The sequence below is a fragment of the Aulonocara stuartgranti genome (genome assembly GCF_965226115.1).
Source record: "Aulonocara stuartgranti genome assembly, chromosome: 6".
Taxonomy (NCBI): Eukaryota; Metazoa; Chordata; class Actinopteri; order Cichliformes; family Cichlidae; genus Aulonocara; species Aulonocara stuartgranti.
This window is the reverse complement of record NC_138944.1, coordinates 39,147,501-39,202,646: the sequence shown is the minus strand read 5'-3', so window position 1 is coordinate 39,202,646 and position 55,146 is coordinate 39,147,501. Positions and strand designations below refer to the sequence as shown.

General features: G+C 43.0%; 3 protein-coding genes across 6 annotated transcripts in view; 1 reads left to right on the top strand and 2 right to left on the bottom strand.

Annotated features, from left to right (window-relative positions):
* The first annotated feature begins 790 nt into the window (after window positions 1–790).
* Window positions 791–13,752, top strand: pgap4 (post-GPI attachment to proteins GalNAc transferase 4). 2 transcript variants are annotated; one of them, XM_082537917.1, is made up of 2 exons: window positions 791–903; window positions 9,560–13,752. In XM_082537917.1, the coding sequence occupies exon 2, from the start codon at window positions 9,806–9,808 to the stop codon at window positions 11,009–11,011; it is 1,206 nt and encodes a 401-aa protein (XP_082394043.1). In that variant the 5' UTR covers window positions 791–903; window positions 9,560–9,805; the 3' UTR covers window positions 11,012–13,752. The 2 variants fall into 2 exon arrangements, with proteins under 2 accessions (XP_082394043.1, XP_082394042.1); XM_082537916.1 differs by having other exon boundaries at window positions 791–909.
* A 9,335-nt stretch (window positions 13,753–23,087) lies between these two features.
* LOC309709333 (ral GTPase-activating protein subunit beta-like) lies at window positions 23,088–46,941 on the bottom strand. Of its 3 annotated transcripts, none has more exons than XM_082537897.1 (33): window positions 46,808–46,941; window positions 45,849–46,025; window positions 45,079–45,281; window positions 44,448–44,614; window positions 44,170–44,344; window positions 43,377–43,508; window positions 43,158–43,303; window positions 42,902–42,952; window positions 42,023–42,067; window positions 34,319–34,366; window positions 33,551–33,702; window positions 33,307–33,472; window positions 33,043–33,172; window positions 32,790–32,957; window positions 32,309–32,423; window positions 32,084–32,216; window positions 31,890–31,951; window positions 31,715–31,805; window positions 31,503–31,624; window positions 29,897–30,079; window positions 29,628–29,776; window positions 27,833–28,002; window positions 26,949–27,052; window positions 26,587–26,742; window positions 26,065–26,244; window positions 25,522–25,680; window positions 25,171–25,288; window positions 24,965–25,087; window positions 24,364–24,443; window positions 24,185–24,263; window positions 23,787–23,841; window positions 23,563–23,702; window positions 23,088–23,488 (listed from the first exon to the last, which is right to left on the bottom strand). In XM_082537897.1, the coding sequence occupies exons 2-33, from the start codon at window positions 46,002–46,004 to the stop codon at window positions 23,316–23,318; spliced, it is 4,131 nt and encodes a 1,376-aa protein (XP_082394023.1). In that variant the 5' UTR covers window positions 46,005–46,025; window positions 46,808–46,941; the 3' UTR covers window positions 23,088–23,315. The 3 variants fall into 3 exon arrangements, with proteins under 3 accessions (XP_082394023.1, XP_082394022.1, XP_082394021.1); XM_082537896.1 differs by having other exon boundaries at window positions 26,065–26,250; window positions 31,503–31,618; XM_082537895.1 differs by having other exon boundaries at window positions 26,065–26,250; window positions 46,808–46,940.
* Window positions 46,942–49,630: 2,689 nt separating this feature from the next.
* Window positions 49,631–55,146, bottom strand: part of rrp36 (ribosomal RNA processing 36) — an 8,079-nt gene continuing 2,563 nt past the window's right edge. The window contains exons 2-8 of the mRNA XM_082535368.1: window positions 54,589–54,943; window positions 52,472–52,604; window positions 52,320–52,386; window positions 52,132–52,236; window positions 51,898–51,975; window positions 50,430–50,547; window positions 49,631–50,099 (exon numbers count right to left, since the gene is read on the bottom strand). Of these exons, the coding sequence (XP_082391494.1) occupies window positions 49,948–50,099; window positions 50,430–50,547; window positions 51,898–51,975; window positions 52,132–52,236; window positions 52,320–52,386; window positions 52,472–52,604; window positions 54,589–54,910 (975 nt within the window). The 5' untranslated portion in view covers window positions 54,911–54,943 and the 3' untranslated portion in view covers window positions 49,631–49,947. The remainder of the gene's footprint in view (window positions 50,100–50,429; window positions 50,548–51,897; window positions 51,976–52,131; window positions 52,237–52,319; window positions 52,387–52,471; window positions 52,605–54,588; window positions 54,944–55,146) is intronic.

Sequence of the window (55,146 nt, the reverse complement as noted above, 5' to 3'; positions counted from 1 at the left end):
GTGTTTCTGAGCTCATGAATAACTGTTTTTAGGGGTTTTAAAAAAATTATTTTTCTTTAGACTTGTGGTCCTCACAGGGCAACCACTAAAAATACACAGAATATAAAGTTTTTAAATGAGCTCAACCTTAAACACATGCATCAGTACTATTAATCAATTTAACACTGATGGCAAACATTTCTCTGCAGAAAAAATATTCTTACTTTTTACACTTTTTGCATAGCAGCGTGTTTTATTACTGTTTCATTGCGACTTTTCTTAAAGTAAGGGTTTTTAAAAGTTCTTCCACCACGTGTCATTTCAGCAGACTCAGCTAATAGTCTTCTGAAATGTAAACCTTGTGCCAGTTTCCCTGTACGGTGACAATAAAGGAATCTTTGATAATAGATGATAAATAACTTTTGGTGGTATAGAAGAAATTTGTTTACTCTTTAACAGGAAGGAGTGCAGAAAAGTGAAGATGTTCATGTATGTTTTAATCTGATTCAGTTTATGTTGTTAAATCATTGAATAGTGGATGAAATATGTTTGTTTGTATGTTTGTGTGTATGTGTGTCACTTATGGCTGAGCTGTTCCTTTTGCAGTGTTTATTGTGTGCAGTATTATGATTATCACACTCAACTCTGTGTCCCTGATAAGTGTTTAAAATGTTTTTGAGAGTTTTCTGCCGTCGTGAAAAAGGGAGAAGCGGAAGGTAGCTTTCATTAGTGAGAACAGAAAAAAAGACCCCTCCTGTATGCATTTCTTGTGTCAGGTGGCGCCACCTGCTGATCAGGAGCAGTATGCACCTCTGCGACTGTGTTCTCAGTAATACGGTATTTTACTGCGGGTCACTTGCCGTATCTTAGGGGAGGTTGCTGTGATGTTCGGTCATGTTAGCGAGGAACGGAAATCGACCGCAAGTAAGTGTAAGTGTTGTTTATTTATTTGTCTGCCGTGTTTTCTCTCAGAATGTCTGAATTGAGGCCCTCCTCATTCTCGGATGGTTCACGCGGCGTAACGGTGATCTTTGATCCGTATTTCACAGCGCTGGGACGGCGCGAGCAACAGAATTTAATCTGGCACGTTAAGCGCAAACAATCCTGTGTTGGGTGTTTTTACTAACTTTGACTGATCCGTGGTGTTACCCAGAGCTTAGAGAGAGCGCTGTTTAAACACAGACCGTGTTTCTTGCCGTATGGTGTCATCTGTTATTCACTTTTAAAAAATAAAGCGTCCACGGCTTTGTTGGCACACGCGCGGAGTTTGTAAATACTAAAGCGCGATATAGTTTATTATCTAAAAATAGCGACGTGAACGCGCATATTATGTGAGCCACACTTCCTTTACGGAAGATTTCAGTGTTTCCCTGATTGCTGGCTCCTTACTGTTAGCAAACGTTTACTCGGGCTACCGTCTTGTCACGGGGGTTATCGCAACACGTAGATGCGTGGAGTATTTCTAGAATCATAATTTCCTAAAGTCAGATGTAATCGCTCAGTGTGGGGGAAAGAATCACAACTCACAATAATTTCTGTTGAGAGCTCCAGCAGATGTTCTTAATGTACAGGCTGTTATCAGCTACCAGCTGCTCTTTGTGGATGTACACACTTGAATTCAGCCAGATGTCAGCAGACGTTTCATAAGTTGTCTTGGCTGATTTCCATCCTCAACACTGAGAGGACACTGCTTGTACTAACTTTTTACTAGGCAGCCACTGTGCACCAGTCACACACTGCTCTTTACTTTAAATCCATCACAGTACAGCAAGCTAACCTGTTTATCCAGCACTAACCTGCAGAGCAACCTTATTAGAGCAAACAAGAATATTATCGCTAAAAATCAAGATCGCCTGATTTTGTACACTAACACTATCACTGGGTGAAATCCGCCCCAAACCTACTTTACCCTTTATCACTATTGCCGGTGACAATCACCCGAACACAAGACTGTAGAAAAAGCGGGCTTTGGGGTAGGGAAACACCCAAAGACACTTCAAAGACAATGCTGAAGCTACACAGGGACCCATGACACTCAGAGAAACGCAACTTATTAAAAATCATGTAAATGCAAGTTAGTCTGCCTCAGTTTGTTGTGCAGCATGTTTCACAATTTTAAAAAAAAAAAAGCAATGTCACATGTCAGGACCCTATCTGACTTAAAAACATGAGGACTTGCATGTTAGTTTCAAATTTCCAGTTTATCCAGCTGAACTGAGCAGTCCTTATCTTTAAATCTAACCTCTCTTCTTCTCCTGCCTTTCTTATCTTTCCCCATCTCTGAGTGAAGTTAGCTATTGTAACGTTCACAAGAACCAGACGGTTGGGGTCTCAGTTTGTCCGTTTATTCGGCACATAAGCCAGCGGGTTGTTAACTCAGGGGGAAGCGCTCTCGAACTACACCTCTCTTCAGCCTGGCACACACACAGAACAACCAGGTCCCCCCACCCCTTCCTGTACACCACCCTCACTACTTCCTGCAGCCCAACCAAACATGAATCTTAAAGGAACAACAACAGTGTGCAGAGAAAACCAACATGTCACTGTCCAGTAACACTTAACCATCGTTACACTGCCCCCCCAGCAATAAGTTCCTCGTCCCCGAGGGAACGACACAGTCTCTGAGGCGGGGCGGTAGCCTACGTTCCCTCCTTGACCTCCTGAGCCCCTGAGGAGGACGAGGAGCTTCGGGGCTTTGGGGTGAAGAGTCCGAGGGGGGGGAACGCAGCCCCGGTCGGGGGCCCCTCTGAGCAGGGTCATGGACGCTCTGTACACGTCCCTCTGGAAAGGAGGGGAGGGACTGTCCTCTGTAGGGGGCCATCCGGTCTCTGTGTAGCGCTACTATCCACCCCCTAGGAGGCAACTGCACCCTGTAAACAACCTCCCCCACTCGCTCTAGGACGCTGCAAGGCCCCACCCAGCTGCTATCCAGTTTAGGACACCGTCCCTTCTTCCTCTTTGGGCTGTAGACCCACACCAGCTCCCCAGCACGGAAGTGCCTCCCTTTAGTGGTGATGTCGTAATTCCTCTTTTGGCGCAGGCCTGCCTTCGCCAGCTGCTCTCGGGCGTAGGAATGTGCAGAATCCAGCCGGTCCTGCAGCTTCCTTGCGTAGTCCCGGCCCGGTGGTGCCTCTGGCGCGTCCGGGGGTTTCCCAAAAGCCAACTCTGCAGGAGTTCTCAGCTCTCTCCCTAACATGAGCAGGGCAGGCGTACATTGGGTGGAGTCCTGCACTGCCGACCTGTAGGCCATGAGGGTAAGGGGAAGATGGTAATCCCAGTCCCGTTGGTGTTCTGAGGTAAGGATGGCTAGCTGCTGGGCCAGCGTCCTGTTAAACCTTTCCACCAGCCCATCGCTTTGGGGGTGAAGTGGGGTGGTGCGGGTTTTCTTAGTCCCAAGGCGTTCACACATGGCAGCAAATACCTTGGACTCAAAGTTACGCCCCTGGTCACTGTGGAGGGTCTCTGCTGTTCCAAAGCAGCTGAACATCCCCTCCACTAATACATCAGCGACCGTCTCAGCCTCCTGATCTGGGATGGCGTATGCTTCCGGCCTCTTGGCAAAATAGTCCATGGCCACAAGAACATAGCGGTTTCCTCTGTCTGTGCGAGGAAATGGGCCCATGACGTCCACAGCTACTCGCTCCATTGGGGCTCCTGCTGGTTGCTGCTGAAGCTGAGCCCGGGACTGGTCTTGTGGCCCTTTGTGTGAGGAACATGCATCACAGCTGCAGCAAAAGTCCTCCACATCCCTCCGCTGTTGACCCCAGTAATAGCCCTGGCGGAGGCGGCGAAGAGTCTTGGAGACCCCAAAGTGGCCAGAGCCAGTGCTCCCATGGCAGGCTCCCAGCACAGCTGACCTCAGCGACCTTGGCACCACAACCTGCCACCTCTCCTCCCCCGTGGCAGGATCCTTCCAGGCACGCTCCAACACCCCCTCCTTCAGCCTGAGAGCTGCAAACTTGGCCCACAGCCCCCTGGTACAGATGGAAAACCCAGTGACCTCATCCCAAAGGGGTTGCTCCCCCTTCTCCAGCCACTGCAGGACCGGCAGCAGGTCTGTGTCTTGTTCCTGCCGTGCCCTCCACTCCGCTGCATCCACCACCAGAAGAACCCTGCAGGCGAGCTGTGCTGCTCCGTCTATTGTCGTGAGTTCCCGCTCTATTTCCTCTCGCTTCTCACAGTAACGGCAGCCAGCTGCAGCACATGGGCGGCGAGAGAGGGCGTCTGCGTTAGAATGGTGCGTCCCTGCTCTGTGCTCCACGGTGAAATTGAAGGCTTGGAGCTCCTCCAGCCAGCGAGCCACCTGTCCCTCTGGCTCCCTGAAAGACATCAGCCACTGAAGGGCAGCATGATCAGTTCTGACAACAAATGCTGTGCCGCACAGGTAGTATTTAAAGTGTCTCACCCCCGCCACCACAGCCAACAGCTCTCGTCGTGTGACACAGTAGCGCCGCTCGCTCCTGTTCAGGACCCGGCTGAAGTACGCCACCACCTTCTCCCCTTCCGGTCCAACCTGCGACAACACCGCTCCCAGCCCCACATTACTTGCGTCAGTGTCCAGGACAAAAGGCAGGGCGGGGTCAGGGGGGGCAAGGACTGGGGACTCTGTCAGCGATCTGCGGAGGGTGTCGAACGCCTGCTGACAGTCCTGGGTCCAGATGAAGTCACGGTCCTTCTGCAGCAGGTGGAAGAGTGGTGCGGCTATGGAGGAAAAGCCCTTCACAAACCTCCTGTAATAAGACGCCAGTCCTAGGAAGCTTTTGAGCCGTTTCTGGTCTGCTGGTGTGGGCCACTCGGTAATGGTGTGAATTTTTTCCTCCAAAGTGCTGATGCCCTCACGACCCAGCTTGTGGCCCAGAAACTCCACCTCCCTCCTCATGAAGTGGCACTTGTCGGGATCCAGCTTCAGGCCTGCAGCCGCCACCCTCTCCAACACTTGTCTCAGGGCATCCAGGGCAGCATCAAAGGAGCTCCCGTGCACTAGAAGATCATCCAGGTAAACCAGACACCGTTGCCGTGGGACGCCAGCCAGCACACTGTCCATGAGCCTCTCGAAGGTCGCAGGAGCGTTGCAAAGGCCAAAACTCAGGACTTTGAACTGCCATAGTCCCCTGTTAGTGCAGAAGGCTGTCTTCGGTCTGGATTCCGGGGACAGTGGCACCTGCCAGTAGCCACTCCGCAGGTCCAGGGTGGAAAACCAGGAGGACCCGGCTACTAAGTCGAGGGACTCATCAATCCTGGGAAGGGGGTAAGAGTCTTTCTTCGTCACTTTGTTGAGTGGTCTGTAGTCCACACAGAAACGCATCCTAGGACTTTTTTTCTTAGGCACCATCACCACCGCGGAGGCCCACGGGCTATCAGATGGTTCTATGATGCCCGCCTTCATCATTTCACACAGCTCCCTGTCTGCAGCCTCCTGATGAGCCAGGGGCAGGCGGCGGGGGCGCACTTTAATAGGCTGGGCATCCCCGGTCTCAATGACGTGCTCTACCAAGTGTGTCAAGCCAACATCACTTTCTTTCAGGGCAAAAATGTCACTAAACCCTTTTAGTACCTGCCATAGACTCTCTTGCTGCTGTGGAGTCAGCCCCTCACAGTTCTTTGACCAGATACTCCTCACTGCTGAGAGCCTCTCCTCCTCCTCCTCCTCCGCTCGCTGTTCTGCTGGCGGGTCTGCAGGGGTCTCTGCGGTGGAGGTGGACGCCGCGGCAGATGCTGTGCAGACCGGGGGAGGAATAAGCGGCACCTTCTTCCCATCAGGGAGTACGAGGAGGCCTTTGCCTAAGTCCAGTACACCACCAATGGCTCGTAAAAAATCCAGCCCAAGGATGCAGGCGTCCTGCACGTCAGCCACCCAGGCAGCATAAGACACACCGAGGTCCCCCACCTTGAACTGGAACACTCCCTTCCCTCTCATTGGGGCCAGATCACCGGTCACAGTCTTAAGTTGCACGTTAGTCGGTTGTACAGCAGCTCCGGTTGGGACAATATCGGGTCGGACCAGCGTTGCATTGGATCCCGTGTCCAGCAGGGCCGTACAGGACACCCCCGCAATCGTCACTGGAACATGGCAAAAGCCGCCAACCTGGGTCCAGCCCACAGTGATGGCCGCACCGGGTGGAGGTGGCGGTGGTGTGGGGATGTCGTTCTCCCAGGCCCGTGTACTCCCGCCTACACGGGCCCGTGGGCGTTTCCCTGAACCGCTGCAAGCTTGGGGCACTGCCTGATGAGGTGTCCGACTTGTCCACATCCCCAGCAGCTCTGAGGTCGGCGGTGTGGGCCAGCCCGAGGGGAAGGCGACTGCAGCGAAGCTGTCTGCACCAAACTGCACAGGCCCGCTGGCGTCTCCATCTGTTCCACAGGTGCTGACACAGCCCTCACCACGTGTGCGTCGTCAGCGCCCCCAGAGGATCCTGCAAGCATCTCCCTCTCCAACGCTAGCTCCAGGGCTGCACTGAGTGTGGCCGGCCGAGCAAGCTGAGTTTGCATGCGGAGCTCTTTAGGGCTCAGGGCCTGCAGGAACTGGTCCCGAGCTAACTCCGCCTGCACTGATGGTGGCATGCTGTCATACGCCCTCCGGCAAAGGCACTCGACTTCATGGGCCAAAATGCGGAGGGGCTCACCTGGCAATCTGCGTCTGTTGTGGAACTCCGACCTCAGCAGCACTGGTTGGTTATACTGCCCGAAGCGCCTCTGAAGTGCTCCGACCAGAGCATTATAATCTCCCCTCTGCTCCTCGGTCAGCAGCAGCAGGCATGCAGCTGCATCCTCACACAGGCACAAAGCCAATTGGAGAGCTTTATGTTCCTCAGACCAGCCAGCTGCAACAGCTAACAGCTCGAACTGTGCGATAAACACTTCCCATGGCGTCTTGCCGCTGAACTTAGGCGTTTTTATATTCGCTGCAGCTTGCTGGGCGCCGCCATGTTTGTTTACATCACGTGACGGCGCGCCAAGCGAGGTCAACTCCTTCCCGCCGGAATCGCGGCCGCTGTGCGAACAGTTCCCGAGCCTAGTCAAACCTGGAGAAAATCCAGCCTCGGCAGACAGCCGCAGCGCCGTTTCCCTCACTCCATGGGCGGGCGAGCGCGGACGAACCTCCCTCTCCTCCCTCTCCTCCGTCTCCTTCTTAATCCTGCCCGGCAACATCCTCGTCTCGTAACGGCAAGCGTCGCCGGCAACAGGATCTCGGGCGTTCTGGGGTTCTTTTTTCTTTCTTCACTTCTGACACCAATGTAACGTTCACAAGAACCAGACGGTTGGGGTCTCAGTTTGTCCGTTTATTCGGCACATAAGCCAGCGGGTTGTTAACTCAGGGGGAAGCGCTCTCGAACTACACCTCTCTTCAGCCTGGCACACACACAGAACAACCAGGTCCCCCCCACCCCTTCCTGTACACCACCCTCACTACTTCCTGCAGCCCAACCAAACATGAATCTTAAAGGAACAACAACAGTGTGCAGAGAAAACCAACATGTCACTGTCCAGTAACACTTAACCATCGTTACACTATTTTCTTTCTCTGTGAAATACAACAGTTGGACCTTTAGCTAGCAACACACTGTGCTACAAGCAGTTTGAGCGTTTGCTAATGTTTGCTGAGCTTATAGTTGCATTTGAAATAACCTGCCACAACATGTTACACCTTTATTGTTGCTCCTCTTCTGTATGGCTAGCTAGATGCTGAAGTAGCACAACAGCAACTTGTGGGTACCGGCAGTCTTTCCGGAGTTGTGCTGAAAAAAACAAAACAACAGAAATTTGTTTAAAAATATAGGGAGTAAAAGTAAAAAGTTGTCAGAAAAATAAATACTTAAGTAATGTACAGATACCTGAAAATTCTATATAAGTATTTTTACTTTGTTACTTCCCACCTGTGATTTTGGTACTCACATTTTTAACATGTTTAAATTAACTAATGGTTTTGTATCCACCACCACAGTGAAGGAGGAGTTCAGTATAATCAATACCTCTCTCACTTTACTTAGGTGTGTGTGAGCAATGTCAACATTCTGGCATTTAGGGTTATTTTTAAGGGTCATTCCATATAACATAAGCTAAATCTAAGAAGACTGTTATTTATTTATTTGTATAAGAACTTTATACCAGGTATGTGTGAAGTAACAGAAACAAGCATTGATTTCATGGATGTTTTCTTTGTTTTCTGACAGCTCAGAAATCTTCAAAAGCGCTTTTGGGGTAGATTTAATGGGTCATATCACCAAGTGGTCAGAACAGTCTAAAAGATGTCCTTTCCATCTATATTTTATACCAGGCTCAACGTCTAGGTGTGATTCCTTAAGGATAAAATCTTTTTCAAATTCATGTTTGCTAATGCTTGATTAAGAAAGTGCAAGGAGGGAGTAAAAATGGGCCAGCGTTACAAACTGACAAAACAAGAATTTGAAGGTTTAATAATAATGGATTGGATTTATATATGGCGCTTTTCAAGGCACCCAAAGCACTATTCATTCACTCTCGCATTCACACACTGGTGGAGGCAAGCTATGGTTGTAGCCACAGCTGCCCTGGGTCAGATTGACAGACGCGAGGCTGCCATATCGCGCCATCGGCCCCTCTGGCCAACACCAGTAGGGTAAAGTGTCTTGCCCAAGGACACAACGACCAGGACAGAGAGCCCGGGGATCGAACCGGCAACCTTCCGGTTACAGATACGCTTCCCAACCCCCTGAGCCACAGTCGCCCAAACAATTTCACAAACAATCACTTCAGTCACTTCTTTACCATAAACCTGGGCTCATTTTTGATCCGAGGAAAACAAGCTATATTTCAACCAGCCCCATGTACTGTCTATAGTTATACATCATACAGTAATGATATGATGGTAAAATGTTGCATGCCTTGTGGGTGATCGTGGCTCAAGAGTTGGGAGTTTGCCTTGTAATCAGAAGGTTGCCGGTTCGAGCCCCGGCTCCGACAGTCTTGGTCGTTGTGTCCTTGGGCAAGACACTTCACCCGTTGCCTACTGGTGGCGGTCAGAGGGCCCGGTGGCGCCAGTGTCCGGCAGCCTCGCCTCTGTCAGTGCGCCCCAGGGTGGCTGTGGCTACATTGTAGCTGCGTGAATGAGTGGATGGCTTTGGGGTCCTTAGGGACTAGTAAAGCGGTATACAAATACAGGCCATTTACCATTTGCCTTCACTGTATAAGCGAACATAAAAAAACAAATTGCTGATTCCAAGCGGTTCACATGGCATGCACTCACTGATTTATCATGGAATAATCTGATAACGTAATGCCTTTTAAAAAGAAGAAAACATTTATCCTTGAAAATTCATGTTCATTATTTGTATTATATCATTAAATATGCAAAGAATATATTTAACAAAAATCTGGTACAAACTAGAAAAAGAGAATGTTTGCCTTCAAAATAAAACGTTGTGCTTACCACTGCAATACATTTGAAAAGGTTTCAAATTTTTTACTTTGAATGTTATTGTGCTCCATTTCCAGTTTGTGTCAAACTTTCCACATGAACTACCACTAGCAAGTAGTTTTCTAATGTAGGATCTAAAGGATAGCTGAAAACTATAACTGAGAAATACCTTGTCTCTCTCTACAGACATCAGTGGAGAAACAGACCACAAGGACTGAGCTGAAACTCTTACCACTCTGTGGACAAGAAGAAGAACCAATAGCTGACTCATTTTCCACAAGGCTATCAGATCACAGCCATTTATTCAGCCACAGTCATTACGTTTCACTGCTGTGGTAAGTGCTAGTGGACTGCTATATCATATTGGGACACTGTAAATGTTGACCTAAATCCTCCAGAGCAGATTCTTTTTGACTTTTTTTTTGTCATCACATGACAAATTCCCCAATGCCTCGATGGAAAGTGTTCTTGAGCCAGTACCTGCGATGGTCCAGCACAGTCACTCAAGCCTTCGCCCTGTCCATCATCACATTTTGTGTCATATTTCCTCTGTGCTGCCATCGTCTGCTGTACTCTTACTACTTCATTAAGTCCATGTACCTCGATTCTATGAGTGAAGTGGTGCTGCGGGAAAGCCTAGATCGAGGTCAGGAGGCTCTGCACTTCTGGCAGAGCTCTTCAACTGCAGCAACGTCCAGATTCAACAACTTCACTCAACATCCTGAACTGCTGGTCACTGTGGTAACAGCCAGGCGGAAGGAGGCACGGGACTACCACTACCTGCTCCAGGTAATGCTGCAGCTGAGTAACATTGTGGGAAGCTGTGGGGAGCAGAAGTGCGCGGAGGTGCTGGTCTGTGATGTGGAGAGTGGCCCGCAGGAAAACCAAGATGCCAAGGTGCTGGAGAGCCACTTCAGGGTGGTCCGGCGTTCACCTCAGGAGCAGCAGAGCATACAGGAGCGAATTAATACCTTTGAAAAGGAGAAAAGGGATTATGTCTTTTGTCTCCGCAGAGGCTGGGATCTGGTGAAGCCTAAAAATATTGTCGTTCTAGAAGATGATGCTTTGCCAAGAAATGACTTTTTCATTGTTATAAAGGATTTGTTGTCACGTAGGTTTGCTCTTCACACTCTTTACATCAAGCTATATCATCCTGAAAGGCTACAACGCTACTGGAACCCTGAGCCATACCGCATTCTGGAGTGGGTGGGGCTGGGATTGGTTGGCGCAACGGCTCTCCTCCTCAGCTTTCCTTACTGGAACCCTTGTTCTTTCTCGTTCACCCTGTCCGCTACCCATCTCCTCTTTTTCACTCTATACTTTATGACCGCTGCAGAGTTGTTGGGGCGGCATTACCTTCTAGAAGTCCGGAGAATTTCCCCACAGCTGTATGCCGTCTCGCCAGCTACCGAGTGCTGCACCCCAGCCATGTTGTTCCCTGGCAATGCCTCATTAAGGGTGGCTGAGTATCTAGACAGTTCATTCTGCTACAAAGGGCATGCTAAAGACATTGTTCTGTATCAAATGGCCAGGACAGTCCCTGGGCAGAGGTCCCATAGTGTAGAACCCAACCTCATCAGTCACATTGGGGCTTATTCCTCAGTCAGAGCTAACCCATCCAGGCCCAAGCTCCTCTAACAGAAGAAGAAGAAGAACTTCTGACTGCAAGGTTCACTTTAATCTGGTTTCTCCTTCCTGGGTTTTGCTTTTTTACCATCTTCTAGACTCTTTAGAAATCTTAACAAATTACTCAGTGAATGTTGGTTTGGTGATTTGCATTGAAAACTATCAAGGGATTCGATCGATATATTAGTAGATGTCTACGTTCCAGCTTGTAGACGCACATGTGTTTTTAGTTCTCCATCTCTCTGATATACATTTATTTTAATCCACCCTGCACAAATTGTGTAAAAGGTGGTGATGGTTTTTCTTCAGAAGAGGTTGAAAACCACACAAATTAATGCAGGAAAATAGCATGTCCTAAATTATTTTATATAGAAAAGTTAGATGGCAGAAAATGTTACTTTGACCCATACCTTGAAAGCCTCTGCCACTTCTTTATTGCCAAATCATCTAACCCACTCTCACTGAGCTGTGTGGGACCCTTCTGAAAAAAAAAATGTAAACGGTTCTCTTCTTTGTTTACCTTTTTAAAAAAGAAGCCAGATGCTGCCAGAATGCCTGTTTTTCCTTTGTCTGTCCTTTGACTGTTAAAGGATTTATTCGTTTTTTATATACAATAATCACAGTAAAATAAAATGTAACTCCTTAGAGTAAGGAGAGACCAATTCACCAGACTATGCCTAAAGTTTCTAAAGTTAAGTTACAGTGGAACTGGTGTGTGAGAGCGATAGCTGATTTAGTCGCCTGTCGTGTTTACATATTTACATTAACCTTTTGCAAATATGAAAGTGGGTAGAGCCATTGGCTGTTGTACTCTTAGATTGAAATAGGTTTTAATATTGTATAAAAGCTAAACATATCCGTATTTTGCCACCTGGGATTTTCCTCCAAAATGGTACGAGCATTCAGAAGTCAGCTCTAATTGCTGTTTGCTGCAGATTTTCTTTTCAGTTGTCTCACACTCGCTTTCTTTCTCTAGTTATGCCTGTGTGTGTATTTGCATGTGGTGATGAAACATGAGCCCTGGCTCATGAAAGACTAATGTCTGAGGACGACATTCCTGGTTTGCGTGTGGATTTCTTTGTTTTAATTTAACAGGTTTAGTGATGTAACAGAATGTACACTAGTGGCGGTTCACTCACAATGAACAGTCTAAAATTTTGGTTTCAGCTCAGGCCTGCTCTTTGATTTGATTTGATATACCTTTATTAGTCCCACAAGGGGAAATTTCATAAGGCCTCCGACCTATTGCATGCAATGGTGGCGCCATCTTACCCTCCGACCATACATACATTACAAAAAACATCACATGGGGAAGACGGGTCAGAGAGGTATAACAATGGAAAATGCACCACATGAGGAAAGATAAGGAGAAAAAAATAACTCCCCCCCCCCCCCCCAGACTGACCTCCAACAGGGAGATCAGTTTGAGAACAGAAAAAAAACCCCACCTCTGCGCATGAAAAAACTCTTAATACACCAAAGAAACACATGACAAGCAACAGGGGAGGGTAAAGGGTGAGAGACAGCCGAATTAGACGTTTGCTGGTCTCCTTGATCCCCGTCAGCATCGGATTTCTTAGTTACTGCTATTAACCTTTTGCATGTGGCTCCTATAAAGCTTACACTGATAAGAGCACATTTATCACTGAAGTTCACAGTACTTGTTGACACACTGCCCATGAGTTCATTCAGTAGACAGAAACGCTTTCTGTTTTGTAATCCAATGCTGAGCTGGTTGAGCAAACACTCCTTCCTGCTGATTCTGAAACAAAAACCGCCTGCTCTTCCTAAAAACACCGAAATTCTGTTTTACTGACTGGCTGCAAGCTCGTTAGAGAGTATCAAAGTGAATCTTGGCCAGAAACGGGAAAATGAGAAATTTGCCAAATGTACACATCACATCACATACATCACAAATTTGCCTTATTTTAATCTTCGTTTTTTGTTAGATTTTTTTTTTCTAAATTTGAGTGAATGTTAGCAATTCATTAAGGACTGAAATATTAGAAAGCACAAAATGTCTTAATTATATTATTTTGTGTTGACAGGAGATAATTTATTTGGTAAAGGGCTAAGTGACAAACCGGATTTATCTACAAGCGTTATATTTTATTTGTGGCTGGTTTGAGTAAATGCCATTATCTATGATTACTGGTCTGATTTTTTTCTTTACCTATAAAGAACACTTATTAATTAATTAATACACACCACACACATTTAGAACATAAATTAAAATATGACAGAATATCAGTTTTAAATAAAAGAAAATCATTAAAATCAAATCATTGATTTGGAAAAATTATTAATATTTTGTTTAAAAGAAGATAGATGTTCACTTTAGCTGTGGCTGTACAAGAGAAGTTATCAGAGCTGACTGCTTCGGTTTTTATTTGGGTTATTTGGCTTTCTCATATATACACTGGATGTATTTCATTTCTAAATCATCAATATTGATGTGACTGTTCACTGTCATAAATATTTAATTTGAGTTAAAATTGTGTGAGATTTAAAGGATTTTCTCTTTAATGCTTCTCTTCTGTATGGATGTTGGTCAGAATTATTGAATGACCTGAACTGAGTGATACATTTAACTACTTCTGCTGTTTGTTTTTTGTTTTCAAGCACTGATATTTTTACTCTAGTAAGCTGAAAAATTGTATTTCAATTTTCACTTCTGATTTGGATTTTCACATGTCTTGTTTTCACTGTGATTCTTTTACTGATTTTACAATTAATACAATAAATCTTTTGAGTTTTGAGTTACTTGTCTCTCTGGGTGTTTGTATTCAAGCACCATCTTTGTTACTGTTCAGGATAAACCCAATAAGGTGCTGGATGGGGTTTTAAAGATGGGGAGTTCTGGACTTCATTGCACACGGTGAGACAAACATTGAAGCTGAACCATCCAAGCTGTTGCCATGAGCCAGGTGCTTAGCTGAGCTTTGGTGTCCCCGAGATTAGCAGTGTCCTTCAGAGAGCTCTCATAATTCTTCCCAAAACATCGGATCCCTTGTTCTTGGGTTAGAATCTCTGACCTTTGGATGCTGAAGGTGTTTTTTGTCAGATTCATCAATTGGATTGATGAAGTCATCATGATTACATCGTCCATGAACTCTCGGCAGGCAGGATGTCTTGTGCTGTCATCTGATGTCACCTCTGCACTGCGTCCCTCCACCTCTAGCAGTGGTGATGAACAAAAACAGTGTCCATGCCATTTAGTGGGGTTCTTTCCTTATCACTCGCCTTCAGCCACCTTTTCTTGAGCGTTCATAGTTTTTCCTGTACTTCCCTTTATCCTGTGATCTGTTGCTGGTGTCTGATTAAAGCGTTTAAACTCCAGGTCATCCAAACTTTCAATTTCATCCCCTCTCTCTGTGCTCTGAACAAAATGAGCTGAGAGGTCTGGAGCACTGTGGTGTGCCTCCTGGCTCTGGTCCTCTGCTGAGCATAGCTAATATACTGCTCAGGCATAACAATCATTGCTTTGTCTTACTGCCTTACTTTATTCACACCCTCTCTTAACACGCACAAGTAACAAGCACAAAGAAATTGAAGACAAATAGGAAAAAAGAAGAAAATATAATAATGGATAGAGTACAAATAGAAATACAAATATACAAATCAACAATCTCCTTGTGTTTTGTGTGTGAGTGAGTGAGTGAGAGAGATGATGTGTATGTATGAGATCTGGGCCATCCGCATCCCCCAAGAGTACCAAAGACCTGAAGCCACACATCTTGACAAATTGTCTCCACCTCAGCAGGAGAAGGAGGGAGACCCAAGATGAAATGCCCAAAGGTCGATAATCACAGAGAATCAGAGGCAATGAAGAAGAGCTAGATCTCAGACTCTGCAGGCATCAGTTATCATGACAGCACAGTTGGAAAAATACTGAACAAGCCCCATGCAACAAGTACGTCATGCAAGGAAGGGTTGCAAAGAGAAAGCCTCTTTTTTTCTAATGCAGCAAGAGTACTGTGTTACGACCCCCTCTGCTAGGTGTCAGGGGAGGAGTAACGTACACAAGCCCCCCCACACAAAACTGAGTAAAGTAAAAGGTTTTAATGTCAAACTTTAAACAGAAAACCGACAGGGCTGTTCAACAGACCACTGGGCATATAGTTATTACATAAAGAACAAACGAAACAGTCAGGCGTAAAAGCTAAGGGTCAACTAAAGCAGGCTGGCGGCACACAAAATAAAAGCTAAGGGTAACTAAGGCAAGCCAGGATCACAAAACTCTAATGAAACTAAGTTGAGCTGTATAACAAAGAGCAACACAGCAAATAGGTTTAACATGCAAAGCAGACGAGGAGGCCACTGCATGTTCACTTCAGACCAGCAGTTTCCCCCCTAGTGTGAAGGATCTTCAGCCTTTTATACTCCCAGGTGCAGACAATCAGCCAGTCAATTGGTCATGGAGTGGTCATGGGATCTCCAGGCAGCCAATCGTCCGCGAGGTCTGGCACACTTAGATTTGCATAAGCACAAAAGGGTAGTCTCACTCTCTCCAAGGCCCAGGGCCGTAACACCCCTCCCCTTAAAATACAAGACTATGTTTTGTATACACAGATTTCAATATTCGTGACAGACAACAAAACAAGTCATACTCACAGCCGGGAGAGGCCATCAGCTAGTACAGTTTCTGATCCTTTTATATGCCGAATCTCCAAATTGTACTCTTGTGGCAGCAAGGCCCATCGCATGAGCCTTTGATTGTGGTTAAACATTCGGGCAAGAAATACAAGTGGATTATGATCAGTGTACGCTACAATGTGCCAGACCCCAAGTACACATGGAAGTGCTGAAGAGCTAGCAACAGGGCCAATGTCTCCTTTTCAGTGGTGGAGTAACTTAACAGATGCTGATTAAATTTGCAGTGGAAATAACAAATGGGGTGGTCCAATCCCTGCAAGTCTTTTTGCAACAGTACTGCTCCAGCCCCAACAGCACTGGCGTCAATTTCTAACTTGCATGGTTGCATCAAGTCGGGTGCAGTTAACACAGAAGTGTGGCATAGCAGGGATTTTGTACTTTTAAGGTAACCAAGTAAAAATAAGTAAGTGAGTAAAATAAGTAAGACAAGTACTTTATCACTTACTCTGAGGTGTCTTTTTAGAGAAGCCTTATCATAAGTGTGTTTCGTTTTTCTTTGTGAAACGGCAATGAGCTGCTTAGCCAGAGCATTGGCCTGACCCCAGTCCACACTTCCTGCACCAGGTGGGTACTATTGACACATTAGCACATTTTGCTCTATGGAATAGGCTTGTTGCTCATGGTTGGCTTGCTCAGCACTTACCACACGCTTAAAACATGGCTTTAATGATTCGCCAGCTATCTGAGCTGTCGACAGGTTTTCTCTGGTCAAAGGCAGTGGAATATCTTTTACAGATGGACCAGGCTCCTCAGGATTCACCAAGTCTGGGGAAGACAAAACATTGTTGTCGTCAGGTAACGCGGCACCCTCCTAAGAAAATGAGGTCATCAACACAGAATCAGCGCGGGTAACGTCACCATCTTTACAGGCTTGGGCACGAGTAACCACACAGGCTGGGTACAGCTTTAGGGTCACAGAAACATCTGGGGCATCACAACTGAGGGGCTTATCCAGCACCTCCAGACTAGGACGCACTAATCCGCCCGCATTATAATTTCCTAGCAACATGGCCACCCCCTCTATGGGTAAGGTTGGGCATACTGCGACGGGGAAAAATCCCGTAACGAGTTCTGACTTGATATAGACCTGGTGAACGGGTCTGGGAGCATAACCCATCTCTATTCCACGCAGCACAACATTAAATCCGCACGCACTGTCTGCTGAGAAAGGTAAAGCACTAGAAAGGATTAAGGTCTGAGACCCTCCGGTGTCAGTATGCGCACCGATTTTAGATCAGTGAATTTATCAGTTAGCGATACAAAACCATCAAAGATAAATGGATCATCAAGGGTCTGGCACCTTACCACCACAATCAAGCACCTCAGGATGGAACGCTGCTTTCACAAAGGCAACACCTTTGGGTTGCTGAGAATTCACTGTTTTGCGTTTCAGGGCCAAACAGTCCGCAATGACATGTCCCAGTTTATGACAGTGGAAACACTCTCGACTCTCTTTAGAGCCCAAGGGTTTAACAGTGCGAGCCTGCTGCACAGCACTAAACTGTGACTTCTCTTTAACCAGAAAAGAGGACTTATGGGTGAGCATATACTCGTCTGCGAGAACTCCTGCAGTCGCTAAAGTGGTTACTTTCTGTTCATTCAGGTATAACACTATACTCTCTGGAAGACACTTTTTAAAGTCTTCCAGCAACATCAGTTCACACAATGAATCATAATCACTGGCTTTTGACACTGGCAGGGATAGCTCAGTAGGTAGAGTGGTGGCCCCATGATCGGAAGGTCGGGGGTTCGACTCCACTGAACGGCTACCCTGAGGTACCTGTGAGCAAGGTACCGTCCCTACACACTGCTCCCCGGGCGCTGCACAGGTGGCTGCCCACTGCTTCACTGGGTGAATGGGTTAAATGCAGAGGAACTATTTCCCTATGGGGACTAGCACATTACATTACATTACAGAGCACCACTTGTCAAAGAGGATACCTTTTTCCTTGGCAAACTCCACATACGTTTTTGGAGGGACGTTTCCTCTGTAGCCGAAATTTCTGCCTGTATGCTTCTGGAACCAATTCATATGCTTGCAACACAGCTGATTTAACACAAGAATACTCCAAACTGTCTTTTAAGGGAAGCGCAGCTACCACCTCTTGGGCTTTTCCAGTTAGTTTACACTGTAATAAAAGGGGCCAGATCTCACTAGGCCACTGCAAAGCACCAGCAATGTGCTCAAATGCTGCAAAATAAGAATCCACCTCAGCCTCTTTAAAAGCAGGCACTAAAGTAATGCACTTACTAATATCAAAAGGAGAAGCAGACGAGGAGGTGGAACCGGAATTGTCAGCAGAGACAGATGAGGCTTGAGACTGAGCCTCCAGCTCAAGCTTTCACAGCCTAACGGCTTTATCTGCCTCTATCTCCAGCAGAGATGAGTAATCTGATTACTTTTTTCAGGTAATGAGTAAAGTAAGGGATTACTATTGCAAAAACAGTAATTAGATTACCGTTACTTTCCCGTAGGAACGCTGCGTTACTGCGTTACTAAAACCGTGATTTTTTGCGAGAATGTCTCATGACAGTGACGTAAGCGAGTGCGCCGTTAGTGACAACAGCTGTGTGCAGATCAACAGTGCATCATATATCGAGTGCGGGAGAGAGTATGAGCGTGCAGCGTTTAAAGCGTGGAAGTACTGACCTTACTTTGAGTTTGATTCCATAAAAAGTGACAAAAACATTAGTGTCCGCTGTGCGTGGGAAGAAAACTTCTTTTTACAGCGAAAAACCCCTAAACTTCCAAACAAGCAGCGGGAGTGCGCTACCACGTAATGGGAAACTCACAGAGAAACTCGCGGATTCTTCCACTGACCGCTGCACACCTGCACCAGAGCACACCTCCGCCTACCCCACTCCTGCTTTACAGGTGAAAATAGAGCAACAGGACCGCTGAGTCTTTGACTTTATTTATTTTCTGCTGTGTTTTACTTGCATCTATTTGAAAGAGTGAGTGTAAACACACACAAAAAAATATTTTATGTGCTGGAATGTGCAGAAAATAAGTTTAAATGTTAAACAAATTTCTTCGAGTCAGAGAATGTTGCATATAATTAAATTTTTGCTTGATGCATAAAGTTAAAACCTATAAAACAAGTTTTAAAAAGAGACTTTTCCATTTCATTACATTTTGTATGATGGATTATGCAGAAAAAGTAGAACTGGGCTGAAAGATCTATCGCTTTATCACCTATTCAGGTTGTAAATCGTGTTTCTAAAAAGTAACTAAGTAATTAATTACTTTTGAAAGTAAGTAATCAGTAAAGTAACGGGATTACTTTTTTGGGGGAGTAATCGGTAATAATAATAATCAAAGTGTTTTTATTGAGTTTTCAGAAAGCATACCATTCATACAGAAAAGCTCGAACTCAAGTCCTACCACACAGTGTAAGACAAAACTATACCCAGACAGAGGAAGGAAAAAAAAAAAAAGGGGGGGGGGGGGAGTTGCCAGTTATGGAGTGGATGGAAACTCATCTTCAAAATAGGAAATGAAAGGCTGCCAGACCCTAAAGAATTTCTTGGTGTTGCCCTGTATAGTAAATCTGAGATGTTCTAATTTGAGGTGTGCCATCACCTCCTCCACCCAGCGTTTATGGGATGGCGGTGTTGCCTTTATCCAGTTAAATAGAATCAATCTCCTAGCCAGCAATGAGGCGAATGCTATTGCCTTCCTCTGAGAGGCTGTTAGTTGAGTTTCCCTCGGTGCCACACCAAAGATGGCTGTCAGAGGCATTGGTTCCATATCTTTATTATAAATGAATGAGAATGTTCTAAAGATGTTAGCCCAAAAGTCTTTCAGCCTGGAACAAGACCAGAACATGTGGCATAAGTTGGCTGGCACCTGTTTACATCTGGGGCAGGTCGGATCGGCCCCCTGGTACATTCTTGCCAGTTTCTCCCGTGACAAGTGGAGTCTGTGTAACACCTTGAACTGTATCAATCCGTGTCTCACACATATAGAAGCAGAGTGTACTAGATCTACAGCCCCCCCCCAGTCAACCTCTGAAATGTCCAGCTCCAATTCTTCCTCCCATTTCCATCTTACATTGTCCAGGGAGGGGGAAGCCACATTCTGAATATGTGTATATAGCGTGGAGATTGTCCCCTTAGCAGGCGGATCTGTGTCCATCAACTCGTCTATCCATCCGCTTTGTGGAAGCTCGAGGGAGGGGCTGAATGACTTTTTCACAAAGTCCCGAACCTGGAAATATCTAAAGTATTTAGTCTTGGAGGAGATTCCATAGTCCTTTTCCAGTTGAGCAGCAGACATAAAAGTACCATTTTTAAAAAGATGTTTGACACATTCCACCCCAGCTCTATGCCATTCCCTAAAGGCTGTTCCCCCGAGGGCTGGGGGAAACAATTGATTTCCATAGATGGGAGCAGACAGGAGGGCGGTTCTGTTTTTAAAATGTGATCTGAATTGAGTCCAAATTTTCAGAGAATTAGATACCACCGGGTTGTTTGTGTAAAGATGTTTGCTCAAGGGTAGAGGAGCGCAGACCAGGGAGCGCAGGGACACTGGACTAGAGACATACCTTTCCATATGAACCCATATTGGGGTTTCATCCTCATCTAACTCTTTGACCCAAAATAACAACTTATGTATATTAGCAGCAAAATAATAGTGCATATAGTTCGGCAGAGCCAGGCCTCCCTCTTCTTTCTGTCTCTCAAGAAACTCCCTTCTTATCCTGGGGACAGTTTTTTTTCCAAATAAAGGCAGACGTACATTTGTTCAATTCCTTAAAAAATGATTTAGGAATGAAAATCGGTATCGTCTGAAATAAATAGAGGAGCCGCGGCAGTATATTCATTTTAACAGAATTTACCTTCCCTGCTAATGATAAGGGGAGCGATGCCCACCTTTCCATATCTAATTTCGCTTTGTCCAGTGCAACTTTAAAGTTATAGTCCAGTAAATCTTTATACTTACTAGTTACATTAACACCTAAATATGTGAATCTATCCTTATGTATTGCAAAGGGATAGGCCCGGAAAGAAAGTTTCCTCGCCTGTTTATTAATGGGGAAAAGAACACTTTTGTCTAAATTAATTTTATAGCCCGACGCCCTCCCAAAATCTTTGATAATACCGAGGGCCACCGGGATACTAGTGGCAGGGTTTGACAGGAAAAGGAGGATATCGTCAGCATATAAGGACAGCCTATGGTTTTGTGTCCCCCTTTGTATCCCTACCAATTCAGCAGCCTGTCTCAGCATCATTGCAAGGGGTTCAATTGCCACATCAAAGAGCAGGGGTGACAAAGGGCACCCCTGCCTTGTTCCCCGGAATAGAGAGAAGGGTTCAGATATGATATTATTCGTTCTCACCATAGCCTGGGGGCTCGAATAAATTATTTTAATCCACGAGCAAAATGTTGGACCAAAGCCGAATCTCTCGAGGGCCATAAATAGATAGTAATACTCTATTCTATCAAAGGCTTTGTGGGCATCTAAGGATATCACAATCTCTGGCATAATGTTATCTCCAGCAGTATATACTACATTGAACAGACGGCGGAGATTGCTGGAGAGTTGTCTACCTGCAACAAACCCTGTCTGATCAGGATGTATTATCTTACTTATAACAAGCTCAATTCTAGCTGCCAGTACTTTAGTCAGTATTTTATAATCACATCCAAGTAAACTTACTGGGCGATATGACTCACATTTAAGTGGGTCCTTATTCTTCTTAAGGAGTACAGAGATCAAGGCCTGTGACATTGTTTGGGGCAGAGCTTTTTTATCAAGAACTTCCTTAAATACTCTGCAAAGTAAGGGAATCAGTGCGGGAGCAAATGTTCTATAAAACTCACTTGGGTACCCATCAGGGCCCGGCGCTTTTCTTGTCTTCATACCCCGAATTGCTTTGTCTATCTCCATGACAGATATGGGTCCCTCTAACCTATCTCTATCTGCTGCCTCTAGTGGTGTTGGAGTAATCGGTAATTAGTTACTGATTACTTTTTTCAAGTAACTTGACCAACACTGATCTCCAGCCTTCTTATTTCGAGCTGAACCCGCCTGTTCTGGGCCTTCTCCTCAGCCTCCAATTGTAGACGTGCCAGCCGCACCTTCCTTCCTTCCTCTCAGAAAGGATTTTATCTTCAGGTTGAAGATTGTTTTGTTCTAGTTATAATTAGTTGATACTGTTATAATAACCACCGTTATCTGTTTATGTTGACTCTGAATTCTGACTCCTTCTTCGAATCCTGTTATTTATTTATTTGCAAAGTATACATTACCCTCTCATCCCTTAGACCTAGAATGATTGAGTCTGGAAACTTTGTGGCACCATCATCTGTGAAGAGAACCACCAGTGGCAGATCTCCCAGTTCTGACGTTATCAGTGAAATGCTAAAGCCGCTTGGCTGTAAGCACAGGCTCCACTAGTTAATCTCAGGCAACCCTCATGGAGCATGTTTGGTCAGAAACATGCATGACTGTTGGAGGTCATTTTGTCGGGGTCTAGTGGTACTCCTATTCTTCCTTGCATAAAGCAGCAAATAATGGTCCTACTGCTGGGTTGAAAACCCGGACAGTCTGAGGGGCAAGTTCACAGTGCTGGGTGAACTGAAACATAATATCCCAGAGGTGTTTTGTTGGCTGTAGGTCAGGTATTAATTCCTTCATTATCCAGAAGCTACCTGCATACTCTTGCCGCAGGCATTGATGTGTAACAGGAGGACCCTCTGCAGCACTGATGTGTCTGACAATGGGTCCAAGGATTTAATCCAGACACCTAATGGCAGTCAGGGTGCCATTGTTCAGCATTTATAGGTCTGTGCATGCCTCCATAAATATGTCCCCCTAAATTGCATAACATTGTCCATGACTTCTCCAGACCCTTTGATCTTCTGTGACATGGCGAACAATGAAAAGCACAGGGCGCCAGTGGGCTCTCAGACCACCCTCATGAAGTTTGTTTCTGATTGTTCAGTGACTTTCACAAGCAAGAAATCAGATTACTTTGACACTCTGGTGTATCACAAAAACACATGCCTCAGACCAGAAAGCTGGAATGTAAATTGAGTCTTACTAACCTTCACATGACCCGGAAAACTAGTTTGCTTCTCATAAACAAACAAAGCATGTCTTGCTTGGAGGAGGGCCTGGTGTAGACCCAGGACACACCGGCTTACTGCTTACCGACTGGTCATGGATCAGCAATTGACCAAAAATGATTGCATCAGTCAATGAGTTTAATCAGTTATATTAACCCCCCCCCAAAAAACAAAAAACAAAAACAAACATAGATGTGTCATTGCATATGCTCTGTAGTTTGCATTGTAAAGGTATTTTGCTATAAAATGGTCAATGTAATTCAACAGAGGACCAATTAGTTGGCTGATGGGATGAACATAAGACTCTTAAAGTACACAGGTTTTTGCTTTCCTTTTTAAAACAAAAAAAACATACAATATCTGTATATATTATCTTTAATTTCAATGTTTAGTCTAGTCTTTAGCTGGAGGCTGAAACAGAACCTTTTTTGTCTGATTGGCTAACTTAACAACCCTTTCATACTCTCTCTCTCTCGCTCTCTCTCACACACACACACACACACACACACACACACACACACACACACACACACACACACACACACACACACACACACACACACACGCAATTGCAGGGCTAGCAGATTAGGGTTCATAGAAAAGGGACGAGTAAAAGGCAGGTTCAGAGTGGCGGCTGCGGTAGCGAAGAGTGATGTCATTGATCATGTGCTTTCTTCTAATGTGAGGTGGTGGAGTAGAGTCACTTTCTAACAATCTTCGGTGGCACCAGTTTATCACCATCTCCCTAACCAAAAAACCTGGAGACAGCGAGACGGTCAGACAGGAAAAAAGGCAGTCACAGATGCAGACATGAAGACAAGGAGACACATACCCAGTGACCTCTGGCTGACCACACTCCCGCTGACCAATGGGACTACCAAACCAAACTTGCTGGTGGTGTTTTCACTGACATGGATTCGGTAGAGTCCAGTTTTCAGAGGATGTATAAAAATCAGCTGGATTGTGGATATACTAACAGATTGATGGACAAAAGTGTGTTTGCACATTTTAAGATTTTTCATAGTCTTAAAGCGTGAGAATGAATGAGAGTTTTACCTCATCTCTGTTTGTGACCTGGTATGTGACAGGAGACCAGACACAGGGAAATTCTCTGAAACACAAAAACACATTTATCCTCCATTCACGGCATAGACAGATTAGATCCAGATCACCTACATTAATAGTTAATCTGCCACAGGCCAGGCCATTAAGATTCCAGAGCCTGTGTTTAAACATGTATTGAACTGTGTGAGTAGTATAACACTTTGTCTTTGAGCTGGCCTGAGTGTGTTGATCACTCTATGTGTCTCAGTCTCTTCAGCAAACTCTTCTGAATTTAAGACATCTCTCACTGGTAGTCTCTTTGTCTATGTGATCTGTAATGTCACCATGGACTTTAAATTTGCACAGAGCAAGCATGAACTTCTGTTTTCAGAAAAATGAATCATAGTTACCAATGTCCTCGAACCGTTCGACCCAGACTATCATCAAGTTGCATTCAGGGCTGTTACATGGCATCATTGCTGGATAACTCTGCACAGACATGAAAGATCAAGAGACGAGTAAGAAACGAGTACGTAAGATACAAATGAGAGGAACAAGGAAAAAAGTCTTTTATTTTGAAAGTCCATACATTGGATTTAGAGTGACGTGGTAGGTTGAGTGGTGACTCAGCAGGTGGGAACAACACCTCTGAACTCTTTGACGAGCCATCTAGTTCAAAGAAAACAAAATGGGTCAAATAAAATGTATTCATACAAAATTTAGAAATTACTCACAACCTTATATGGTGACATGCATTCTTAAAATCATAGTAAATGTTAGATTTCACACTATTATGTTTTAGCAGAAATATTCAATATTTAATGTAAATATTAATTCAAAAGTTTCACTTATGAGTGATTTTCTGTTTTATTGACACTCAGATTTGAAGATTGGGCGAGTCATAGGTGAAGCTCTTTCTTGTTCCCAACCAGATCACATCAGGTTTAGCCATGTTTCAGTGTTTCATGTTCTTTGAATCATCTTATTTTTAACAACTTTGCTTAATGTGGTTTCATTATTACATGAGTCATTACAGGAGTGTTGATTTGAATACAAAAAACCAAAAACCAAAATGAAGACATAAAACTTGCATCTCAAACACTAACATGCTTCCTCAAGTCACACACCACACAAACCCTCTGGGTCAGAAGTTTGGATTAAGTGTTTCACTAATGTACATTATGTGTTACCATGACTGTGTAGCAGTGATGGGACAATGAAGGTGAGCTCTGTCAGACTGTCTGTGAACATCAGGATGAACCGCTTCCCGTCAAACACACTCCCTCCGCTGTCACCCAGCACAGAAGAAAATTCTGGTAGAAAGAAAATAACCAATCTGCATCAGCAAGAAAAGCCTTAAGAGTGTTCTGTGAATGGCCCAATCAGCAACACATACCGGATCTGCTAGTGCTGACCCTGCCCACCTGTCCCACCTCCACCGGCCAACCAAGAGATGACAGGAAGTCAAGGAAGTGTGAATGGACATTGCAGGCCGACTCCACATTCTTCAGGATCTATACACAAACAGATAATAAAATTAACACAACAAGAGCAACATTTTCAAAAAACATTACAACAATTCGCAAATAATTGTATCTAGATCTGACAGTGTGTCATTGTCCACACAAAATGACACTGAAAGAGAAGAAAACAACTTTAACCGATCTAAAACTATATACAAAATATATTTAATTGAAACAAACGTTGAACACAGTCAGCTGCTCATTTAAAACTCTATTTAGGTTGCCTCAGCCTCTGTCCTCTGTCCTGCTCCCATGTAGAAGATAAAGGTGGAATCGTAGATTCTTGATGGCTGCTGGTCCAAATTTCTCAGGCTGTCAAAGAAACCAGGAAGAGATGAGTCGAGCACCACAAGCGGAGCTGGAACACCACTGATACCTGGATCCTACAGAGAGAGACACACAGATAAGCACACTTACACGTGTAAATACAATCAGGTACATAAGTGTTTGGACAGTGACGACATTTTGCCAATTATGCTTCTGTATACCACCACCTGATTTTAAATCAAACAATTAACATGGTATTGAAGTGCAGACATTCAGCTTTAAGTCAAAAGTATTACATCAACTGTTTAGCAATTACAGCCATTTTTATACATCATATCATCAGAGGCTCAAAAGTAATTTTACTTAAGTTACATTTTATTTATATAGTGCCAAATTGCAACAACAGTTGCCTCAAGACGCTTTATATTGTAAGGTAAAGGCCCACAGTAAGGCAGTGAAGACCCCAACAACCAGGCGACCGCCTATGAGCACCTCTTTACCTTTACACTCTCAGGTGTCAGCAGGCCCAAGTGGGACAGGAACAGTCTTGCCGCCTGGAAATGGGTGACAGGTGGAGGAGGTTTACAGGTCATCGGGACAGCCGACCGACTGCTCGCTTGTGGTCGAGCCTCGACTTGCTGCTGTCTCTTTAAAGCTGTTCGCAGATGTTCTAGTTGCTGCTGCACCTGGCCAGTAAAAGGTTACACCTGGAATTACACTGTAATTACAACTGTCACACCTAACCAGTTCAATGTACTCAGGAAATAGTTTCAGTAATTGGCTTAACTATACCTAACAACCACAATCATCAGTCCAGATTTTCTCAGTCTCTATATGACTGCATCATCATATAAAGTAACCATTCAATCAATGTGTTTAGAAGAACATACCAAGTTTTAAGGAGAGAAAAAATTAATTACTGAGGAGCTGCCCGAGTCATAAACAGTCATCTATAACTGATAATTCGTTTTAAAGCAGGAGCATATACTAATATACTGGGTTTCATCCAACTTGGTTCTTACCTCCTCAGTAATGGTCTCATGCAGAGCTGGAATACTATGATCTGCTTTAACTGATGGAACTGTATCAAAACTTTCAGAAAGCAGCTGCTGTTTGATAACAGTTTGTATTCTGGCATCTTCCTGGGCCATGCTGTGCTGTTCTGGTATCAGGGGTTCCTGAAAACAATCATCAGGTAAGAGAGAGAAGAAATGACTGACCTAACCTGAAAAAAGTACTACAAAATATGACTTCACAAACTAATGGAAGACATCTAAGTGGCTGCGCACATCTTTTGTATAATCTATTGTAAGCTATGATAAAGTCCTCTGAAGGAATGCACAACATATACTGAATCATACTGCATCAGCTTGGAAGTGGCCACCTGTGTGTCAGCTTGTCCCTCGTGAGGCTTTGGACAAAGCTCTAGACTCCAGGTGTGGCGTCCTGACGCTCCCCTGGTCACCATGATGAGTGATGGATACTGTGCTGCATTCACCATTGAAAAGCAAAAACACAATCGAAACTATCAACGGGCAACTTTGAACCTCCCAAAGATTAGTTTTATGTGGAACAGTAGAAGCTGAAATCTAAAATATCTATTAAATATTACAGTATGTGTCGAGTACTGCCTGCGTTCCTGTTGTGCCAGGATCAGTGTGAGTATGTGATGTGATAAGCCTGTGAATGCTGGAAAGATTAAAGGTTTCTACTGTGACTCTAGCAATACCTGACACATGTGGCAGGGGATTCAGGCAGTAACAGATTATAAGGCTGTGTGACAACAACACCTTCTTAGTGAACATTCTTAATGAGCACCCCTGTAATAAAAGCCATCCTTCACGTTGATGAGAAAGTAGTAAATCTCACCGTGGCTGTAAAAACCTGAGGAGAATGAAAATAAAGAAGGCAGCAGGCTGCAACAACATTTTGAGACAGGTACCAGAATGTTGTTTGTCAGCTCAGCATTCAAAACGACCATCTCCCACAGCCACTTACACCCTCATCAACAGACTGCAGTCAGTGGGGAGTAGGTAACAGGATCTCCATCTTTCTGTTCCATGACTGTATCTTTAGGGCAGTTCAGTTTCATGTCTGGAATGATGCATGTACACTGGTTTTCTGCTGCTATTGTTGCTGTGCAATATATTTATTTCCTGTACAGTTTTCCTTAATAATGTAAATAGAAAAACATTAGCTTCTATTCTTTTGTGTACACATCCCAGATTCCTTTTTATCAGTTTCACAATTAGTTGCATCAGGACTCACCCTGTTCACGTCCCAGTGTTTGCTCCAAAAAGGCTAGGATCATGGAGCTTTCCACCACAAAATATCTGAACTTCTCAAGACTGCTGTCACTCTGACAGGAAGAACGAACCAGAACATCCTCATTGAGGATACCACTGACGAAAGGGAATGCCTCTGAAACCTGCATAACACTGAGACAAATACAGACCACATCCTTAAAGCTAGAGATGCCCCAGTCTGATAGTTGGATAGGATGTTTGGTGGTAACAAACCAAGCTACAGCTCATCCATTCAGTATGTTTACCATGGAGCAGGTCAGCAGTTGTACGCTATGTTGCCAAAGGTTTTTGCTCATCTGCCTTCACGCGCATGTGAACCTGAGTGACATGCCATGTCGGCACACCCTTTGCTTCGTCTGGAAAGTTTTCCATAAGGTTTAGAAGTGTGTTTATGGGAATTTTTGACCATTTTTCCAGATGCACATTTGCGAGGTAAGACACTGTTAATTGACAAGCTTGGCTTGTAGTTTCTCCTCCAATTCGTCCAAAAGGTGTTCTGTTGTGTTAAGGTCAGGACTCTGTGGGTAGGGTCTTGACATTACAATGTAAAGAACCTTGAGGAAACTGTTGTTCTGATTTGGTGCTATATAAATAGTATTTAATTGATTGTATAGAGCACTGGTGCACAAAGGAATTAGAGGAAACCAACAGCAAAGTACAGTGGTTTTGAGATATTTCACTATAGTTACACAGGGCTTTTCTTTTGATAGTTTGCAGTAACTTTAATTTGACTACAAACCCTGATGACTAAAAGGCTGTAAAGATGACAATGCTCTTTCTTTCTGTGTCATTTCATCTCAAATCAAATCACCTCTTTCTGTGATTTCTGTGAAATTTTAGCTTCACATATTAAAATACTTCTCTTGATATTTTTTTATTTTTAAAGAGGCCCATTCACCTACTTTTTGGGAGACAATGTTTTAACATGAATATCTTAAAACATTTAAGGTTAAAAGCCAAACAGTTTGGACCAATGCACTAATTAAATCTCTTAGCATGGCCGATTTGAAATACCAAAAAAAAAAAAAAAAGAGGCAGTACTGTAAAGTCCCACATTGCAATAAAAAATAGAATGTGAGTTCTGTAAAACAAAAACAAAAACAAAGAAACAACCCCCCCCCCCCCCCCTCCTTTTTGTACCGAAATAATTTGTACAAATGATTTTTAAAAAAGGATTAATTAGCACATTTCATAGTTTTGCAAGACCAAGTTTGGCCACATTTCCGTGATCAGTTGTTCAATACAGCACCCTACACCCTACCCCTAACCCCCTAATACTAACACTAATACCATGGCACAACCAAGCATGGATCAGGGTATATAAATAAAACTGAATTGAACTCAATATGACTGAACTTGTAGTAAAATAATGCATTGTTGCCAGCTTCATGAACATTATTTGACTCATTTGTCTCCATTGCATCTGTGTCATTGTGTGAAGAGCAATAAAAGGAGATTCACTCAGACTGAAAGTATAGCCAGGATCAGAAAGCTTTCTACGATGAAATGTTTAAACAATAACTGCTTTTGACAGTCTTATACCACATATACCACACCTTTGATGAACAGTAACAGATTTTTGAAATGACATAAATCCTCGAAGCAATTCATGTCAAAATTCTGTTTTTGTTCCTGTTGCTTGTTAAGAAGCAACCAAAATGCATGATATAAACTAAGTCAGATCTTATATGCAAAACGATTGGTTTCTATAATCTCTACAATCTTAATGTTATTGTTACTGTTACTGTGATGCTCACCAGCTAAGTGTGGCCTCAGCTGCCTCCTTCACCCTCAGAGAGGCTGGGTTTTGGTCTTTCTCCTCTTTACATCTCACTTTTTGTTCCTGTCTAGACTTACTGCCTGAAATCCCGAGTTCCACGATCTCCAGGACCTCCAACAAACACTCCTGAATAAAGTCAAATAAAACACACACTAAATAAAGCGCATGGATGTTCACCTGCTGGTCAGTCATCTGGCAGTTAGATATCTCATTGATACATAGTGATTAGTTGGTCTGGTCAGTTACCTTATGGCCAAGCAGTGTGGGATGTTGCGTTAACCAGACATTGAGACACTGGAAGGCAGCAACAATGATGGAGTGCAGATCTCTGGAGTGAAGAGGAGGAGGACGACTGCACTGAAAAACAATGTAGGTGCAGACTGAACTGACTACTCGCATCCTCTCTGACTCCTCCACTCGCACTTCCACCTGCAGGGGGATAGGTACAGGATCATAGTGGAAGACTGCCAATACTAAGTTTCCCTGTATAATTTTGAGAGATCAAGAGCTTCACATGTCAAGGATGCCTGTAATAATTTGGTTCAGTATAAATAACATTGATTTAAATGTAAGGTTTTCTTGTTGGCTATGTTATTTACCAAGTTTGAAAAATTAGACTTTTATAAATGTCTGGGTTTTGTATTAAAACAAACCATTAGAATCTTGAATCAGATTAGAAGTTTTTTGGAACTGCCAGACACATCTGTACAGACACCAATATGTTTTAATCATGATTTTATGCCCCCTTGGCAAGATAAGACTTATCATGACTGGAGAGAAAAGGGTTTAGTGTCTATTAAGGATATGTATATTGATGATACATTTTCTTCATTTGGTCAACTAAAAGGGAAATATAATCTGCCACATTCACACTTTTATAGATATCTGCAGGTCAGTCATTACATCCAATCCAAGTTTAAAGATTTTGCAACTCTACCGTCGGAGCACGGGATCTACGAAATACTCAAGAGCCAACCTGATTCCAGACAGCTTATCACAAAAATTGTACAGTTACTTGGTGACTCTATTGTAGTGCATACCGTTGGGATCAGGCAGGCTTGGGAAAAAGAATTGGGGATGAATGTGCCTGACTCTATGTGGAGTAAGTGTCTGTCTAAAATCCATTCCTTCTCCATAAACAGCCGACACCAATTAATTCAATTTAAAATCCTCCACCGGTTACACTATTCTAAGGTCAGACTGCACAAGATTTCTCCTTCTATCTCCCCAATGTGTAACAGGTGTAGACGGGCAGAAGGTACATTGTTCCATTACTTTTGGTCTTGTCCCTCATTAACAGAGTTTTGGTTTAAAATATTTGACTGGTACTCCAAGGCATATATGAAACCTCTACAGCCTGAACCTGAACTCGTAATTTTTGGATGTTCTCCAACGTCAGAGCTACTCCCGGTTAAAGTGCAGGGGCCACTGGAACTAGGTTTGATTGTTGCCAAGAGATTAATCCTGAGGGAATGGAAGTCCCCCACTCCTCCTTCCTTTCAGTTGTGGGTAACAGACACGATGTCCATAATACAGATGGAACCCCTTTTTGAAACACTTTGCAAGAGCCAGATTGGGCTAAACTCTGTAAACGCTCATCAACTTCAGCTTTTTGTATTCTTCTTGTATTGTGAAGTGCAAGTTTGTTTGCATTAAGTGTTTTTTCTGTATGCATCTGAGCCTGTCTGTGGTTGTCTTTGTTTGTTCTGCGTTTGTTTTTGTTTTATATTTTGAAAATTTAAAATAAAATTGTCAAAAAAAAGTAAGGTTTTCTTGATCTCGCTGAGTGTGTGTGTGTGTGTGTGTGTGTGTGTGTGTGTGTGTGTGTGTGTGTGTGTGTGTGTGTCTCCACCTTGGCCAATCCTCCCAGTACTTCCAGGGCAGACAGACAAACTGCTGAATCATTCCTCCACTGAGACGTCAGACGCTGAGTGAGCAAACGTAGAGATTGAACCCACAAAACTGCCACTGCATCTGATTGGACGCACATTACTGCAGTTAGATTCTTCAGATATGAGGGATTGATAATATAAAACAAATTTAACTGAACTGATTTGTAATTACTCGATCCTCTGGTCCATCGGTTTGAACTGGTCTGACTTGCTCCCAAAGCCTGTTTGAGTTTACTGGTCCCAGTAAGCAGGGGCTCAGTTTCCTGAAAGCAAAAGCAAAAAACTGTTTTTGTCTCATAAAATGAAGGCAAATGTAAGTACATATCCCTAAATATCAGTAAACTCACTTGTTGAGTTCGTCCTGCGGGCTCTAACACAGCTGAATCCTGAATCAGATTCAACATGGCCGCTATACAAACACCAGATCAGAAGTGATTACAATGGAAAAATCTTTCACATCAAACACTCAGATATGAACTTCTGTTAACTGGCTCAAAAACTGACCCCAGGACCAATAATTGGAAAAGAATCAGTAACTAACCCAGGAGGAGCTGTATGTTACAGGTGTCTGCCTCTGTCTGCAGAGCTCCAATCAGGACACTGATAAGGCGTGGCTTCAGCAACAGGAGGGTACTTGTTGCAGCATCAGCGCTTAACTTCCTATCCTGTAACTCCTAAGCAGCAAAGTGAACACTACTGCTACAGTGATCCGGCTCATCTCTGCTCAGGCAAGGGTACGTTTTTAAGCAAGTGCATGATAAGTTACCTCTAACTGGACTGATCCAAAGTGCATAGGGATGGGCAGCAGGGAAAGCAGGACTAGGATGGAGGCTCGCCTTAAATCCACCGGAGTGACAAAATTCTTAAACTTCAGTAGCTCTCTGAGTGAGAGAGAGTATGAGAGAAGCCTTTAGTTTAGTAATATTTACCGTCGTTGAGATTCAGGTGAACAACAAAATCCAACAGCCCGAAATCCTGGTAGGTAATAGCATCTATCAGCATCCATGAGCTCATGACTCAGCCTCCAATCAACTTGCCAAATTCCATAGATGAATTTTACCAATTGCCAATTCCAATTTTAAGTTGTTCTGGGCTGAAAGATGCTTTACAACCCATTCTTCCTCCGTTTCATTCTGTCTGTCTGAGTTAACGTCTAACATTACTAATGTCAGCTTTATTCTGCTATTTAAAAAAAACTCAAATAAACTTTTCTCATTGAACAATTACAGTATTTGCAGTACTTGCACCTGTCAAGCAGCACATTTTCCAGAGCTGAGATAAAGGGAGGTAGCAGTATGTTGACTCCTCTTAGGTCACAGCAGAACAGAGAGGTGGAGTTCAGCAGAATGGAGGCCGGAACAGGGGAACTGGCCTTCTCTGACACTTGAAGACCCTGTACCAAAACCAGGTAGAACCTTGCAGAATAAGAGATGGAGAACCATAATCATTACACTGCTCAAAGATGGGTGGATAGCTCTGAACAGGTGAACAGACAGGTACCTGGACAGGTAGACAGACAGAATTTCCTCTGCCGTCTTCCTGCAGCTGAAGATCCTGCAAAGTGTCCCACAAGCCTCAGCTCGACCTGCCGCCCATCCATTTGACATCACAGCAACATCACCCTGCCCAGCTAGAGAAGACAGTTCAGTAAGTAAGATATGGAAGCACAGCAAGAGTACACAAGGAATACAAGAACTACTGTACTGTGCCTACTATGTGTACGTGTAGTATGTGTTTTGCGTAAACAATACTGCAGAGACAAACCAGAGTCTCTGCTGATTAGTGCAGCATCAAACAGCCAGCAACCAAACAGATGTAGAAGGTGGTCCACATTACACCTGAGGGGTGAGGGAGAGGGTCTGAGAGATGAACAAAACAGGGAGGAGAAGGAAGGAAGCTGGGAGAAAGATTTCCAATGGCATGATGGAATCTGAAAGAAAGGAACAAGCAATAAGTTAAAGAGATCAAGAAGTGCTACATGACAAATGAAAAAGAAGTACTGTGGTACCGTGGGAGTCTTGGTGGTTGTCTTGGAAAAATTTGCTGCTGTCACTTGTCTGTTGTATGGAGGGGAGGAACTGGTTGAGGAAGGGGAGCTTGGCATGCTCAGTACATTCACTGGAGTGGGTGGTGCACTGCCAGAACGAGGCCGGGAGATACCTGAGAAAAAAAAGGAATAGCAGCACCATTTCGCTGATATTTACAAAAAGAAAAAAAAGTGTGCAAGCGGCTTTAATCTTCTCTCATTGGTGTATCAGAGTTGTAAGTGGGGATTTGGAAAGGTCAGAGTTTCACTTGTGAACAAAATAGACTAATTCAATTTGACAAAGACTTTAAGGAAGACAATAGCAGCCCATCAAGTGGTAGCACTGTTGAGGAGAGAAAAGAATATGTCTTTATATGTAATATGTAATATTTCAGGAAGCCTGATGGCCACAAGCTTTTTAGCTTGTTTTCCAAGTAATATCCATTCATCCTGTTATTATCTTGTGCTTATCCAAAGTTGGGTCGTGGGCGCAGCAATGATCCTTCCAGAAGTCCTGCAATGGTGAAAATCTGCTCCACTGTTTCGTGCCCAGAGCAAAATCTGGTCAGTGCCTCATTTCAGCACCATCGAATAAACTTCCTCCAGAAGGCTGAGAATGGTAATAACCCAATAATTGGAGCAAACCCCCACCCCATCAACATATTTTCTAAGTGCAAACCATCACCCTGATCTGTCACTCTACAGTGAAACTGAACTGAACTGAAGTCAGTGGTTATCTGTGGAGCTTACCATAGGAGGGCAGACGGTCTCTGAACGGGCTTTTGGTCACAGAAATACCTAGAAGGAAAAAAGAAAAAGAATTACCAAGCTGAAATAGTTAAACCAAAGCATTGATGCCAATTTGGCCTAACAAAACATACATAAATAAACAATAAAACAATAATAATAATAATAATGATAAAATCTCTAGAATATTTATACATTGTTGATCTAATAAAGGTTTGGGTCGGGTTGTACTTCATGGTGCTAAACTAAATTAAGTGAAATTAAGCATGGACCAGAGTTGGGTATGATGCGTTACAAAGTAACACATTACTGTAATCACATTGCATTTTTAAGTAACACAGTAATGTAACATGTCACTGCCATTATTCAGTAATTACAATGATCAATTACAATATCAAGAGAATTACAATTATCTTGTTACTTGCATTACAAAAGGTTCTTCATTTATTTCCATGACCAGCTCACAGAAAGAAAATAAAAACATCAAACATACATGCTTTGTCATTCATGGGCACCTGTGCTACATTCAGCTGATTTCAGTTTGTCTGTAGAACAAAAACGATACCAAAACGCTTTATCGAGTCCACCAGGAACTGAGCGGTGCTCCAAGTGGCAAAGGAGTACCAGTCAAGAGCAAGGACGGCCGCCTCTTAACAACGGCGGAGGAACAAGACCGACGATGGGTCCAACATTTCGAGGAAATCCTGAATCAACTGGCGCCCATGTTGATGATACCCATAGACGCCTTCTGCCCCCTGGATAACCTTCCAGTTAACGTTTATCCAATTACTGTTGCGGAGACAAAAGCCATGATTCAGTCAATGAAGGCTGGCCGGGTCCCGGGGTTGGACGAGATTTCGGTTGAAAAATGGCGGTGACCTTATAGTCGAACAACTTATGGCCCTGCTCAATCACTGCTGGGAGACAGTTCTGAAAGATTGGAGGAAGGATGTCATCGTGAAACTGCCGAAGAAGGGTGATCTTGCTAATTGTAACAACTGGCGTGGGATAACTCTCCTTTCTGTTCCAGGAAAGGTTCTGTGCTCCGTGCTTGTCACGGTTGACGCTGGCCAACCGTGGGGATGTGAGGAAAGAGGACCCAGGCATGGAGATCTGAATATAAGCAGTGCGTTTATTTACAGTGAATGGAAAAATAACAATAATTCCTCAGTGCATTCCCGACTCCCGTGTCATGTCCTCTTCCCAGTGCTAGTGTTCCTTGTCTCCGCTCCTCAGTGTCTGAGCACCCCGTGCTTGCTGCCCTCTTGTCTCCACGCTTCTCGTGAAGTCACGCAATGATCCAGTGTCGGAGGGAGCTCCATCGCACTCTTAAGTAGCTCCTCCGACGAGGCTTGATCAGCTGTGTGATGGTCTCCAGGTGTGGCCAACCACCTGGCAGGGCCACACCCACCAGGCCTGAAGGTGCCTCAGAAACTCCAGCATCCACACACACACACACACACACACACACACACACACACACACACACACACACACACACACACACACACACATATACCTGCAAGAAGGGAGAATGAGGGACAGCACACCAAAAGTACACATGTCCATAATTGCTTAGGGACCCTGGTGCGCTCAGACCCAGGACACTGACAGTGCTACTCTGACGTAGGGCTGCTCGATTATGGCAAAAATGATAATCACGATTATTTTCACTGAAATTGAGATCACGATTATTTGACGATATTTATTTCGTCCGCCAGAGCTTATATTATTTTTTTTTACATGCTGTAGTGCCATTTGTGGGAGCATTTCACGTTGCTATACATCAATACAACTGTTATAGCCCATATTTTTAAAATGTGTATGTATTAAGTCCATAGTAACTACATTAATTGCAAAAAAGTGCAATAAACTACAAAAAAAAATTGAAAATCGTTTTTGTTTTGTTTTTTTACATATATTTCTACTTGGAGAAATTTAAGAGGTTTATCCCTCAAAACTTTAAATACAAAAAAGTTGCAAAAAATAGTTTACAACAACAGGAAATTTATTTTGAGTGTCTTCATAGTTTTATTTTTGGAGATACAGCAATTTTTATATACTGCAGGAAAAACAAAAAAACAATCCTATGATGCAAATTTGCAAAGAATGTGCATGTGCATCAAAATAAACTATTTCCAGCAGTGCAATTCGAGTTCTAAGGCCTACAAGTAAAAAAACTACATTTTCCGCGAAAATGACGTCACTTGCGATAGTTCGCGTTGACGTCTTTTTCAATGTGGGAAGTGTTACGAACAGCTGATCGGATCGGCAAAGCGTGTTTCTGGAATATTATGTTTTTGTTCCTGCAAGCGCTTTTTATGCAATTTTTGCAAAGCTATATGTGGAAGGAAACCGTGACCTAGGACAAGCTGATGGCATCAGATGTAACTCCTCTGGTTTCATATGGAAAAAAATTTATTGTGCTAGCTTAGCGTTCAGGTTCTACAGGGATTTAAAAATAGTTATACAAAACGAGCATGCTGCTCTGACCGGCTTTAAAGGGTTAAGAATAACAATGTATTGAATAATGACTTTAAAAAATAATATAAAATAGTGTGCAAATACTGATAACAGTGCAAATGTTTGCAATATAAGAAATAAATGAAAAATGTGAACTTTGCAGTGTTGCTCTGTGGTGCAGCTACGACACCATAGCAAAGTTTACACACTGTGTCTACTTGATCCACATCTGACTCCGCGAACCCATAATGTTTCCACACCACTGAAGTTTTTTTTCTTTACCTTTCTTTTCAACCAACGGCAGTCACTCTCCTCTCCAAATAACTTCTGCTTAGCTTTCCGAGCTTCCCTCGGGTCCTCTTAATTGTTGTGACGCGTGTTTGAAATGCAGAGCAGTGCGCTTGATTTGCCACATGGAGCAGCGCGAGAGTAAAGCATGAGGGAGGGGCTAATAATCGGCTCAGTCATTTTTAATGATCGTTGAAAGCCCAGATCGTAATCGTGATTAAAATTCGATTAATTGAGCAGCCCTACTCTGACGTCTTTGTTTGACAGTCGATCAGCTGCTGCGGAAAGAACAAGCCGGGTTCCGGAATGGACGATCCTGTTCAGAGCAGATTTTTGTGCTACGGACAATAATCGATCAAAGTGCCGAGCTACAGCAACGACTGTCAATCAATTTCATAGACTTTACAAAAGCGTTCGACAGCGTGCATCAAGAAACGATCTGGAGAATTGCCGGTCCTACGGCATACCGGAGATGTTCGTTAGCCTCCTGAGAAACATCTACCACGAGTCAAGCTGCTGTGTCCATACAGATAGTGGGATTTCGGACTCGTTCAAGATCAAGACGGGAGTCCGACAAGGCTTGGTTATATCGCCGTTTCTGTTTGTACTGGCTGTGGATTTCATCTTGCGGCATACCCTGCGGGACAGGGAGCATGGAGTCCAAGGACACGACGGACGACAAATTGCAGATCTTGATTTCACGGACGACATTTTGCTGCTCAGATCTACTCAACGCTCCATTTGTGATTTGACCACCATGCTGGAAAATGAAGCGTCAAAGATTGGCTTGCAGATCAGCGCTGCAAAAAGCAAAGTCATGCGGCTCGGTTAGGCCAGAGCAAATACTCCGGTACTCGTTGGCCACCACCTGCTTGATGAAGTCAATCAGTTCACTTTTCTGGGCAGTGTGATAACACCGAACAGTGGCTCAGACAAGGACGTCGCCTGTCGGCTTGAAAAGGCAGCATCGGCCATGCGCAACTTGAATCCAGTTTGGAGATCGACCGCCATCTCGATATCATCCAAAGTCCATTTGTTCAATACGATACTCATACCAATGGCTATCTATGCGAATGAAACATGGAAGTCGACGGCAACGATTACCCGACGACTGAATGTTTTCCAACAGCACGGCCTCCGACAGATTCTCAAAATTTCATATCGAGATCATGTTACCAACGAGGAGGTCCTTCAGCGCACTGCCTCACAACAGCTAGCAGACGTGGCATTGGAGCGACGATTTCGTTTCGCCATCACGTTCTTCGCCAACATCCAAAATGATTACCGAAGATAGCCATGTCATGAAGACCTGTCATGGAGCTGCGGACGACCAAAACAGACGTGGAGACGGTCATTCATTGAGGGCCTGAAAGCGGTTGATCTTTCATGGGATGAGGCTGAAGATGTGGCTGCAAACCAAACTCATTGGCGAGCCCTTGTGGCCCAATGCGCCATCCGTCACAGGAGGAACTAAGTCTAAGTAGAACAAAGAGCGGTCTACAGTGGAGATATGGAGATATAGACTTTACTATTACACAAAATAGTAAGGCAGATGTTGAAGTGGAGGATGCCATCCTGTACCTCCTACACAGAGCCCACTCACACCTGGACAAGGGAAAAAGCACGGTCAGGATCCTGTTTCTTGACTTTTCAAGTGCCTTTAATACCATCCGGCCCTGTCTGCTTCAGGAAAAACTAAACAGGATGCAGGTGGACCCCTGCCTGGTCACTTGGATCTTAAACTACCTCACCGACAGACCACAGTACGTCAGGCTGAAGGACATCACGTCTGACACTGTGGTCAGCAGCACAGGAGCACCACAGGGAACTGTGCTGTCCCCTCTTCTCTTCACCCTGTACACCTCTGATTTCTGCTACAATTCTGAATTATGCCATATTCAGAAGTTTGCAGATGACACAGCCATCATGGGGTGTATCTGGGATGATCAGGAAGAGGAGTACAGAAGTCTGGTGAGGAACTTTGTCACATGGAGTCACACAAACCACATGCAACTCAACACCTCAAAGACCAAGGAACTGGTTGTGGACTTCGGGAGGTCCAGAGCAGGTCCACTGCCAGTTCAGATAGAGGGAGAGGAGGTGGAGGTGGTCAACACATACAAGTACCTCGGGCTGTGGGTGGACAACAAACTGGACTGGTCATGCAACTCAGTGCCGACTGTACTTCCTCAGGAGGCTGAGGTCTTTTAACATCTGCAGGAAGCTCCTGAGGATGTTTTACCAGTCAGTGGTTGCTGGAGTACTTTTCTATGCTGTGGTGTGCTGGGGGAGCAGCACAGCAAAGAAGGACTCATCCAGGCTGGAAGAACTGATCAGGAAGGCTGGCTCTGTGGTCGGCATGAAACTGGACACTCTGGTGACAGTGGCAGAGAAAAGGACATTAAAGAAACTGCTGGACATTATGGACAATGCTGGGCATCCTCTGCACACGGCCATAAACAACCAGAGGAGCCTGTTCAGTGACAGGTTGCTTCTCCCAAAGACCAACAGACTTAAAAAACTCCTTGTTCCACACGCCATCAAACTGTTTAACTCCTCTCTGGAGGGGAGAGGGAGGGGAAACAGGAGGACAAAGGAGGAGGGAACAGCTGTAGTGCCTCTTCACTGTGCAATACTTAATATCCAACGGAGCAATAGACTCACAATACTTGAAATGTGCAAATCCCTTGTATTCTTATTCGTATTTATTTTATTTATCCCTTGTGTATACTCTGTATTTATATATATGGTATATTTCTGCTCACATTCTGTAACTTCTGTCGGTGCTGTGCTATTGGAAACCGAATTTCCTGGAGGAACCCACCCGAGGGATTAATAAAGTTTTATCTAATCTAATCTAAAAGACAAAAGAGCAATCAAAGTTATACATTATAGTTCTAACAGAATTGCCACTCTGTAAGCATCTGCAAGGCTAACACAAAGAATCCAGGGCAATGATAAAGCTGGTTAGGCTGACCGCAGCCCATCAGTCTGACTAGGGATGGGTATCGTTTAGGTTTTATCCGATACCGGTGCCAAATCGGTACTTTTGAAACGGTGCCGGTGCTCAAACGGTGCTCGAACCGGTGCTTAAAGAATGGAGAACACAAACTTTGTCCAAAAACCTCTCATGTTCAGCTGGGTTTTTTTTGTAAAAAGATAACAATGTTAGCCTTTTCTGCAGCTATGGGGCATATATGGCATCACTCTTGGCTGGAAGCAGTGCTTAAACAATGGAAAAAACACAAACTTTGTCCTAAACCTCTCATGTTTAACTGTTTTCCACTTTTTCTTTGGTCATTTTAGCCTTTTTGTCCAGGGTGAAGGGAGTATCTGCCATCAAACAAGAAGACAGCCGCATGTAGCTATGATGATGTTTGCTAGTTCACCTTACATGCATTAATGTAATAACGTGGTTAGCCTACTCAACGTAAATTACACACGAACAACATTAAGCTACTCACGCAGAGAAGAACGGCTGCTGCTGCATCATCATCCTCATCATTTCTGCTACACTGGCAGGGCTAGGGGCCAGGACTCTCCTCCTCGGGTTTTTGGGGGATGTTGCTAACTCCGGGTCCGATAACAGGCACCACACCCGCAGTAGATGTGCTCGGTATGAGGTCTCGCAGCAAGCTATCAAATACGGCGCATTTCTCGGCTTTTAAAAAAAAACGCTATGCGTCGCCAGGTGTTTCATCGGATTTGAGGTGTTACCTCCTTTGACAGTATCACAGTATCAGCTTAAAGCACTTGTTGCTGCTGAGTTTGCATATTTTGCTATGAAGTACAGCCAGACTTTTGACCGCTTCGCCTTGGACATTTTTAATCTGTAGCTCTGCTCTAACAGAACGTACGTACCTGGCCCCGCCTACTATCCTCGGAAACGTAAAATGATTGGCTAGAAGTGTATCACAGCTCAGGAAAAAAAAGCACCGAAATGTGCGCTGCTTTTCGGTCTGGTTACTACCGTTTATGTCAGAACACCGGTACCCATCCCTAAATCTGACCCTGACAAATAACCAAGGCAATGACGAGCCATCAAGTTTGCTTGATGGTCATATTTCTACGGTAGAATCACTCTGGCGATCACTTTAAGATCTGCTTGGATTGGTTTTGAACAACGCTTTGCGTTGTTGGCTTTGTGATCATATGTAAATACTGAAAGACAGACTCCTAATAATTATGTCATAGGTAATTATTTCAATTTTATGAAATAACACACAAGTAATGTAACCAGTAGTGTTACTTTTCTTGAGTAGTGACCCCAACAAAACTATAAAAACAAGTACACATTTGATATCACTATATTAAGTATTATGGAACAGTGCAATTACTCTAAGATCGCTGTCAGCAGGAAATAAGCAGGGATTAAACATTACATTTGTATTCACTCACACGTCCAAATAAAAATAATTGGATTTAGGTGTTCATATTACTTCGATGGCCACAGATGTTTAAATATCAAAAAAAGATCTAGGTGCTTCTACAAACATTTGTGAAAGAATAGGTCTCTCTCATGAGCTCAGTGAATTCCAGCGTTCTACTATGATAGGATGTCACCTGTGCAACATGTTCAGTTGTGAAATGTCCTGTTAGACTGTTAGTTGTATTATAACCAAATGGAAGACACTGAGAACAACAGCAGCTCAGCTATGAAGTGGTAGGCCACCTGGATCAGCAAATGCTGGGAATAGTATGTAGTAGTTATGTTCAACATATGATTTCATATGTTGAACATAACAAGCTAGGAGCATAGCATGCAGCTATGCAGCATAGGTTACCATGACAGTGTATCCCAGTAAGAGGTGAATAACCACTGAACAACACCGAAACTCACTGGTAAACCTAAAATTACCTTGCTAGCTGTTGCTAATCTTGTTTGGTTCTCTCAAATGACTCTAGGTCTAATTTAATTAGTTAACTGACTGGTTTAATCTGATCAGTTTGGGTTACCAAAAGAAGGCAGCCGGTCTCTGAAGTGCAGTTTTGTTGTCATTCCTGAAAAAACACACAAACAAAGCCAGAAAACTATGAATAAAAATGCTTCCTAAAAGTGATGTAATATTTTTGTTAAGGGCTGTGCATTAAAGCTGAATGACTGTATTTCATTTCGGCGCTCTTCATCCCTACAGTGGAGTTTAAGTTAAACAATCAAGGTGTGATTAAAGTGCAGACTTTTATCTTTAATTCAAGGGGTTTAAAAGAAATATTTTATTGTCTATTCAGGCGTTACAGCCATTTTTATCCACAGGCCCAGATTTTAAGAGCCTCTAATGCTGACTGAAAAACAGTTTCATAAACAGTTTCAAGGCCAGTCTTGTTGTTGCATGAAAAATTAAGATAAAAGATCTAGACGTCACTTCAAGTGTTTCACTTGCATTTGCTATGTTTTTACTGGAACTTAATTAATACAAGTGAAGGAGGAACAGTCAGACTGACAAAATAAAACCACTAGTGTTTATGATGATGTGACTGGTGATATGAGAAGAAGAATGAACTCTGAAGTCTCTGAAGCTATACTCTGTGCACTGATTCTGCAAAATGCTGTAAAACTGATCAGATGGGGATCTAGTTAGCCCAACGTCTTTTGACCCTATGAACATGGTGCACTGTTTATAAAATGGCTGCAATTCATGCAGAGTTCATGCAAAACTCCTTAAATTAAAGCTGTACTTCAATCACATCTAGATTTTTTGATTTGGTAGTAGTACAAAATCAGAGATTGCACAAATATTTACGATGTAACTGAATTTGTAATGTGTCATGCATGTAAAGTAGAATGCATGGGTGTGATGGGTTTGTATGAGTTCACGGAGTGTATTGTGTGTATACCAGTGTTTGGAAGGAGTTGTTCTATTGTTTCTTTACTTTCCACAGTCACACCTATAAAAAAAAACTTACAATGAATTCCTCAATGTTTGGTTATCATGGTTAAGTCTCAACTATAATTTCATTTTGGTATTTTTAGAATTTATCTCTATTTTGTGATTAATGACAAGAGAAATCAGTTAATGTAAAAACTTGGCACCAGATAGTGCCACCAGGGAGATGCCTATACAAAGAGGTTAATGTGTAAAGGTCAGCGTACCCAGGAAGGCGTCGACAAGGATACCGACTCCACTCATGGCTTTAAAGAAGATGTTTGGTAGCTGACTGTCACTTCTTCTCAACACCTCCCCCTGTGAAACTTGAGATGGAACAACAGCTGCTGTGCGACTAAGCTCCACCGGATTACTGGGGGTCAATGAAAAGACATGTCACATGCCAAGTTAAAAACATCTGACCATGTTTCTGAAGCAATTGTTACCTAAATAAGTGCAGGAACCTGAACCAGGTCTGGGGGATTCGCTTATCATCCATGTCCTCGGGGATCAGGGCAGCATCTTCTTCTGGGACTTTAAAGTGAGGGAATGATGGCCCAAAAGTCAGCTGCAGCAACCTGAGCACATTACAGCAATGCAATTACGGACAAAAAAACCATAGGAGTCTGCTCAGTGACGGGTTGCTTCTCCCCAAGTCTAGGACCAACAGACATAAAAATTCCTTTGTCCCACATGCCATCAAACTATTTAACTCCTCGCTAGAGGGAAGGGGGAGGGGAAACGGGAGGACAAAGGAAGGCGGGGACAACTAAACTTTAGTGTTTGCACAAGCTAAACACTAAACAAGAACTAATCACGCGCAATAGACTCACAACAGTCGCAATAATGTGCAAAAGACATTTGGCTGCTACATCTCATTAATGAGTATATTTCATTGCTTATTTATATATTCTGTATTTAAATATGTATATATATGCTATATTTATGCTTATATTTATATTTTATATTCATATCTATCTATCTATCTATCTATCTATCTATCTATCTATCTATCTATCTATCTATCTATCTATCTATCTATCTATCTATCTATCTATCTATCTATCTATCTATCTATCTATCTATCTATCTAGTAGATAGTAACAACATAGCACCAATAATCCAACAAACAAACAATACAATATAGTTCCCCAACAACAACAATAAAAACATCTCCCCATGAGTATTTTGTGGCTGCTGCTGGACAGAACTCAGTCACAGTTTGTGATGTTTCTGAACCTGGAAGTTAAGGCTGCAACAACTCTGCACCACTGTTCCACAACTGCAGGCTGATGTCTCCAGCTGCTCAACATCTGTCTGCATGTCTGCCATAGTGAGCGAGATGGAAAACATCGAGAGCAAGACAGCAGCCACACTTCAAGGAGCACTGCCATCAACATGTCTGATACACCACCTATAGAAATACAAGGACAGGTGAAGAAAGACCGGTGAGACGCAGACAGGAGAAATGGACAGGAGAGACAAATAAAGATACAGGGGGTTAGGATAACTATCACCTGCAGCAGTTGCTGGAGACAGCATGGCATGGTTGATGCGAAGCAAGAAGTGCAACAGAGTCTCCCAGGTGTCTCTACTCATCATGGTACTCTCTTTAGCCAGTACTTGGACAGCACACAGAACCTGCTGATAGAGAGACAGGTAGACCAGATTTACCTGGTCAGACCTGAGTGGAGAGTCAAGAAGAGAAGAGTTCAGAAAAAAACAGTAACAAGTACAACCACATTGATCTGCATGACACCACACTAATGGCTAGTCGTTGGATATGATTAATAGAAGAATTTTATCTTTAATAATCACTGTCTCAACTGGTTTTGGTCTGGTAGGTGTCACTAAATAGAACAGCTTTGTGCAACATAAGGTAGAAGAAACATCAACTATATCAATCTGACCTGACCGATATTCATCAGCCAGTAAAATAAGTATTGATAACTGTTAACACGTATAACATGTTGTTATAACCACATGAATATAATATATGGCTTAACTGGACTCAAAGAAGGGCTGAGTAGCATCTAAAAACATCAGGTATTCAAAACTAACAAGGTCCTTAAAGGTCAATGGTTCCTTAGTGGATCCCTGTATGGGATCAGTAAATCAGGGTAATCAGGTCTAGGAAAGATTGTCTACCTGGGCAAGAACAGATTGAACAGGTGTCGGAGGATCTTCTGGACATACAGGTTGGGGTCTCTGCTGATTGGTGGAGGAGTGGAGTCTCTTGGGGAAACCAGGGCCATTAGCCAATCAGTGTAGATGTCCACGCAGAGTTTGACGGTATCTCCTTCTAGTGGGAGAGTGAGGCCATAACACAAGACCTCCATTGTCCACTTTACCTGCATATTCAGATTATCATTATTATTATTATGTTTCTGTCCTCAGTGATTAGGATTGAGATTAAGATTCAGATGTTTCTTTTGTATTTTTATGATGTGGTTTGTGTTACCTGCACAAGTAAATAAACTTGTTACATTCAGTTTTATTTATGTGGGTTAAATCACAATAACAGTCACCTCATGAGTACTCCAGTAAAGCTAAGAGAGCTGTACAGAGGTTTGGAAGTTACATATACTGTCATAGATACGACTTATGTTTCAAGGAAAATTTACATGCCAAACAGAAAAAGAAGTCCAGACCTGTCATCCACTGAAAATATTTGGTGAATTATTAAACAAAAAAATACAACAAAGGAGGCCTTTGTATCTAGGTTTTAATGATTGGTAAAAGGCTACATTCTCTGTTTATTAATATTTTACACAGCCCCTCTACATTCTTGGTAACAGGGTCTGACTGTATCCAACTTGCTTTGCAGTAAACTGGTCTGGGCTTCAAGTCATTCTTCACTTCCTGCTGTGTTGTCTACCCCCACTGTGTGTTTGGCTTTAGTTAGAGGTCACACTCACCTGTTTGTCTGTGCATAGCAAGCTACGGGTGCCAGGGTTTCCAAGGCCAGCTCCCAGGGGTTTCACCACAGCAACAGCAATATCTCTGCCTACAGAAGGCGGGAAACAGCTGAGCACGCTCACTTGACACCGCCCACCAGACAGTGATTGGTCCATGGTTGGAAATTCAGAGCTCAACTGCATAACAGACACGCAGAGTTTCTTATCGTGTGAACTGCTTAACAGGCCCTTGGCATGGCAGTTAAAGTGTAGCTGCAGCTACATTAAAACTGTCAGATGTGAGAACAGGTAAACAGATATCAGCAGCTGCAATCTTCCCTTTTTGCATTTTGTGTACATGTTTATTCTGCAGTCTTTCTAAAGTTCACATGAAGTTGGAAAATCTTTCATCTTTGATGCCTTGTTGTCAGTTTAACACATTTACACTGACAACTGAATTGCAACATGAATCTCTAACATGTGAGCCTGAAAGTGTTCAGCTCACGGATAAAATTATCTAAACTATTATAAGGTACAATTACGCTAATGTAATCTGAGGTTAATGTCTTACCGTACAATACAATTTGTTATACAATCTATAAATTCAACTGATACAGGATAAAGTGGTTGTTTGTTATTTTGAGTTCATCTAATTTGAAAATATCTCTTCACAGTGTCCATATACAGTCCTTCTCTTAAGAAGAATAGACAGTGGTTAGATGGAGAGAGAAAAGCAGATAATAAAAGAAAGTGAAGGACACAAAGTAAATTGAAGAATAAGATGTGCTGTTGCAAGACATTTGATCACTAAGATCAGGGTGTTTAAATAAAAGTAAATAAATAAAGTTAAGTAAATAAATAAGTCCAGCTTGTATTGAAATAGTACTGCAGTAAATATACTTCCAGAGAAATGAAATACTGATTACAAGACAGTTCAACATTTCTAACAGCAGATTCCACATGAAACTGAAGTATCATACCTGCACAGGTGAGTCCAGCTGAATGGTTTGCAAGTGAAATTCTTCGCTACCACCTGCTGACACCAACAGTGAAATCAAATCAGTTACTCTAAGGCAAAACTTTAAGCTTCAAGTCACCTTCTGCTGCTGCCTTCAGGGTCAGTTAGGAAATGTGACATTTCAGTCAGAACCGGTTTAACTAGAGGTGTACCTCTTGAGCTGTTATTGCCAGACTGCAGCAAAGCACGGTGTGCAGAGACAGTTTTTAGCTTACATTAAACAGATGGATTTAGTATCAACATGTAGGACCTTCCTGATAGGTTGGTGTCATGTAATGACTCTGTTTGTTTTACTGAAAAAGCTCCATGTGTTAGAGTCCAAACCAGTAATTATCTACTGCTATTCATTCAGATGCTGCTCTCAGCAGTAGTTGGTTGCTCAAAATGTTCCCTAAGAACATCTTGATGCTCAATCATCCAGGTAAGGAAATTCCAAAAAGTTGATTCTGTTCATCTGGTCGTAGCGTTTTCAGTGGGAGAGACATTTAGTCACTCATCCAAGTGACTTCTTCAGTCTCAGCTGACTGCAGGTTTCCCCAACCTTATAAACAGCACCTTTTCACAATGACTGAAACTAGCGCTACTGAATGTGAGGTCAGTTGCTTGAACATTAACTGTCATGACCATTGATCAACAGCCACTGATTAACAACCACTGATCAAAGACCATGAGTATCATTCACAGAGAGTTGGGGAATGGCTGCAATCACAGCATTGTAAGATGGTGACAGATGTACCCTTAAGCCCCCTCCTCGATTTAGAGATGGTCTTTCCCTTTTCACATTAATGGCCTCCTCCTCTTTCAATTATGACGTTGAAAGAGTGTCCACTGGCCTGTAGGTGTAAATAGATTGTGGAGTCCTGGCCTGATGTTAGCTCTTCTGTTTTGTGCCACTGGCTTCGCCAGAGGTTGTTTAGTTTCACCGATGTATAAATAAGGTAATATAGATCTTTATTGTCATTGTTACCAGAACAATGAAACAAACAAAATATATAAAAAAATCTACAGGTACAGTGTAAGGAGTAGGATCAGTGCAGTATAAAGTGTGATGTGATTGCTTGTATTGCACTTTGAGTAAGGGGTAGGAATGCTGGTTGCTATTGTACAGTTATATAATAGAGGTATAAAGTCACAGCAATTCACCAGGCACTTAACAGTGTACAATATATAACTCTATTTGTGTGGAGGGACCCGATCTTTGGAGTGGATACATTTTTGGCGCAGCGTGTTTTGGGGTTTAAAAGCCGCAGAGAGAGAATGTTCTGATACTTATGAGACATAAGGGATCACTGAGGGTTTTCGCTTAGGCAGCAGTTGTCCTTTTTTCCTGGATCGGCTGGAGCTTTCTTTAGGCGCCTTCCCAGCTTTGACAAATGTCCAGCTGGGATAGCTACATTTACTCAGAGCCTTCTTGATGTGATGTTCTTCTGCTTCCCTGGCCGCTGTGTCTGTGGGGATGTGTTCGCTCTGTGTTGTAGCATCCTGATGACACCCAGTTTCTGCTCCTGTGGATGATGAGAGTCAAACCTTAAACACTGATCCGTATGCGTAGGTTTCCGGTACACATCAGCTTTTAGATGTCCCTCATTACTGATGGAAATCTCAGAGTCTAAGAAGGCTAACCTGCCACTTTTCATATCCTCCCTGGTGGAGTTAATGTGATCAGTGAATTGTGGTATGTTCTAACATTTGATTTTCACCCATCCATATACCTGAACCAATAGCTTGGTGGTGTTCCAGGGTAGGATAACCAAGCCCTCTTTTCCATTTCTTCCATTACAGTTTGGCCACAGTGGGTGAAACTGGGGAACCCATGGCACAGCCATGTTTCTGCCTGTAGTACTGACCTTTGTGTGTGAAATTTACAAAAGAAGGTTAGGGATGAAAAATCTGACTATTTTACCCCCCAAAACAAAATGTAATCATAGTTTGTGATGTAAATTCTGTTCATTTGATCTAAAATGAGGTCAGATAATTGTCACAACTGTCACATCCAAAAGTTCTCCTGGCATTGTATGAAAAGCAAAAAAATCTAATGGTTTTGAATTACACAGCATCAAGTAGTCAGTGTGCAGCTTGTATAACAGTGTAAATTTTCAATCACAGACCGGAACAGAAACACTTTCTAGACACAAATAACTGTTTCTGCATCAAATTAATATCTAAATACATTACAGATGAGAGGAACTGATAACTAGCTCCAAGTGTTACCATTTTATTAGCCACCAGCCACTAGCTTAATAAGAGATAGCCAGTATGGGCTACAAACAGTTCAGTGACTGACATTAGCGTGTGCCTTGGACAGGTTCACATTTAAACAGGTCAATATTTCAATGTTGTTGAAACCGGGCTTCACGAGGATGTCAGTTAGTAAGATTCTTCACCAAGTTTTTTCCCACTATTGTTCATGTGTACAGCAATTACTATGGGAGGGAGGGGGCTATTTGGATAACTGTGTGCACCAGTGTCCTGCCAACTTGTTTGGCAGCTGGTGGAAGCAGAGTTGGCATTATTGCAAATGAGTATCTAGCCAAACGGTTAACCCTGCTCAGAACATATACGACCTACTGTACTCACATACATATAAAATACAGTTGTTTTAAGAATTCTGAAGTCAATAGGTACTGCAAGTATCAGTTCTCATCCCTAATTGAACCATGATGCAGCGAAATGCATGATATTTTCACTGCATAAAAAAGGCTATTAGAGTGCAGGAAAAGGACATTCTTCATTTTTAAAAGCACTTTCTACTCAAAAATTAAACAATGAACAAATGAAGATCAAAGACACTTAAATACATCACTTTATTGATTATTAACAAGTACATGTTTTATAGATTTGACACAATGATACAATGTCCTGCGTTTGATAGCTCAAGTATCAATGGATGAAAGAAAGCTCAGATATCTGAACATAAATGCACTGAAAGCATTATCAAATAATAGCGACTAAGTCAGAGTCCCCAGCAGCTTCGCCAGCTGAGACGCTCAGCTCCAGCAACTTGTTTAGACCCTGGGGATGCCTGCCAGACTGATGCATGAAGGGTTTTCTATCAGAAGAATCTTTTAAATGATTTGACAGTTTTTAATGACACTTGACGCCTTAGACAGCCTTCTTGCTCTGCAGCTGTTTGGGCAGCTTTCTGCGGTCCTTCATGGCGTTCCTCTTCCTCTTCTTGCTCAGGAAGTTGTCCAGTTTGCTGCTCTTCTTCAGCTCTTGGTATTTTTCAGCCAGCTGCAGCTTTTTCATGTCAGCTAGAATCAAGAATAATTGAAAGAACAGTTATTAAAACTTCCACTACCTTCACAGATACTGTCACTGTTTATTTTTTACAGAAATGAAAAGAAAATCAATTCTTATCAACGTTTCTTTTTTCATGATTGCCATCTTAAATCAGAATCAGAATACTTTAATAATCCCTAAGGAAATAGTCTAAGTCACAGTTGGGACCACAGGTCAGTGTATTCCTAATGTCAGTCCCAGTGTGAATAAATGGGAAGGAATGCTGGGGCCAAATACTTAGTGAATCAATAGATGTGCACATTGAAAATAGGCATTCTGAGATCTAGTGATGATCTTCTTACATTTCTTGAAGAAGAATGGTTTTCCACCCTCACTGGCTCTCTCTCTCTGCTGTCTCTTGAACTGCAGCTCTCTCTCTCTCTGCTGCTCTTTGCTCTTCCTTGCTTGGTCTTGGTTTTCCTGCACAAAGTCAAAATTGACATTAAAAAGACCTCCGACGAATAGAACCATGCAAAGAAATTGTAATTGTTTCCATTTATTGTTGCTACCACGCACGCACGCACGCACGCACACATTATAACCCATGCAAAGAACAAAAAACACACCCCTGAAAATAGCCAGTTACACAGACTGGAGTGAAAATCACTGGAAAAAGCAGCAAATGTTTAAAGAAAAACTTTGAGAGCCTGGAGAACTGTTGCATGCAAACAGAATATTGATGCTGCACTGGCCAATTTGATGTTTGATGACCTCATGCAATGCATTACTATAACATGTAAAGTCAAAGTCAAATTTATTTATATAGCACATTTAAAACAACAACTGTTGACCAACCTGCTGTACATTTAAGACAAAAGAGATAAAACATAGGAAGACATGATAAAAATTTAAGGAAGAAGAATAAAATGAGAAGATCTGGATAAGAAATAATACAAGGAATAAAAGTGGGTTCAGGTTTCAGGTTTTGAAAGTGTCCAATGTTGAGGAGGTCTTGAAATGAAGGGGACGTTTGTTCCACAATTTAGGAGCAGTCACAGCAAACAGAGGTCTCCTCTGTGCTTTAATCTTGACCTCAGGGCAGCTAGGAGCATTTGATCTGCAGACAGTGATCTTGCAGGAGTGTACCAGTTTAAAAGATAAGAAAGGTATGAGGGTGCTAACCTCTGCAACATGCAAAAATGAATAATAAAATCTTAAAATCAATTCGAAAACTAACTGACAGCCAGTGTAAGGATGCCAGTATGGGAGATATGTGCGCTCGCTTGCGTGTGGCAGTTAGTAACCGTGCTGCAGCGGTTTTGTTTTTATTTTGTTAAATTGCAAAGTACTTTTACACATACTGCTGAAAATGCTGTTTGCCAACTACAAGCAACAGATTGCTTGCTGGTGCAGCCCTTTAAGAGGTCTGTAGCAACAAGAGGTTGATGATGCATGCTCCTTATATTGCACCTGCTCCTTTGCATGGTACATATAACTGCCATATATCTGGTAGATACTTATGTTACTATGTATATTCCCTGTGTGTAGTTAGCTCTATAAGTCTACTTTTTGGCTTCTCTTTTTTTCTTATTCTAAAGGAATCTACACGCTGCTAACGGAGAGATGCCAAACTGTGTTTCACTGTTCTTGTAACAATAAAGATCTATTCTACTCTATTCTCTTCTATGATTTCATAAATCAACAAACTGAAATGCTTTTCAAGGAAGATGCTTAAATTGTAAAACTATTAATGCGTTTCTAGTTTTTCTTGATAAAAACAAAAAACTAAACTGCATAATTAAAAGTGAATGAAAGGCAGCAAAGACTCACCATCCTCTTCAAAAGGAACTGCAGTTTCTCCTTCGTCTGGCTGTTTTTCTTTATTCTCTTCAGCTTTTTCTGAACAATCTGCAAATAACGAAAATGGTACCACTGTTACTCTTCTCACACTAACTGAAACAAACAAGTTTTACAACTGTTATCATCTTAGATTTTTCAGCCTACAGTTAAAAATGTCTTTTTTGTTTCTCTTTACATTCAGCACATTGTCGTTCATTTTCTCACCTCCTTCTCTCTGTGTCGGATGTCATTAATGAACTTATAGGTCTTCTCAAAAATCTCTGGTTTGTATTCTCCAGACAAGTCATCAAATCGAGGATCTCTCAGCGTCTGGAGGACAGAACAAAAACCAAATCTGTATATACATGAGTGCTTGTGCATTGAACTCAACACTGGAGATTTTCTCCACTCACTGGTTTCTTGACGGGGATGACCTGTCGGAGGAATGGTGCTGGTTTCTTGGCTGAGAGTTCCACTGGCCTGAAATCACAAGCAGACCGTAAAGCCCTGCAGGATTTAAATGAGGAAAGTCTAACAGTTGTCTAAGCAGGCTGAGAACGTTCACCTGTTCTTGTTTAGTCGTTTCTTCTTGCTGGACTCGTGACTCCTGTTGCTGCCATAGGCAACCGTGTTGTAAACTTTGGTTCCCACCTGGTTCTGCAGTTTTACAATGTTCTCAAATGACATGTTGGACAGCTCTGGAAGGGTTGAAGAAGACAGAAGGGGATTTTTTGCCAGAGAGACACTGCAATTAGTTATCACGCGCAATTATACATTCAGCACTATATTGGGTTTGTGGCAGAAAAAGAAAACAAACGGGGGGGAAAAAACCTTGAAAAAACCCCCCAAAAAGCATACAGCAGCTGGAACACAAAAATATGAAAACGCACAGATACATAAATCAACAATCTGTGTTTGTGTGTGTCTGTCATGAAAAGTACTTGAAAATGAGGGTGGGAACCCTATGCTGGTCAAAATCCTATTTGTCAGGGCAGTTAAATGAGGAGCACCACAACAGGTGGTGGCCAGTGAGAACACGAGACGAAAAGCACTGTGTTTGCTAGTTAATTCGCCTGCACTGAAAGTAGGGCTGCACGATTAATCGTTAGAAAATCGCGATCTCGATTCATGCTTATGTGCGATCTCATTTCCAAATGACAACGATTTAAAAAAAAAAAAAAAAAAAAAAAGGACGACGATTGTACCGCATTTTGATCCGGGACGTACTCTGCATGAAAACAAGCGCTCACTCTTCCTGCTCAACAAATGACAAGGGCGGAGCCTTATACCACGTGATACAGAAGCTGTGCCGTGTGATGCTAAAATTAGCAGGGAAAAACAACGGAGAGCACGTCAGGGATGACGAGAAAGTGACAGGAGAAAATCCGTCCCGGTCAACCACCCAAACATCAATAACGGGAACCTTATACAGCGCTTCCCTATACCCGTCGAACTCCCACAGGCACAAAGAAATTACGGAGGCTATCACTTATCACCTGATCAAAGATATGGCTCCCATCAACACTGTGCAAAACGAGGGATTTAGGAAAATGATCAACACCCTAGACAAACGCTACACAGTGCCGTCCCGCAACTATTTTTCTATTGTTGCACTACCTGCTCTATACACGCAGCGTCGAGCAACGGTGGAGACGGAATTTCAAGCAGTACAACATTTTGTTGTTTTTATGTTCAGTCTCAACTGTTACGAAGTTGATGTGCAGTTAATAAGTGCAATAAATATTTATACTGGAAAAGAAAATCGTGAGAGAATCGTGATCTCAATTCTAAGCCAAAAAATCGTGATTCTCATTTTATGCAAAATCGTGCAGCCCTAACTGAAAGCATGCTCTGATTGTAGGTGGCTAAGAAAAAAACAAAATAACAACAACAAATGGATGTTAAAAAATTCCCAATGGTTCACACTAGGGCTGTTCGATATAACGATATATATCAGATGACGATATAAAAACATCTATCGTTTCATTTTATGCTATCGTTTGTTTCGTGGTGTTGCAAAATAAACTGTTTACGGCAATATTTTTTCATCGTTTTGATGGTCACTGTAGTGGCTATATTCATTTCTTAAAGTTCTCTCTTTCTCTTATATTTTATATAACCACACTACTGACGGACAAGCGCCTGTTTTTATGCGTTGTGGTTAGCAACAACGACGGTAACACCATCGTGTGTCCGCTTGTTTATGTTCCACATAAACCTTTCACAATAAAGCTCAAGATCCTGTTGAGACTTTTCAAAATAAACTGAATCACGTGAAAGAGCAGATTATTTACGGATGAGAAGTAAAAAAGAGCCGCCAGGTCGAGCTGCCCGAGATTCACAGAATTTACAGAAAATGTTACATTTTTGTGATTTATATCGTTATCGGACGATGGAATTCTTATATCGGGATATGAGATTTTGGTCATATCGCACAGCCCAAGTTTACACTTCCTAACTGAACAAAATAATATCCTCTATACAAACAACATACACACAAACACACTTTTGTGGCCAATCGCACAAACAGGGCTTACGTCAGCACTTAAAGGTAACGTGGTTGTAATTATAGCTGCACCACCCATACTTAGCCACTTTACAAATGGCAGATGTAACCTGCAGGTCACGCTTCACCAGTTTGGCATTGTAATGTTCATATTCTTGAGCTGCAGACACACTCACCCTTTCTGATGTCTTCTTTTGTTTGGAGTTCATTGCTGCCACCAGCATCTTCTGGGTCATCATCACTGTTGCCATCCTCTTCATCTCCCTCTTGTTCTTCATCATTATCAGATTCCATCTCATCACTGCTATCTGATCGTTCCTCATCTTCATCAGTCTTTTCCTCTCCTATTTTGTAGCACTGATCTTCCTCCTCAGTCCCTTTTCTCTCAGTAATCAGTGCAAAGTTCCTCTCCACATCAGACGACTCCTCATCGCTGCTGCTTTCTAACCCTTTCTTCTTTGAGCTCGGCAGCTGTTTCTGTTTCTGCTTCTTCTTCATCTTTGTTTATGAGGTTGTAGTAGATGCAGAGAGCTACCGGAAACAAAACAAATATGAACTATTTTACGTGGTGCTGAGTTTGTCATAATTATTCAACCCTACAAAGAAAAAAGCGTTCTTAGGCTACGTTCACACTGCAAGCGAAAGCGCATCAAATCCGACTTTTTTGACCCTATGCGACCCATATCTGATCATGACAGTGTGAACGGCACAAATCCGATATTTTCAAATCCGAT

Bases quoted from the DNA above. Each gene is read 5' to 3' on its own strand.
- pgap4 (XM_082537917.1), top strand. From the start codon at position 9,806: ATGACAAATTCCCCAATGCCTCGATGGAAAGTGTTCTTGAGCCAGTAC.
- LOC309709333 (XM_082537895.1), bottom strand. From the start codon at position 46,004: ATGGACCAATCACTGTCTGGTGGGCGGTGTCAAGTGAGCGTGCTCAGC. The intron at 43,509-44,169 runs GTTCAGAAACAT...TAATGTGCTCAG, and splicing joins GTTGCAGCCTTAACTTCCAG to GTTGCTGCAGCTGACTTTTG. The intron at 28,003-29,627 runs GTGAGCATCACA...TATTTGTCTCAG, and splicing joins GCTGAGGCCACACTTAGCTG to TGTTATGCAGGTTTCAGAGG.